Below are 72089 nucleotides of genomic sequence, written 5' to 3' on the forward strand. Positions count from 1 at the left end.
AGACATTCAATAGCAAAGAAACATATAGGTTAACAAATCTTAGGTGAAACATGGTTTAGTGGCGTATGGTTTTTCCTAGCTATTGTTTATGTCATCTATTTCAAAAACCAAAAACAATTCTCTATTTTCGTTGTTTTTTGTTCTCTATTTTGTTTTATTTATTTAATATAGTAAATCAACTCCGATTCACATGAAATTTTATAGCGTGTCCAGTTCGTTTCTGTAAAATTTCATAATTTTTTGTTGAGTCTAGGTAGGGTTTTTAGTTTGGGTTTTTGTCCATTTACCCCATTTTTAGAGATTTTTTTCCTACTTACCCCATTAAGTTTTTTTAATTCTCTCTTACCCAAAACACTCTAAGGAGGCCTTCCCTAATACCCCACTAAGAAATTTTTTTTTTGTTTTTTAATTTTTTTTAATACCATTTTACCATTACCCCTTTGTTACTTAGAGAGAGAGAAAATGGAAGAGAGAGAAACCATGAGAGACTCGCCGGAGTCCCGTCACCGGCTGCCGGAATCCGGTCAACTTTCGTCGGATTCCTGTCAACGTTCGCCGGATTCCGATCACCGACCGCCGGAGTCAAGTCACCAGCTACTGCCCACCAGAATTTGCTGAAAATCTCACCTGAAAGTTTTTTTGCACTCAATAGACATCTATTGCCCCCTAATAGAGGGGCAATAGACAATAGAGGTCTATTGCCCCCCAATAGATGTCTATTGCCCCATAATAGACGTCTATTGCCCCCAATAGACGACTATCAACCATGTATTGCCCTCCAATAGACGTCTATTTCCCCCCAATAGAACTTTCGGTAGCCGGAATAGGAACTAATCTTCCTAAAATTAGACAGAGAAAACTTTGATTAAAGAAAAAAAAGAAAAAGAAATTATATCAATTTTAAAATGTCTATTGCCCCCCAATAGATGTTTAGATTACCGAAATGAGAACTAATTTTTCTAAAATTACACAAATATAACTTTGATTAAAGGAAAACAAAAAGAGATTACATCAATTCAAAACCTCCAATAGACGTCTATTGCCCCTAATAAAAACACATTTCTATTGAAAAATTTGCAAGCATCGACTTTTACATCATTATGCTAACAACCACAACATATATATTATCGCACCCTTCTAAAATTAGCCTAACATTCACTTTTATTGGCCGAGATTTGGGGCCCAAGTTTCTAATCTATTGTTTCAAATCAGTTACTCACCATCCTATACAATTACCATGGCAATATAATAGCAATATCTATTGTTTCAAATCAGTTACACACCATCCTGTACAATTATCATGGCAATATAATAACCAGAATTTTTGTATTAGCGGTGCGGTTATGGTTGGTGCTCATTATTCATGCAACGGTTAGCTCTTCCGCAAATGCAAGAATCAACGTCGCATAAAGCCATTGACTCCTCGTCCTCCATTTCTATTAAACCCCCACTAAAACCAGATCTCAGTCTCTCAAGTCTCTCTGATCATTCTTCTCCTCACTCACTCCAAAATGGCGAGTCGACTCGTTCTTGTGTTCACACTCAGCGCCCTGCTCCTCCTCTCCTCCCACCCAGCTCTCTCCTGGGACTCCGCCGTCGACGACGACGACGAGGATCTCAGCTTCCTCGAAGAGTCGACCGAGTAGCAGGAATTCGATGGCGAGAGCTACGATGACGCCAACGACTTCTCTGATTTCGACGAGGGCGATTAGGAGGCGTACATGGAGCCCGAGGTCGATGAGAAGGACGTCATCTTTTTGAAGGGGCGAACTTCAGCGAGACGATTAAGAAGAACCATCACCGGAGCTTTTCCAGCAAACCGAACAGAGGCGTAACCCTGATTAAGGACAAAATTGTCATTTTGCTTCAAATTGGGTTAGTGGGAATAAAAATTGGTTGCTGGGGTAAGTGGGACAATTTTAACTGATTTTGGTGCTTTTGGTCAAGAACTCTTTTAGTTTCATCTTTATTAGAGGTCAGTTTTAGTGTTTTGTCTGTTCTCGAGTCTAGATTTGCATATTAAGCACAATCCTCTGCAGGAGACCTTTTTTTTCTTATACTACAATTGACTACTATTTTTGATTGCAGGGTTAAATTATTACGCCTAGTTTAGGTGTATCAAAGATTCAACACGCTGAAACGTTTTTAGGCATGCATGTTCACCCTAACAGCAGCGGCTTGTTGTGGTGAATGTAGAGAGGACTCTGCTATAGATATACTTCTTTTCTGTATTGGAAATTGATTACTGATAGCAGAGAAACAAAGAATTCCTTGTCTTCATCACTTTATGTGTTAAGTAGTTATGTCGTATTACTTTTTGCAAAATCATTCGAAACTTAAACTGACTCAGCAGGAAGCAAATTGCCTTGGAAGTAGCAAGAGGTCTCTTGTATTTGCATGAAGACCACAGCAGCCAGATCAGACATTATGACATCAAGCCTGAAAATGTTCTTCTTGATGACTCTTTCACGAAATTAATAATTGCCTACTTTGGATCAGCCAAGCTTTTGAAGACGGATCAAACTCAAACCATCACTGCAATCAGGAGAACATAAGATTATGCGTCCCCTGAATGGTTCAAAGCCTTGCCTATCACGGTCAAGGTGGATGTTTACAGCTATGGAATTTTGTTGTTATTATCTGCTGCAGGAAGGACTTTGAAGCTGAGGCAAATGATAAAAATGAAATGACACTATCTGATTGGGCATATAGTTGCGCCGGCCATTGGCTATAGGGCGATGATGATGAGGCAATGGATCACATCAAGAAGATGGAGAAGTCTATGATGATTGCATTGAGGTGCATTGAACAGGATCCATTACTGAAATCTCAGTTCCACCAAATCCGTCGTCATTGTACGTTTCTGAATAAATATTCTTTATGAAAAAGAAGAAAGGCTTGCTGCCCGCATTCTCTATATTAAGTATACATATTTCCTGACATCGCCGCCCTCTCATTTGAAAACAAGTTGGCCGGCCTAGTTACTTACTGCACTATTTAATTGGTCAATGAAATATCCTCGTCTGATCATTTTAAGTTTTAGTCAAGTATAGGGTTTATTTAAACTTGTATGCTTCCACTTATGACCTATCCAAAAGTGACAACTTAATGGATCTGACCAACAAAGTAAAAAGACTTCATGAACAAGTATAATAAGAGCAATCACAGACAAATGCTTTAAAACGTAGGAAAAGATTGATTCTGCTATATAGTGCTCTTACTGTTAGGGACTTTAGAAAAATATATACTCAGGAAGATCATTAATGCTGCTTCCGATTATAAATAATGACCTGCAATTAACAAAACAGATGTACGGAAGTTTCTAAGTCAGTGTCCTGCAGAAGTTATAAAAATCTCTAAGCTGCAGATTGGACAAATTGACTCACGACGGTCTGTTGCCAATGACTCCTTCCCCTAGTTTTTCAATAAATAGATTATTAAATTAATGATGTGAATGTTTGAACACCAATAACCTAAAAAATTTCAAAATGTAAACTCGTATAGGTGAAAAATTGATATAAGCAAGCTGCAGAAGTGGTCATATATTGAAAAAGAAACATTAATTCTCCTTTGTTCCATGGCTTTTAAACAACCATATCCTTTATATTTTCTTCATATCCTTCTACTGCTACCATGTTCTATCTTTGCTCAAACTCATATATCATTCGGCTCATCCCTTACTGAAAGCTGACTTGAAAGCTTAAAGAAGAAGAAAGTTCCAGAGAGAATTATGTGGAAAACTATGACTAAATTGACTAACTAAATTGATAAGCCTACAGGAGGAGAGCTTACATAGTTAGAGGTAATGGCTTAGATAAGTGACATGTGTCACAAATCAATAGCACAAAGCCTAGCTAACCATGCATTCTTAACAGAAATTAGCAACCTAATTAACTAACTAATTAGCTGAATATCTAGCTTAATTGATTACAACATGAATGACTTTTATAACCCTAATAGCCCTCCTCAGCTTGATGGTGGGAAAGCAACATCAAGCTGCTGCAAAGATAATTGTGCTGGGGTGAGCAAAGGCCCTTAGTAAACAGATCTGCAAGTTGATTTTGAGAGGTAACAAATTGAAGCTTGAGTGATCCTGCCTTGACTTGATTTCGAGTGAAATGCACATCAACTTCAATATGCTTGAGTTTGGAATGATACACCGGATTAGTGGCAAGAGCAATTGCTGAAATATTATCACAGTGAAGAGTGGGAACTTCAGCAAGAGTGATCTGTAGGTCATGTAAGAGGTGAATAAGCCACATAATTTCTGAGGTTGTGTCAGCCATTGATCTATACTCCGCCTCTGTTGATGATCTTGAAACAGCAGTTTGCTTTTTGCTACACCAAGAAACAGGTGAATTGTAAAGCAGAATGACAAATCCTGTTGTTGATTTTCTGTCATTCGGGTCCCCAACCCAATCAGCATCACAAAAAGCTTGAAGTTGTGGTAGCTCAGTGTGTTGACCTCTTGGATACATGATTCCATGATTGATAGTGCTCTTCACATACCTCAATATTCGTCTTGTAGCAATGAGGTGTTCATCAGTGGGACAATGTAGAAACTGACACACAGAGTTGACAGCAAAAGCAGTATCTGGCCTAGTAAAGGTGAGGTATTGCAGGCATCCCACTATACTTCTAAAATGTAAGACATCATGAGATTGTAAAGGTGAACCAGCTACTTTCAACAATTTTAGTCCAGACTTGCAAGGAGTACAATGTGTGTGACAATAAGCTAATCCAGACTTATGCAATAAGTCTTCTGCATATTTGTGCTGAGAAACAAATAGGCCATTCTGCAAGTATTTGATTTCTATTCCAATAAAGTAATGCAAGGGACTCAAGTCTTTCATATCAAACCACTATGTTAGAAAAGTAATCAGACGACAGAGGAGATCTATCGTTTGATCAAAAAAAATTTCTGTTGTCTAGTACGGTGCCGTCTCTTGGGGGTATCAGAGAACAGATCTGACAAAAAGTTTTTAGGTCTTCTGTTGTCTGATGAAATCAAGACACGAGTACTAGTGAATTCAAATGACAGATAAATGTCATGTGATGTGGAAACAAATAACAATTCCTTATAATTTGTATGATCTAATGCTTATTCCAAAGACAGAAAAATGTCATTTCTGTGGTTTGAATGCACTGAAGTATAAGATATGAAATCCTATCTGTTGTCTGAATGGACTTATAATAACATTTTAGTGTTGTTTTATTCAAATTCTAATAACAGTTAACTGTCATTAGCATTCAGTTCAGATAACATTTATCTATCGCCATTAGTAGCCTACCACAACATTTATCTGTTGTTTTAGTGCACAAGTAACAACATATTTTTTCTTGTAGCTGTTGTTCTTAGATATGTCCAACAACATATTTGGATTTCATTTGGTTGTTGCTTTTTATTTCTGATGACAATTTTTTGTTGTTTGAGTGCACAAGTAACAACATATTGTTTCTTGTTTATGTTGTTCTTAGATATGTCCAACAACATATTTGGATTTCATTTTGTCGTTGTTTTTCTGTTTCAGGTGACAATTTTCTGTTGTTTGAGTGCACAAGTAACAACATATTTTTTCTTATTTCTGTTGTTCTTAGATATGTCAAACATCATATTTGGATTTCATTTTGTTGCTTTCTAATTCAGATGACATATTTGTATTCTCGTTGCGCCACAATTATGTAAATCTGGAAACTACCCAATGCATTCACCAAATATGAAATCCATTCATAAAAGTACCAATATTTGATTAATCTGTTACTGCGCTGCAGCTATACATACATCCATAATAGAGATAAACTTAGTAAACATCAGTTCAATAACCCATAGCAATTGGCATGATCAACAAATGGAGCTCGATGGAATGGAAGATATAGATTACATCCTTCCACACCTGTAAGGAATTGGCAGCTAGATTACATTTTGTAACTTAAAACGAAACAAACTTAAGCACTAGAAATTCAAGGCACCTAAATTTCTCGCAACCCAAGTACTTTACCAATGGTTGTAGCTGTCAAATCACTACCACCTCGATCTACCCAGCGTGGTCACTGCACATGATACCACTATTGCCAAATCATATAGCAAATACATATAAATGCATCAATAGCATATCAATCAAAATCTGAAACAGAAACATTCTCCAAAGACGGGAACTACATAACAAATATAAACATATCAGGTTATCTACCTACCACTCTAAATATATACAACCAACCTTATAGGAAATTAAAGGAATTATCAATAGTAAGTACCGGGAATAGAAGCAAGATAAGAGCTTTGAAAATATAGCAAATGTTCAATAGCTCAATATACTACGTGACCCTGAACTACTACTGTACGTAGTTTAACAGAAGCCAGAGGCTGCACAAATATTTAAGTTCATGTGTTCAAAATTTGGTCTGTTTTAGAAAGACCTTGATTAGATCCACGACCTCTAGGATAATAGAACCAGCCCTGCTCCACCTCATGGAAGTAAACATCTTATTATTGATCCCATTAGTCATTCATAGTTACAATTGATGAATATAAAATTTAGAATTCAAAATCTAATTGAAGACTAAGTTACTGAAGAAAGTAACGTATTTTCACTCTGTTAAGCATATAGACACATTATTATACCTGCATAGCTGCTACTGAAACCAGCAATGCTTCACATTCATCAAGCATGGCTTTCTCCTACACTACTACAACAAGTTCTGAAACCAAACAATTCACTCCCTCCATCTGCTCATATAAATGTAAAGTTTCAAACTATTAGGTACATTCTTTTGTGAAACTTAAATCTAACACAAACTTTACCCTGCAAACAATGAATTAGTCACTTGTAGATAGGGAAGCAGGGGTCATTATCCACAGAAGATGGAATAACAACTAACCTAATAAACACAAAGCAGATTAACTATGACTCTGACTAGAAACCAAAACAAAAATAAAAACCTAACCTAAACTACTCCGATTTCAATGAAATTTCATAGACACTAAGCGAATACACTAAACTAGATACTGGTATATTTTTAGGGATTTTGGAGATCATGTTCTGTGCTAATTAATTAAAATAAAAAAGAAGACAGAAACCTGCGAAAACAGAAACTAAAGAAATAAACCAGAAAATGTTTTTAGGGTTTTTGGTTTTGAGAAAACAATCAAAATAAACAAGTTAAAGACAACCTATCCACTCCAAAAACAATCAAACAACAAAGCTTCACAACTTAGTGAACTTAACATATACACACATTCAAAGTTCATTGAGAACTACTTAATTATATATACATTTGATAATTGATATGTATACAAACTAGAGAAAGCTATACTTAATTATATATGTACTATGTTTAATATCTGGTTCACATTCTGATTATAAGTTGACAACAATTGATATGCTTTTATATGTATAGAGAGGCCCATCATTCATGTCATGGCACACCATCAGCCTACACCTATCCCCAACATTCTAGAGAAATTCAAATTCCATATAATATCAGATAACTTGCTAAGATTTTCAGATTTTTATAATGTTCATGTAGATTAATCATAACTAAATGCTACCATTGTAATAAGCACACAACTCAACAGTTTAAAGAGCAAATTCCAAATACAGCAATATTTATAAGTTCAAGATACCAAGAGAGCCCCTAGTAATACTGAAATATAATCTCGAGTAATACTTGAGCAACACTAAAAGTAGGTCCATAAAATCATGACTTAAAAGTAAGAAAAGAAAAATGAAAGAACAAGTTACTTGTCCAAGAGGATTGGCCTGAGGGCCTTTTAATTGAAAACCAGAGAACAAAGATGGGCCGGAGTCAAATTGAAATCCTTTAATCTCAAATGAATGAGCAGCACCGCTATGTAGATCATGACTCTCTAAGACAAGAACATCTTGCTGGTACCTAAATAATAACCTAGCACAACACAATCCACCTTTACCTGTCGTTCAGCCATGAGATTAAAAATGCTTTGCTCACCAAGAATCATAACAATCAAAAGGAAGTAGATGGTTCTGTGACTGCAAATGCACAAACCGTTTCCATACAATTGATCACTTCAAACAGATATAAATTCATTGATATAAATGGAGGCCTGTATATATGTGTGTGTGTGTGTGTGTGTGTGTGTAATGATACATGGATAAGTAGTCATTGCTATCCATATGTAGTTCAGCTTCTGATCTGCTGACCATATCAATCAACATTACAACACCAAAATATCAAATACAGGCTTTATTTATATTTGTAATATCACAAGGTAAACAAGGGAAATTGGGCTACTTTAGACTTAGAAATTCATGTTCCAATGAATCTGAACACTTCAATATGCTTTGAATCACTCTCAATACAAGTTAAAGAAGCAGACCATGAGGCTAGAGAGGCCCATCATTCATGTCATGGCACACCACTTTAAGCTTTTCAAAAGAGAAGTGCTTTTTCTTTTTTGAGTGTGAAGGGAAACTACTTAACGAAGAAGAAATTTGTGGCATTTTTGATTTTGATTTCTCTTGAAATATAGGATTTTGGTTATTGTTTGGGTTTGGTGACCAAAGCACATTACAAGTAGAACAAATTGACAAAAATAAATGAAATCATTTAGTTAGTAGATAATCGAAGTACGACTAAGCTTTGAAATTCCAAGAATGCTAATGCTATACATACAATGGTACATAAAACACAAGACTACAGCTAAAAGTAATAAAGTAGATCATGAAAGCAAGAGCCACTTGGGAGGCAGAATTGCATTTTATGATCCATCATTTTTTGCTTTACGAAATAGATTCCTTAACTAGGATGAAATTTATGGTCCTGCTGTGACCGGCAGAATAAAAGTAATGAAATAAAATATACCTTATAGCCAGTTGATGACATCTCCAAAAGGACATACCAAAAGCCAAGAAGTCCTCTTTAATTTTCTCCAATTGATGGCATGGTTGTGTATATTTTTGGTGGATTTCTCCTTGGCCAAATTCCATTGTGTGGGGATCTAATAAGTGGAAATGAAAGTCCTGGCTTTTAGAATTAAAAGGAAACCTCCTCATATGTTGGTTTATTCTATCATTTTCAGAAAGAAAAAAAAATGAATGACCTGGATTTCTGATTTTGTTAGGTTCTTGAGTACATTTTCCTGCTCAGACTACTGCTTCCATTATAGCTACTGCTGGTGAAGATGCAATGGATTTCTAGTCACTTTGTTTGGTATTTAATTATTTTTAGGGTATAGGGCCAAGAAGAGCCTAAGATTTGAACATCTAACTCACAGGACATGAACATCATATTATTAGGCAATGCCATCTAGTAGCAAATGTTCTATCAAAACCAGCTAAATGCAAGCTCAACCCGCCAACATATATATATAGAAATGAAAAACGAAATCCATAAGCATGAGAACCGTGCACTGAACTAGAATGAACCACAGATAATTCATTTATGCCTCATTCCCCATCCACATTTGAGGTTGATGTGCGCTTCCACAGGTGTCATGTGATGTACTTAGTCACACAGTTGAACAACCAACTCTGATACTATTTATCAAATCTTGTAGATTTGAAGATCCAACTTAAGAATACATTGTATTTAGTATTTACAAACAGAGAGAAAAGAATCAAATTAGTATTGCGAATTGCTTTCATATTACCTTAGGAATCGCAAAGGCATCCAAAATTAAGAGGTCATTGTTAAAGAAGGAGGCCATGTGGATTCTGAAAGTGGGTCGAAGAGGAACAAATCTATCACTGCTAACCAATTCTGCAAAAATAAAAATCATAAGCAAAATGAAACCAGTCAAATCTCAAAACCAGAAGAACCCTAAACTCCCAAATTAAAAAACCATTGTCTTTGGGAGAGAAGCCTTCCTGGGACTGGATCTAAACGGAGGGTTGAGCAAGAAGATGAAGAGGCGAAGGCGCTGTAGAGATGAGGCTATCTGTGGCCTGGATGGTGTTCTCTTTCATGGCCGCCGTTGTTCTTGACCGCAATTGTCTTGGCCCTGAATTTCTGGATGAAGGGAAGGGATTTGGAGAGAATCTAGGAAGGTTTCGGTGTTTTGAGGAAGGAAATTATGAGTAAGATGGTGAGTAAGAGGGGGGATTTTGTCGCTGAAGGAGAGAAAAGAGAAATGGAGAGTGACGAGCAGAGATGGGAAAGAGAAAGAGAAAGACACGAAGTCTTTCAGAGTTAAGCCAAAAAAAACACTTAAAAAAAATTTAACTCATCTTATTCAGACAGCACAATTAAGAAATTGTGTTGTTTGAATATCACTGCATTGACTAGTTAGCTATAGGGTTTGGGTATTTGAGAGAGAAAAGCCTAAAACTTATTGGAGGGAATTCTGAAAATTCTGCTAGGTCCGATATAGAAAATTTCAATCTTTTCAGACGACATTTAACTGTTGTCTGAATCTGACCATATCTTCAAAATGAAACAAGTATGTTTTCTCAGTGTATTCAGACAACACATTTAATTTATCTGTCGTCTGATGTGTGTCGTCTGATAGCTTTTTTGGCATATTGAACTCTTCTTGTAATGCGAGTTTGACAGCTGAGATTAGAGTTTCACATGTTCCAGGGATAATAATATCATCAACATACAAGAGTAAGAATACCCTGGATGCATCTTGTTTCTTGACAAAGAGACTGGGATCACCATAAGAAGCAGTAAAGCCAATAGCAGGTAGAAAGTTAGTAAACCTTTCATTCCATGCTCTAGGTGCCTGTTTTAAACCATATAAATATTTGTTGAGTTTGCACACATGTTTTGGCACATTTGGATCAACAAATCCACCAGGCTGAGTCATGTAAACTTCTTCATTCAAGAGACCATGTAGAAAGGCATTCTTGACATCCATCTGATGTAATTGTCAACCATGATGTGCAGCAAGGCAAAGAATTAACCTCACAGTAGTGTGTCTTACCACAGGTGAGAATGTTTCATCATAATCCACTCCATATTCCTGGCTGAATCCCCTAGCAACAAGTCTGGCTTTATGTCTGGCTATAGTAACATCAGCATTTCTTTTCACTTTAAACAACCATTTGCAGGAAACTAAATTTTTATCTGGTGGCAAAGGCACAAGAGTCCAAGTCTACTGAGCAATAAAAGCATTGTACTCTTCTTTCATGGCCTGTTTCCAAGTAGGAATTTCTAGTGCAGCCTTATAGTTGGATGGTTCAGTAGCACTAGGGTCGAGGCTGATATGACCGAGTAGAGAAAGGAAGCATTTTTTCTTTGAAATACCACATTTGGATCTGGTAAGCATATGATGATCATTAAGAATAGCAGGAGAGATCCCTGCAACAGGATGTAAAATATTGGCTTCAGAGATTTGATTTGATGGTACAGAAGTAGTCTTGTAGTCAAGTGTGATTGAAATACCACCAGCACCAGGTTGGGAAGATAAAATCAATTACCCATTAAAATCATCAAACTGAATTCGTGTGTCTGAGGTAGGATCAAACATGGGACTGGGTGGACTGATAGTGCTATCATTACCTAAGGGAGCAATAGTGATAATGGGATCATTGTCAACATAATTGCACTCATTACTCACAGCAGCAGGTTCAGTATGACAATGCTCAAGAGTATCATCACATGACGCTGGTGAAGAATTATCATGAGCTGAGAATTCTGTCGATTCTGTAGTTGATAGAGGCTCAGATAAGATGATATGGGACTGAATGGGATGTGAACTTTGAATAACTGAGCAAGGTGTAGACGGAGGATTCAGAGTTGTAGAAGTATCTTGCTGTGTTGAACTAAGCTCCACTAGTGACTGCTTCTTACATACAGCATAGGGAAATGAATTCTCATCAAAGAATACATGTCTAAAAACAATGTACTTTTTGGTGTTTGGACTATAGCAAATGAATCCCTTATATCCTGCAGCAAATCCAACAAATACACATTTCACAGTTTTTGGTTGAAGCTTATTGGACCTGTATGCTGACATAAGTGGGTAGCAAGAACAACCAAACACTCTGAGCATATCAATTTTAGGTATAGTGTGATACAACTTCTCAAATGGAGAATACATGGCCAAAACAGGAGTAGGCATTCTGTTAATAAGGTATGCAGCTGTAGCACAAGCATGATACCAGAATTGATTAGGAAGAGAGGCATTCTGCATAAGTGTCACAGCAGTTTCTATGATATGTCTATTCTTTCTTTCTGAAATGCCATTCTGCTCAGGAGTGTATAGACATGAAATCTGATGGAGAATACCATGCTGACAAAGAAACTCTTTGAACTTGGTATTAACATACTCACCTCCACCATCAGTTCGAAGTGTTTTTATTGTAGAAGAGAATTGAGTAGAAACAATGGCACACAATGACTTGAAGTAACTGAACACTTCATTTTTATTTTTCATGGAATACATCCAAGTGAATCTTGTACAATCATCAATGAACAAGACAAAGTACCTATATCCATCTAAAGATAAGTGAGGAGCAGGTCCCCATACATCAGAGTGCACAAGCTCAAAAGGAGCACTACTACTGGTTTGTGAAGAGGAAAAAGGCAGCTTGTGAAATTTGCCTAACAAGCAAGGTTCACAGATGAAACTCTCACTATCTTTATTCTGAGCTATCTTGGATTTCTCTAACATGATTTTGACCACTTTATTAGATGGATGACCAAACCTTTGATGCCATAGTGAAGACTTCACCAGTTGTCCCAAACAAGCAGAAATTGAAGGAGAGATGGCTGAGTTGTTGACTTGAGATGTTGAGTTTGCAGAAAGACACTTATTGAAGAGTGGCAGATCAAATGGTATTGGATAGAGGCCATGCTTACTCAGTCTCTGATAAAGAATTTTGCCCTGTACCTTGTCTTGTATGACACACATAAACTCATCAAACCATACTAAACAATTGTTTTGCTTGCACAATTGATAAATTGAAAGTAAATGTGCTGCAAGTTCTGGTATGAGAAGTATATTTTCTAGTTTAAGCAATCCTAGCCTAGTATCACCAGTGTGTGTAATTCTCAATTGTTTACCATCACCAATTTGCACATAATCATTGTTGAGGTAGGGAGTGGCATTGTTGAGAACATGAGGATTGTTAGTCATATGGTTGGTGGCACCTGTATCAGCTAGCCAGAATTGAGGTGCAAGAGAAGAGACAGCCACCATAGCAGTTGGAACATCAACATCTGCATCATTCTGTTGGCCAGGAAAGCCAATGATAAAGTAGCACCTGTCAGCAGTGTGACCAGCCCTACCACAATACCCTACCACAATACTGACAACCAATTTGAGCTGAAGAATTGCCTTGTTGAAAATTGGAGAGTGATTTACATGTTTTGGCACCATGTCCCACTTTGTTACAAAGTTGGCAAGTGAGGGAAGCACCATCTCCAGTATTGTTGGCAGTGAAGTTGTTCCAGAAAGCACCTCCTGAGTGAAAAGAACCTCTACTAGCATATGAGTTACCTCTGCCAACACCAGAGTTAACAGCTCTACCACCACCTCTACCAGCATAGAGTCCAACCATAGGATTAAGCATCATAGGAGTAGTGAATCCATATGGAGTAGCTGAGATAGGCATGTAGGGACTTTGACTGAGAATGGATATGTAGTGAGACCTTGAGTAGGTGTGGAGAAACCAGGTGGCACAAGTGGAGCAGACAAATGAGAGGAAATGGGAGATTGTGTATAAGCTTGCATAGGTGAAGTCTGATGAAAGGTGGCATAATGCACAGCTTGTGTGTATACTTGAGGTGAAGGCACAGCAGGTGATGAGGGGAATTGAACAGGTGAAGCTGAAATGGAAGAGGCAACTGGAGTCACTGATGAGGATGCAGGTGGCGTCATAGTAGGTTGAGGTGATGCAGGGACAGAACCAGATGAGCTCTGAGGAGAGAGAGAAGTGGCTGTATCAGGATGAGTAAGAGCAGACAGGTTGAGGTTGCCCTTAGCAAGCATAGCAGTAAGTAGCCCTTCTAAGCCTTGAGATTCACTATCAATATCCAATTCAGCAGCTTTGAGCAGAGTCTTGAGCTGGCTAAGTGAACAACTAGATTGAGTTCTAATAACAGTCTTTATGGCTGCAAATTCAGAAGGGAGGCCCCTGAGAACAGTCACTACTATATCTTCATCATCAACTACAACTCCAACAGTTTCAAGTGCATCTTTCGCTGCTTTAATTTTATCCAGATAAGTTTCTATATCATCATTGCCCTTCTTTAAGTTTTGGAGGTTGGATTTGAGCTGAAGGATGTGTTGTCTATCAAATGCAGCAAATTTCAGCTAGACCATAGGTCTTGAGAAGATTTTCTCCCAACAACACAGGTTATGGCCACAACACTCAAAGTTTGGCCTATCATGTTCACTATGCTCTGATCCTGAGTCTTCCAAGCAATATATTCAACATAGGGCACACTAGTAGAACTATAAGAAGACCTGACAAACTGTGATGGACACAAGGAGTGGAGCCATCAACAAAACCAAATAGGTTTTGACCTCTGAGAAAGGATTCCATTTGAAAGAGCCAAGTAGGGTAGTTTGATTCATCCAGAAAGACATCTGGAAGGTACACAGTGGTGTGAGTAGTGGTTAAAGGTAAGGGATGAGTTGTAGAATTAGTCATGGCTGGTATGACACAAAAATAAGGTTTTGAAGAAGAAAATTCGGTAACTTTTGGTAAATTTTGGTGTATGATCACTCTATGATTGCAATTGCAGAATAAGGCAACTACTAGCAACAGGAATCAAACTCAAACAACAATTATCACTTCTAGGTTTTCAGAACAGATCCAAAATTCTAGATCTAGAAATTTCAATACAGTATGAACAATATACTGATGAAGAACAGCTCAATATGTAAATCCAAGACTTCGATGCAGTAGAATAGTATCAAATTCACAAGGACAACAAGTAGATCTTCAATTCTTCAAGATTTGATATAGAAACTAATCTGAAAATGATGAACAAGCTTGATCGAGTGAAGCTAAGTCTGAATATTACTGAAATCTTACTTGCTTTAACATGCTCTAAGGTCACAGATCTGAACCTGAGCTCATGATACCATGAAAGCTAACTTAAAAGCTTAAAGAAGAAGAAAGTTCCAGAGAGAATTCTGTGGAAAACTATGACTAAATTGACTAACTAAATTGATAAGCGTATAGGAGGAGAGCTTATATAGTTAGAGGTAAGGGCTTAGATAAGTGACATGTGTCACAAATCAATAGCACAAAGCCTAGCTAACCATGCATTCTTAACAGAAATTAGAAACCTAATTAACTAACTAATTAGCTGAATATCTAGCTTAATTGATTACAACATAAATGACTTTTATAACCCTAATACTTACTGCACTAAATGATAACTCATCCTGGCCATCACCATCCGGTGATTTTGCTTTTGGCTTCTAAAAAATTAGGGAAGATGGTTTCCTATTAGCCATCTTGTTCAATAAAGTGAACGAAAGAACTATTGCCTGGTCAGCCAGTGATAACAATCTAGTGCCTGAGGGATCCAAAGTTGAACTTACCAGTGATGGCAAGTTTATGTTGAATAATGTGACCGGGAAACTAATATGGATGCCTGAATCTTCTGCTACTAGAGTTGCATTTGCAGCGACACGGGAAATTTTGTGGTGGTTGACCTCAATTCAATCAATTTGTGGGAGAGTTTTGATGTACCAACTGATAAAGTCCTTACAACACAGATTCTACATCAAAACAGCACACTCCATGCTCGCTTGTCAGTAGAAAATTACTCAAGAGGAAGATTCCTATGTAAACTAGGGTATGATGGAAATCTCTTGCTTTCCACAACATATTTCCCTCTGGATTCGGAAAACTTTGCTTATTGGTCCACCCAAACCACAGTGAACAGTGATTTTCTGGCCATCTTCAACTAGTCTGGTTCTCTTTACCTGATATCCAAGAATGGAAGCATACTTAACATGGTCTTTGCTGCTCTATGGCTTGGTCCACCCTGTCTTTCATACCTTCAAATATATGCCTGAGTATTCGTGGATTTACAGGCTTTAGTGCTTGTGGTTCAGCAATATTTGTAGACATGATAAAGGACTAATCTGTGAGTGCCCACATGGCTATACCTTTATCGATTCAAATGATAGATGCAAACAGAATTTTGTTCCACAATGTTGCGATGAAGCCTCACTAGATATGAATCTTTTTTATTTTGAAGAGATGCAAAGCACAAATTGGCCTGATTCGATTTATCAGAAGTTTACATCGGTGACTGAGCATTGGTGCAGGCAGAGTTTTTTTTTTTTTGGCTGAAGTTAAAGGTTAAGAGAGGCAAGGAGCCACCTTAACCTTTGAGAATTTATTAAAGAAGGAAGAAAAATACACAAATGGAGGGGGAACAAAAACCAAAACTTCCCATACCAAACAGAAAACAGCTATAGGAAAAAACAACTAACAAAAATGGAAATTCGGCATTCCCAAACTGTCACTCTGACAATGTCTGTCAATGAAAGGAGGAGCTAGATCCCACCAAGTCAGATCACTAGAAGTCACACCGTAATTCGCTAATGCATCTGCAACGCGATTCCCTTCCCGAAAGATATGTGAAGATTGGAATTGCATTTGAGAAATACGATATAAGCAATTACCCCACTCAATATGAAGCTGCCAAGGCACTAAATCCGGGGACTGCAGAAAGTTTAGAACTAGCGAAGAGTCAACTTTTAGCCATACATGTTTCCAGTCCCTTACCCAAGCTAGCTCAATAGCCTTAATGACAGCCATTACCTCTGCCACTATCGAACTAGGAATGTTATGATTAGAAGCAAAGGCACCAATGAATTCTCCTCTGTAGTCACGAAAAACGACTCCCTAACCACAACGGCCTGAATCTTCCTTCCAAGCACCATCAGTATTTATTTTCACCCACCCAAAAGGAGGAGGGAACCAATTAACCTCAATAACTGACGGAGTACGACGCAGCTTGCATTGAACTCCAAAATGCTTCAACACTTGAAGATCAAGAAGAGAGTTGGTCATATAGCCGGAAGCAATGCGACTTGCAGCTTGAACATGCCCAACAATTAAACGATAAATTATTGCCACATTGAAACCCTGACCTTCATGCTTCATTTTATTCCTTGCTTGCCATATAAACCATAGAACAGTGGTAAAACATGCCAACCACAACTCCTTCAACTGAGGACTACGATTAACCAATCCCACTTGCCATACCTCAATTAATGAACTGGGGATAGTACCTAACTCAAATTTAGAAAACATGCAGCACTAAATCTGGTTGGAATAAGAACATTCTAGAAAAATATGAGCTAATGATTCAGAGTTCCTACCACATAGACCACACCTCGATGCCAAAGCCACTCCTCTTCTTTGTAAAAAATCGTCTGATAGTATCCTACCCCATAGCAACTTCCAAGTAAGTAAAGACATTCTAGGAGTGATAAATTTAGACCATATACACTTACCCCAACTCATTGATGGAAAAGGTTGGCATAGAAACTGAAAAGCATTCTTTGCCGTGAGCTCCCCTGATGTAGCAGAAGACCAAATTACCTTATCCTCCACCGAAGGATCCATAGCTAAAGGGACTTTTTCAATCAACTCACACAACGCAGGGTAATGAAAATGAAGGAGATCAGGAATGACCCAAGAGCCATTACTAATATAATCAGCCACATACCCTTGCAGATTGTCCACGATAGTATGAGGTCCAAAGAAATCAATAATAGGCTTCCCCATAAAATTATCCCTCCAAAAAGAGATATTTGTACCCTGACCAATCAACCATTGTGCATTCTCCATAACTACTGACCAAAACTTCTTCACCCCAGGCCATATGGATGAAGGAACATAAGAACGCCTCATCAAACCGCCACGCCAAAATATATTTCGAATGAACAAACAACTCACGGCAGAAGAAGAATATATTTCCCAACACCTTTTTAGAAGTAGAGATTGATTAAGCAGAACTAGTTGCCTGAGCCCCAACCCTCCTTCATCTACTGAAGCACAACAAGACTTCCATGAAACTAAAGGAACTCCACGTTTTGTCTTGGTGATTGTGTCTGTGATGTTTTCTACTACAAAAACAATGGTTGTTGGAAGCAGAGAATCCCTCTTTTGAATGGGAGGACGGATCCCAGTGTTAGTGGAAAAGCTATGATCAAAATAAGGAAAAACAATTCTGCTTCGATACCTGGGGGCACCAAAATGAAAAGGAAGCATAAGTATGCAACTTTGATCCTCATCGGAACAATTCTCCTGTGTAGCTTGGTTTTCTTGAGTGAAGAAAACAAGACAGAAACAATGTGGAAGGTTTTCTGATTTTACTTCATTGATTAAACTGAATACAAGCTTAGACTATATATACACAGAGAAGAGAAAAAGAAACAGAAAAGCTGACCCTTAATTTAAGGGACAACCCACCCATAACTTAGCTAAACTACTCTAACAACTAAGGTAAGCTATCAATAGTGAAAAGTAAGGCTAATGATAGTGAATAGGAGTAGCCATACTGCAACCATACTTCCAATACTCCCCCTCAAGCTGGATCAAGGAGATTCATCTATCCAAGCTTGCCCAAAATTCTGTGAAACTAAGCAGTAGGAAGGGATTTGGTGAAAATATCAGCTAACTGATCATGGCTTCGGGTGTAGTGAGTATCAATGATCTTGGATTGGACTTGAGCTCGAATGTAGTGACAATCAACTTCTATGTGCTTGGTTCTTTCATGAAAAACTGGATTAGAAGCAATATGCATTGCAGCTTGATTATCACAAAAAAGGGACTTTGGTTGATTACTAGGAAACCCCAAATCGAATAGGAGACCTTTTAACCAAATGAGCTCACAAGCAGTGGCAGCCATAGCTCTATACTCAGCCTCTGCACTTGAGCGAGCAACAACTGTCTGCTTCTTGCTTTTCCAGGTAACTAAGTTACCACCAACAAATGTGCAGAAACCGGTAGTTGATTTACTATCAAGAGATCAGTTCCCTGCCCAATCAGCATCTATGTAACCCATGATTTGAGTGTTACCATTGTTTTTAATCAAAACACCTCTTCTAGCAGAGCCTTTGAGATAACAAAGAATTCGTTTAATAATGTGAAGATGAGCCAAAGTGGGAGAATGCATGAACTGACTAACAATGCTTACTGCATAAGCTATATCTGGACGAGTAACGGTAAGATAAATAAGCTTACCTACCAGCCTTTAATAATAGCTCACATTTAGGAGAGGCTCACCTTGTACATCAAATTGGAGCTTGCTGTCAAGAGGAGTGCAAGCTGGCTTGCAATCCTGCAGATCAGTATCTTGTAAAAGATCAAGAACGTATTTTCTTTAGTTTAGAAAAAGGCCTTTCTGAGAAGTGGCCACTTCTATACCAAGAAAATATTTCAGAATGCCCAAATCTTTCAAAGCAAACTTATTTCACAAGGATTGCTTGAGAGTATTAATCTCTTCAACATTGTCACCTGTCACAATTAAATCATCAACATAGATGAGCACCACAAGCTTACTTGTTGAACCAATCCGGACAAACAAAGAAGAATCTGCATTGCTTCTTTGAAAACCAACTTCCTCAAGTACTGAACTGAGCTTGGCATACCAAGCACAAGGAGATTGCTTTAACCCATAAATAGACTTGTGAAGCTTGCAAACTATCTCTGGATCATGAGATTGAGGATGACCGGGAGGCAACTTCATGTAAACCTCTTCTTCAAGATCACCATGTAAAAAAGAATTTTTTACATCCATTTGATATAGAGGCCAAGCATGATTGACTGCAACTGATAACAAAACTCTCACTGTACTCATTTTAGCAACAGGAGCAAAATTCTCCTTGTAGTCTACTCCATATGTTTGAGTAAAACCACGAGCTACCAAGTGAGCCTTATGTCTCTCCACAGAACCATCCGAATGAATCTTCGTTTTGTAAACCCAACGACTGCCTATAACCTTCTTCCCTTTAGGAATTCGAACAACACTCCATGTATTATTGTCATGAAGTGCTTGAAGTTCATCTGCCATAGCTTGCTTCCACACATCAAGCAGATTAACTTCCTCAAAACTTTGAGGTTCATGAGTACAATCAAGTGCACTTAGAAACGCAGAATGAGCAGAAGAAAAATTCTTATAAAATATAAAGTGTGTCATCGGATACCTTGCAGTATAGGTTTTATAGTCATTGAGCTTTGACAGAGGATCTCGTTGTCGTGGAGGATTTCTGCGAAGAACAACTGCAGGTGGAGATACCAAAGGGTTTCTTTGAAGAATAACTGCTGGTGGAGAGGAAGGCTCAACCATAGACTGCATATCAATTTCTGCATCAGAGATTACAGCTGGAATTTCTTGAACTGGGCTATCAGGATTGATAGATGAGTGGCAATCCTCATCAATAGGAAGATCAGAATTGACATCAGGATTGACAGGCAAGTTGCACTCCTCATTAACAGGAAGATTAGGACTTGGAAATGGATCAAATAGAAATTCCCCCTGACCAGTAGCACATAGTTTCTTAGTGAAATAGGGAGTTACTTCATCAAATCTCACATCCCTAGAAACAATAAGCTTCCTAGTAGCATAGTTGTAGCATTCATACCCCTTTTGAGTGGATGAGTATCCTAGAAAAACACACTTATTGGCTCTAGGATCAAGTTTATCACGTTGATGAGCTTGAATATGAACAAAGCAAGTGCAGCCAAAGACCTTTAAGTGAGATAGATCAATCTTTCTTTCTTTCAACACTTCAAGAGGAGATTTGAAACCAAGTACTCTACTAGGAAGTCTGTTGATGAGATATGTGGCAGTGAGAACACCTTGAGACCAAATTTTTTTTGGAACATTCATTTGAAACATAAGAGCTCTGGTCTTTTTAAGAAGGTCTCGATTTTTTCTTTCGGCAATCCCATTTTGTTGAGGAGTACCAACACAGCTTGTTTGGTGCACAATGCCTTGTGTGCTCAAGTATTGTGACATATTATTGGACATATACTCAGAACCATTATCGGATCGTAAAATATGAATAGATGATGAAAATTGAGTGGTGACAAGTTTATGAAAATCCTTAAAAACATCCACAACTTCACTTTTTAGTTTCAAAAGATACAACCAAGTAATCCTCATAAAATCATCTACAAAGGTTACAAAATACTTAAATCCATCATAGGATTCAAGAACTGGACCCCAAATGTCTGAATGCATGATTTCAAAAGGATTACTAGCCCTAGACAAGGAAGAAGTAAATGGCAATCTAGAGGATTTTGATAAATGGCAGACTTCACATTGATTAGTTGCCTTGCACATATTTGGGAACAAAAAAGACAACACTTTCTCAGAAGGATGAGCCAAACGTTGATGCCACAGGTGATGATCTTGTGCTAAACTTGAACTAGCTTGACAAGCCTTGGAGACAAAAGAGTTTTTTGACAGATAATAAAGTCCATTCAAGAAGAAACCTTCACCAATCTTCTTCTTGGTGATGAGATCCTGAAATATAACATTATAAGGAGAGAAAATGACAAGGCATTTTAAGGTATGTATAATTTTTCCAACGGATAGAAGTTGAAAAGGAAAGGAAGGAACATAAAGCGCAACTGACTTAATGAAACCAGAAAGTAGTTTTAGTTTTCCCTTTCCCAAAACAGAAACTCCTTTGCCATTTGCTACTGAAACTTTAGAAGGGATGGACAATTTTTCAAAATCATGCAAATTTTCGAGCTTATTTTTCATGTGATCCATAGCTCCTGAGTCTATAATCCAATAGTCATCCATAGAACAAACATTGAGAGTAGTTGAGAAGGATTTTAGAATACCTGAAACTTCTTCATGAGAGACACAGTCAGTTTCAGCAAGAAAACCAGCAAACTTCCCAAGGAGTGCAGTGTGACCTTCAATCCCAGCCATAGCAGTTTCTTCACTTCCACCATGCATCTGCTTCTTGCTGAGATGGGCCATAAATTCATTGATTAGAGTAGGGATTAGAGGTGAAGTTCAGCATACCCTCAGAATGAGTAGAAGAAGCTGCTGCCAGATTTGCTTTTGGTGAATTCCAGCCTTTTTGAGAGCTTTTGCCTTCCTTTAGAAACTTTGGCTTTTGCTCAGGATAAAGAACCCAACATCTATCCCTGACATGTCCAACACCCTCACAGTAACTGCATTTCAAGTTAGGTTTCCTGCCTTTGTACACTTTAGCTTCAGCTTGCCTGTGATTAGAAGCATAAGCTCTAGTTTCAGATGCACTTGTCTTGGTCTCCATATTCATCACCTTTTTTCGAACTTCTTCTCTTTGAATGGTGGCACACACATTGTTGAAAGATGGAAGCTCAGTATTCATAAGAATATGACTTCTCAAATCTTCATATTCTGAACTTAAGCTTGCAAGGAGCTGAAAAATCTTGTCATCCTCAACTCTTCTTAACAAAACACTAGTCTCAGTAGTATGAGGTCTATAAACATCTAGTTCATTCCACATACTTGTAAGGCTACCAAGATGCTGAACAAAGGGCTTACCTTCTTGTTGAAGATCAGCAATATCTCGTTTGAGTTGAAAAACTGGAGCAGCATTATTCTGATTTCCATACATCTCTTTGACATGATTCCAGAGATGCATAGAGGACTCAAAAAAACTGAAAATTTCTTCTATTCTGCTCTCCATGGAGTTGATTAGCCAAGACATGACGAGTTGATCCTTGCACAACCAAGAATCAAATGTAGGAGAGTCAACTTTAGGCTTCTGTATAACTCCATTGACATAGCCAAGCTTAGACCTTCCTCCAAGAGCAAGTGTAATAGCTCTAGCCCTAGAAAGATAGTTGAATTCATTCAACAAAACAGAGCTAAGACGTTGGTTTGGATTAGACTCCACCTCGGAAGAATTTGAAAGAGGCTCATCATCTTTAGAACCAGATTTCCCAACCATCTTAAGCTGGTGAACTCAAGAACTACACAAGAAAGGAAAAACAAACTCAGGCCTTGAATGCCTGCTCTGATACCATGAAGAAAACAAGACAGAAACAATGTGGAAGGTTTTCTGATTTTACTTCATTGATTAAACTGAATACAAGCTTAGACTATATATACACAGAGAAGAGAAAAAGAAACAGAAAAGATGATTCTTAATTTAAGGGACAACCCACCCATAACTTAGCTAAACTACTCTAACAACTAAGGTAAGCTATCAACAGTGAAAAGTAAGGCTAATGACAGTGAATAGGAGTAGCCATACTGCAACCATACTTCCAATACTGAGCTTCCTCTTACCATTCATAACCTATATGGTTGTTTCTCGTATTTATTCTTGAAAAGGAAAGGTGAGTCAATCTTTCCCATCCTTTGAAGAAGTGAATCTGAAATGTTTCAATTATGAGGAGTTAGAGGAAGCTACAATGGATTCAAGGAAGAAATAGGCCGGGGTGCTTCTGCAACTGTTTCTAAAGGAGTTTTAGCATTTGATGAAGTGAAATGTATTGCTGAAGAAAATTGACCACTATGGCTGGAGAAAATGAGTTTGAATTCAAAGCTGAAGCGTGTGCATTGCGAGAACAAAACACAGAAATTTAGTTAAACTAATAGGCTTCTGCAATGAGGTACAACACCAGCTTCTTGTACTAGAGTTTATGAGCAATGGCTCTCTAGCGAGCTTCCTCTTTGGAGAGTCAAGGCCAAACTGGAATAGCAGAAGCCAAATTGCATTAGGAGTTTCTGAGGGGCTCTTTTATTTGCATGAGTGCAGCAGCCAAATCGTACATTGCGACATTAAGCCTCAAAACATTCTTCTAGATGACTCCTTCACAGCAAGAATCTCCAACTTTGGATTAGCCGAGCTTTTGAGAACGGACCAGACTCCAACCACAACAGAATCAGGGGAACAAGAGGGTATGTAGCCCCGAATGGTTCAAAAACATACCTATCACGGTGAGGGTCGATGTTTACAGCTATGGCATTTTGTCATTAGAGATTATTTGCTGCAGAAATCATTTTGAAGAACATGCTGAGAATTAAGATCAAATGATACTAGCTGACTGGGCCTATGAATGCTACAACCAAATGAAATTGCATCTGTTAGTAGAGAACGATCATGAGGTGATGAACGACATCACAAATGTGGAGAAATATGTGATGATCGCATTGTGGTGCATTCAAGTGGATCCAACACTGAGACCCACCATGAAGAACGTCATACTGATGCTTGAAGGAATTGTCGAAGTCTCATCTCCGCCAGATCCATCCTCATTTACAAACTCAAGTAAGTAAAACTTGTGTTTCTTCATCAAGGGTCAAAACCGCCAACATAGTCATGTCTATCAACCTATATGTCTGATACATCAATTGTCCAGTACAAAACATTGTTTCTTAAGAGTTTTCAATGTATATTCCACATGTTTTGTTCACCAAGAGAAAAAATAATGTATGCACTTTGCGATAGAATCCCTTATATCACAGAAACACCATGACCATTTGCATTTAACCAGTTTCAACTTTCAATTCTGTCAACATTATACTATAGCGCTCAATTGTGAGCACCAAGTTCTTAGTTTAGTATGCATTTGCAGATAGTCGAAACCAAATGTACCATTCAATTGAGAGAATCATTTTCACAAACACATAGAGGGCAACATCATCTCCCCAAAACCAATTTCATTGAGATCTCAAAAAAGATATACAAACAGAGCTACTTCATGATTCTTCAAAACCAGATTTCTCAATCTAAAAAAGCAAAAAAACCAAATCTACACCAAAAGCAGAGTGGATCAATCTGAGTTTTTCTAAGCCCTCTCACCTCTGATTCTCCTCGCAAGCTGAATATCCTTGGGCATAATAGTAACCCTCTTAGCATGAATAGCGCAGAGATTCGTATCCTCAAAAAGCCCCACCAGATACGCCTCCGCCGCCTCCTGAAGCGCCGCCACGGCGCTACTCTGGAATCGAAGATCAGTCTTGAAATCCTGAGCAATCTCCCTCACAAGCCTCTGGAACGGAAGCTTGCGGATCAGAAGCTCCGTGCTCTTCTGGTACTTCCTGATCTCTCTCAGCGCCACCGTTCCCGGCCTGAACCGGTGAGGCTTCTTCACTCCTCCGGTCGCCGGAGCCGACTTCCGGGCCGCCTTGGTCGCCAGCTGTTTCCTAGGCGCCTTTCCTCCGGTGGACTTGCGAGCGGTCTGCTTGGTACGAGCCATTGTGAAGAAGAAGAGGAATTTGGGGTTAGGGTTTTGGGAATTTAGGCTTTGGGGATTGGAATTTCAATTTTGTATTTATAAGGGGAGAAGCGGGAGGTTTGAATTTTTTTTTTTGCGCGGGGGGGGGGAATAGTGAATATGAAGCGTTGATCTGGTTTTGTGTTAGTCTTGATGGTTCAGATTTGTTTTTATTCTGAACTATATGGATTGCGATCTGCGTGCTCTGGAACTGGCGAATGGGATTGCTTTGTGTTAAAGTGCGGGGAGTTTTATAAGTTGTAGATTTTGAAAGAGTTTGGTTCCCGCGAACCACTCTTGGTTTTTATATGAGATTATGAGGTCTTAAATATGTTTAGGCCCAAATGTTTGTGCGATAAACCCGAAAGGAATGCTTTATGGTTATCATAAAAGACCCAAAATGCAAAATTCTAAAGATAGAGGCAAAAAAAATTAAGAGATTGAGGCCTAAAAAAAGAGGACGGGCGGTGGATTTTCGAGTGTAGTTGTTTTCATTTTTTTTTAGCGGATAAGCATCTAGCAACCCGCTGTGAATTAGTCCATATGCAGTGATTGAGACTCTTTATTTTTTTAAGACAAGTGTCTTCAAATGCTGAATACACCTAGTCACCAATTAAAGCTTGCAGGACTAATTCAAAGAATGCAGCTTCCAAGAAGTGTATTATATACAAGAAAAAGACTTCTTAACCACAAAGCATTTTGGATTATTGGTAAAGCATGCCCAGTGTAAACTTGAACGCTAACCTATTAATTTAATCATTGATGAGCTCATTGCTGATGATGACCAGGTAGAGCCTTACCAGGATGAATTCAATTAGCTAGAAACTGATGAAAAGTTTAAGAGGATTAATTTAAGAGGATTTGTCAACCTATACCAGATATGGGATTGCCTATTCAAGAGTTTAAACATACACTGGTTCTATCAATCTGTACGTAGCCAAGTACTTGCTTCTTCCTCTAGCTTCTCTCCTCTCTGTGTGTAAATGGCTTTTGATCTTCTATACCTTCTTTGCTTCATCGTTCTCGCGCTTCTTCCTTGTTCCACCATGGCTCAAACTTCAAAAAACATATCTTTAGGCTCATCCCTCACCGCACAAAACAACGATAACTCATCCTGGTCATCCCCAACTGGTGAGTTTGCTTTTGGTTTTCGACAGATTGAGAAAGATGGTTTCTTACTAGCCATCTGGTTCGATAAAATACCACAGAAAACAATCGTGTGGTCAGCCAATAGGGACAGTCTTGTGCCACAAGGATCAAAAGTTGAGCTCACCAGTGGTGGCCAATTTGTGCTCAATGATGCAGAGGGCATTCAAATATGGGATGCCGATTCTTTTAGTACCGAAGTTTCCCATGCAGCTATGCTCGACACTGGAAATTTTGTGCTGGCGAACCGAAACTCCACCTACTTGTGGGAGAGTTTTGATCACCCAACTGACACAATGCTTCCCACACAGATTCTACAACAAAATTTCATACTCCGTGCTTGCTACACAATGACAAATTATTCGACAGGTAGATTCTTGTTTTCACTACAACCTGATGGAAATCTCGTGCTTTACACAACAAATTTCCCTCAAGATTCTCCCAATTTCGCATATTGGTCAACCAATACAATCAATACTGAAATTGGATTTCAAGTCATCTTCAATCAGTCTGGCCTTATTTACCTTACATCCGACAATGGGACCATACTTAATACAGTATCAGGCAAGCCCATTGCAACGCAAGATTTCTACCAGCGAGCAACACTCGACTATGATGGAGTTTTGAGGCACTATGTTTACCCTAAAAGCAGCGGCTCAAGCGAGGAAAGATGGTCTACTTCCTCTTTCATACCACCAAATATCTGCAGGTCAATTACCGCAGAGGTAGGAGGCGGTGCGTGCGGTTTCAACAGCTTATGTAGGCTTACTGATCCAGGACAACCAACTTGTCAATGTCCAAATGGTTACAGTCCTATTGATCCAAATGATGTGCTCAAAGGATGCAAACAGGACTTTGTTCCACAAAGCTGCAGCGCTAGAGATGCCCCATCACCGGAGGATGATTTTGACTTTCAAGAGATGCTAAACACTAATATGCCTGGTGATGATTATGAGCATTTTAAAGTGGTGTCTGAGGATTGGTGCAGACAGAATTGCCTAGAGGATTGCTTTTGTGATGTTGCCATTTTCAATACTGCCGGAGACTGTTTTAAGAAGGGACTCCCTTTTTCGAATGGGATGATTGATCCTACTCTTAGTGGGACGAAAGCTCTTGTCAAAATAAGGAAAGACAATTCTACTTTAAAAGATGGAGGAGCCAATTCAAAAAAGAAAGATGATTTAACTTTGATCATTATTGGATCAGTGCTCCTTAGTAGCTCGGGGATTCTGAACTTCATCTTACCTCTGATCACATATGTGGTTGTTTCTCGAATGTATTCTAGAAAAGCTGTGCCGGTTCCTCCTAATTACCAGGGCATGAACTTGAAGTATTTCACTTACGAGGAGCTAAAAGAAGCTACGAATGAGTTCAAGGAAGAACTAGGCCGCGGTGCTTCTGCGACAGTTTTCAAAGGAGTTTTAGCATGTGACAAGGGAAAATGTGTTGCTGTCAAAATTTTAGACGCGAAGGTTAGAGAAAATGATTTGGAATTCAATGCTGAAGTGAGAGCAATTGGAAGAACAAATCACAGGAATTTAGTCCAACTACTTGGATTTTGCAACGAGGGGCAGCACCGAGTTCTTGTGTATGAGTTTATGAGCAACGGTACTCTAGCAAGCTTCCTTTTCGGAGAGACAAGGCCAAATTGGTACCAAAGAAGGCAAATTGCATTGGGGACTGCCAGAGGGCTCTTGTATTTGCATGACGAGTGCAGCTGCCAAATTGTACATTGCGACATAAAGCCTCAAAACATTCTTCTAGACGACTCATTCACAGCAAGGATCTCTGATTTTGGATTAGCCAAGCTTTTGAGACTGGACCAGACTTTAACTATTACAGGTATTAGGGGAACAAAAGGGTATGTGGCACCCGAATGGTTCAAGAACTTACCTATCACAGCAAAGGTGGATGTCTACAGCTTTGGTATTTTGTTGTTAGAGATCATTTGCTGCAGGAAGAAATTCGATGAAGAAGCAGAAGATGGAGATCAAATAATACTTGCTGATTGGGCATATGACTGCTATAAGCAAAAGAAATTACATCTGTTGTTGGAGAAAAATGATGAAGCAATTGAAGACATCAAGATGATGGAGAAGTACGTGATGATCGCAATGTGGTGCATTCAGGAAGATCCATCACTCAGACCTACCATGAAGAAAACCATTCATATGCTTGAAGGAACTGTTGAAGTCTCAAAACCACCAGATCCATCTTCTTACATAAGTTCCATACTTTAAGACCTTGCACATTAATTTGTGATCGATTCAAATTATCACAATTATGTTTGGCAATGCATGTATAATAATTTTAGGATTACTACTGTTTAAGATTTCTTAATGTAAAGAAAACAAGCAAGAGACAAGTGAAGTTATCTTGTATTACTTGATAAAAGCGTACACGGATACAACATATATATAAAGTCTATCACCTAATCCCTCAACTAAGATTAACAACTAAGGTAAGATATGAACAGTAGAAGGTAATGTACAAAATCAGTGAACCATGCTAGATAAGTACAATCAGTAAACAAGTTGAGTAATCAAGTTGTGCTAGTCATACTGCAGCCATGCTGCTTCCATACTGCCATGCAACCATACTCAACCATACTGTCACAACCATACTGTCACTATTTCCAATACTCCCCCTCAAGCTGGATCAAGAGGATTCATTGAGCCAAGCTTGCCCAAAATTCTGAGAAACTGAGCAATTGGGAGAGATTTGGTAAAAATATCAGCCAATTGATCATGACTTCGAGTGTAATGTGTATCAATGACCTTGGATTGAACTTGAGCTCGAATGTAATGGCAATCAACCTCAATGTGTTTGGTTCTTTCATGAAATACCGGATTAGAGGCAATATGCATTGTAGCTTGATTGTCACAGAAGAGTGACATTGGTTGATAGCTTGGAAATCCCAAATTAGATAGAAGACCTTTTAACCAAATAAGCTCACATGCAGTGGAAGCCATAGCTCTATATTCAGCTTCTGCACTAGAACAAGCAACAACGGTTTGTTTCTTGCTCTTCCAAGTAACCAAATTTCCACCAACAAATGTACAGAAACCAGTTGTGGATTTTCGATCAAGAGAATTGCCTGCCCAATCAGCATCAGTGTAGCCCATTATGTGAGTGTTTCCATTATTTTTCATCAAAATACCTCTTCCAACATAACTTTTGAGATAACGAAGAATTCTCTTCACAATGTGAAGATGAGCTAAAGTTGGAGCATGCATGAATTGACTGACAATGCTTACAGCATAAGAAATGTCAGGTCGAGTGATTGTGAGATAGATAAGCTTACCAACTAACCGTTGATAGGAGGTTAGATTTAAGAATGGTTCACTTGATGCATTAAGTTGCAGCTTGCTGTCAAGAGGAGTGCGAGCTGGTTTGCAATCTTCCATATATGCATCTTGCAACAGATCAAGTATGTACTTTCTCTGATTGAGAAAGAGGCCTTTATGAGAAGTAGCCATCTCTATGCCAATAAAATACTTGAGAATTCCCAAATCCTTAATAGCAAACTTGTTTCGAAGAGATTGCTTGAGAGACTGAATCTCCTCAACATTGTCACCAGTCACTATCAAATCATCAACATAGATGAGCACCACAAGCTTACTGGTTGAACCTATCCGAACAAACAACGAAGAATCTGCATTGCTTCTGTGAAAACCAACTTCCTAAAGTACTGAACTGAGTTTAGCATACCAGGCACGAGGAGATTGCTTTAAACCATAGATGGACTTATGCAGCTTGCATACTATTTCAGGATCATGAGATTGAGGATGACCAGGAGGTAGCTTCATATAAACCTCCTCTTCAAGATCTCCATGTAAAAAGGCGTTTTTTACATCCATCTGGTACAATGGCCAAGAATGGTTAACTGCAACTGATAATAAAACTCTTACTGTACTCATTTTAGCAACAAGAGCAAAAGTCTCCTTGTAGTCTACTCCATATGTTTGAGTAAAACCACGAGCTACTAAATGAGCCTTATATCTTTCCACATATCCATCAGAATGAAGCTTTGTTTTGTAAACCCAACGACTACCAACAGCCTTCTTTCCTTTAAGAATTCGAACAACACTCCATGTATTATTGTCATGGAGAGCTTGAAGTTCATCTGCCATAGCTTTCTTCCATACATCAAGGTGATTAGCTTCCTCAAAGCTTTGAGGTTCATGAGTACCATCAAGAACATTTAGAAAAGCAGAATGAGCTGAAGAGAATTTCTTATAGGATATGAAGTTTGTCATTGGATACCTTGCAGTGTAAGTTTTGTAATCACTTAGCTTGGATGGAAGACCTCGATCTCGTGGAGAGTTCCTTCGAAGAACAACTACAGGAGGTGAAACCAATGGATTTCTACGAAGAACAACTTCAGGTGGAGAAGAAGCTTCAACAACTGGTTGAGTATCAGTTTCTATATCAGAGGTTACATCTGGAACTTCCTGATCTTCTTGCATACTAGTTTCTGCATCAGTGACTACTGTTGGAGCTTCTTGCACTGAGATGTCAGGTTTAAGAAACAAACTGCAATCCTCATCAACAGGAAGGTTAGGGCTTGGAAACAAATCAGAGAGAAACTCCCCTTGACCAGAATCACATGATTTTCTAGTGAAATAAGGAGTATCTTAGTCAAATCTCACATCGATCCCTGGAAACAATTAGTTTCCTGGTAGCATAATTATAACATTTATAACCCTTTTGAGTAGATGAATATCCTAGGAAAACACACTTATCAGCAAGGACCAAAATATCAAGTTTCGAGGAAATATCGATGGTCCAAAAAACGGAAATTTCGACGGAAATATCGAGGATATATCGATTTCGGTAAATAATCAAGAAAAATGATGGAAATTTGAAGAAAAACATGGAAATTTTAAGTGAAACTTTTAGATTTTATCAATTGTCTACTATATATAGAAAGAAAACCTTGAATAAACCTTGTTATATAGTAATTTGTAATAATTTCAGATGAAACGGTAAATGCTGAATCGCCGATAACTCTGACATTTTTTGAAATAAACATCTAATTTTTTTTTTATGGCTGGAAACCCAATGGGAGGCTAAGCCATCATGCCTTATATACATTTTTTGTACATATCATACATTACACCTTGAATTACATGAGTAACTTAGAACCACATAGAAGACCTATGAGGTACAAGGTATGAAGATTATTTGGTGCAAGGTATGAAGATTATTTTAAACTATTTATAGAAGTTATAATTTGAAATGTTGTTGTAAAATATTTGAATATTTAGTAAAAAAAAAATTCAATATAGAAATTAAGTGTTTCAAGTTAGTTATTGATTGGACGTGTATCTAAGTTTTCAAATTCGTAGGCAAATGAATATATATTAGAATGTTGTAATTAATACATAAAGGTTTGTGCAGCAGAGTTAGCAAACTCTCTCAAAGGGTAGTGGGATGACCAAGGTTCGATCATTGGTGTTGTTGTTAGTTTTTTGGATTGAATTTTATGCCAACTACTCATCCACCACATGTGTTGGGCCCACGGAGATTGACTTTGGATGTGAGAATTGTTAGTGGAGATGGAATGTATGGGGAAATTTTGGGAAATATAGAAAATTTCGGGAAATATCGGAAATATCGGGAAATATTGAAAATTTCGACCGAAATTGTCATGGTATGCTATGGATATATCGGGCCTAAAAAAAAACGAAATTTTCTGCGAAATTTCGCCGATTTTTTCGATTTTTCAGTCCTTGCTTATCAGCTCTAAGATCAAGTTTATCACATTGATGAGCTTGAATATGAACGAAGCATGTGCAGCCAAAAACCTTCAAGTGAGACAGATCAATTTTTCTCCCTTTCAACACTTCAACAGGTGATTTGAAACCAAGCACTCTACTAGGGAGTCTGTGAATGAGATATGTGGCAGTGAGAACACCTTGAGACCAAAATTTTTTTGGAACAATCATTTGAAACATAAGTGCTCTTGTTTTTTCAAGAAGGTCTCGATTCTTTCTCTCAGCAACCCCATTCTGTTGAGGTGTACCAACACAGCTAGTTTGATGCACAATGCCTTGTGTGCTCAAGTAGTGTGACATATTATTGGACATATACTCAAAGCCATTATCGGATCTTAACACATGAATGGATGAAGAAAATTGAGTGTTGACAAGTTTATGAAAATCCTTAAAAACATTCACAACTTCACTTTTGAATTTCAATAGATACAACCAAGTAATCCTCGTAAAATCATCTACAAATGTTACAAAATACTTAAATCCATCATAGGATTCAAGAACTGGAGCCCAAATGTATGAATGGATGATTTCAAAAGGATTACTAGCTCTAGAAAAAGAGGAAGTAAAAGGCAACCTAGAGGATTTTGACAGATGACATACATCATATTGATTGTCTGCTTTGCACAAATTTGGAAACAAAAAAGACAACACTTTCTCTGAAGGATGAGCCAAGCATTGATGCCACAAAAGATGCTCTTGTGCTGATCTTGAACTGACTTGGAATGCTTTGGAAACAAAAGAATTCTTGGGCAGATAATAGAGACCATTCAAAAAGAAACCCTCACCAATCGTCTTCTTAGTGATATGATCCTGAAAGATGACATTATAGGAAGAGAAGATGACAAGACATTTTAATGTGTTTATAATTCTTCCAACAGATAAGAGCTGAAAAGGAAAAGAAGGAACATAGAGAGCAACTGACTCAACAAGATTGGAGAGTAATTTGATTTTTCCCTTTCCTAAAACTGAGACACCTTTGCCATTTGCTACAGATACTTCAGAAGGAATAGACATTTTTTCAAACTCATGCAGATTTGTAATTTTATTTGTCATGTGGTCCGTAGCTCCTGAGTCTATAATCCAATAACCATCCATAGCACAAACACTTAGAGCAGTAGAGAAGGACTTTAGAGTACCTGAAGCTTCTTCATTTGGAACACAATCAGTTTCTGCAAGAAATCCAGCAAATTTTCCAAGGAGTGCAGTGTGGCCTTCAATCCTAGGAATGTTTGGTTCTTCACTTCCACCATGCATCTGCTTCTTGCTGAGATAAGCAGCAAATTCATTGATTAAAGTAGTGGGATTGGTGGTGAAGTTTAGCCTACACTCAGTAGGAGTTGCTGTCAGGTTTGCCTTTGGTGGATTCCAACTCTTTTGAGCACCTTTGCCTTCCTTCAAAACCCTTGGCTTCTGTTCAGGATGAAGAACCCAACATCTATCCCTGACATGTCCAACTCCTTCACAGTAGCTGCATTTCAAGTCAGGTCTCTTGCCTTTGTACACTTTCGCTTTAGCTTGCCTGTGATTAGAAGCATATGCTCTAGTTTCAGATGTACTAGTCTTGGACTCCATATTCATCACCTTTTTTCGAACTTCTTCTCTTTGAATGGTAGCACACACATTGTTGAAAGATGGTAGCTCAATATTCATAAGAATATGGATTCTCAAATCTTCATATTATGAACTTAAGCTTGCAAGAAGCTGAAAAATCTTGTCCTCCTCAGCTCTTTTTAACAAAACACTAGCCTCAGTAGTATGAGGTCTATAAACATCTAGCTCATTCCACATACTAGTAAGACTACCAAGATGCTGAACAAAGGGCACACCTTCCTGTTGAAGATCAGCAATATCTCTTTTGAGTTGAAAAACTCGCGCAGCATTATTCTGATTTCCATACATCTCTTTGACATTATTCCAGAGATGCATAGAAGACTCAGAAAAACTAAAAATTTCTGCTATTCTGCTCTCCATGGAGTTAATTAGCCAAGACATGACGAGTTGATCCTTGCACAGCCAAGAATCAAGATTAGGAGAGTCATCTTTAGGCTTCTGTATAACTCCATTGACATAACCAAGTTTGGACCTTCCTCCAAGAGCAAGTGTAACAGCTCTCGCCCAAGACAGATAGTTGAACTCATTCAACAAAACAGAACTAAGACGTTGATTTGGATTAGACTCCATATCAGAAGAATTGGCAAGAGGTTCATCCTCTTTAGAACCTGATTTACTAGCCATCTTAAACTGGTGAACTTAGGAACTTCCCAAGAAGAAGAAGAAACCAGACTCAGGCCTTGAATGCCTGCTCTGATACCATAAAGAAAACAAGCAAGAGACAAGTGAAGTTATCTTGTATTACTTGATAAAAGAGTACACGGATACAACATATATATAAAGTCTATCACCTAATCCCTCAACTAAGATTAACAACTAAGGTAAGATATGAACAGTAGAAGGTAATGTACAAAATCAGTGAACCATGCTAGATAAGTACAATCAGTAAACAAGTTGAGTAATCAAGTTGTGCTAGTCATACTGCAGCCATACTGCTTCCATACTGCCATGCAACCGTACTCAACCCCATACTCAACCATACTGTCACAACCATACTGTCACTATTTCCAATAAAAAGTAGTGATTTTTTTATCCAATACCAAGCTTATGTTTTAATATATCCAGTACTCATTTGAGTACTTAGGAACAATGTCAAGTGCAGATGATGGAACAATTGAAAATATGATATAGAGCTTTAAAGCTTTAATCCATCCCAGTGGAATTTTTCATAAATTGCTATGAACTTATCGGTTTCACTCCTCAAGGAATCCTCAAGCTCTTTGGAGATCATAGATAGCGAATTGATGAATTCACATTCATCATACTTAGACTTCAGTTTAGAAAAGCACATTAATCAAAAACTCGGAAAATACGGAGTGATTTTGAGAAGGCATTCAAGGGTTTGAGTTTTACGGAGGTTAGGTGGCTGCTTGTCCAGTGGCCCTACCATTTTGGCATCGGCTTCTTGCCACCTTGGCGTAAGGTAGCCGCAGTCGGACAAGCGTTGTTTCATCTATTTGGTTTGGTTCTTCTTTGGTCGTGGTGCTGCACGGTTTTCGGTTTTCTTCTCAAATGGCGGCGACGGTGACTGCGTGAATTCCTGGTGGTCTTTGAAGGATTGGTGGCTAGTGGCCAAATCATGGTTTCACACCATGGTTCGAATGGTGCTGGCAGCTCTTGGGAAATCTTTTTCACGATCAAGCTACTCTGCGTTCCTTGCTGCCATCAGTTCTACATCAAAGGAATAACAAACTGAACTTCATACACACATGTATTGAACAAAAAAAAGACTTCGACGACTGGAATCAAAGGTTTTATTGCCATTTTGATGAGAGAAGGACTCCACTGTCCACAATACAATTTGATCTGGAAATAGAGAAAGTTTGAAAGTTGAAAGTACCTTCCTCTTTTTTTTTCCACCTTACCCTACTCATCTCTAACATTACTGAGATTTAAACTCGTAACCTCCACAGTATTAGTTAAATCTTTTTGTGTATGTCACAACCCAAATCATTTTCTATGGCAAATCCTCCATTATTTATATATGATGGTAGGCCAGTAATTTTCACGTGTCTTGACGATTTCATACTAGATGTTGAAAATTTTGATTTCATAGAAAATAACTTTTTTTAATTCCACGCCTACCAACCTTTATAGTTTCTTCTTTTTTTCTTCCTTTTTTTTTTTTTTTTTTGTACTGAAGGCAAGGGACAAGAAACGTAAATCACAATTTACAACTAATTTTGGCTTAGATAAACTCATAAACCTAAGCCTCCGAGTGGAAGACTGAAGCTAAGTAGAGCTGTCCTCTGAGTGGAAGACTGAAAATCAATGTTGACAGTGCCTACTGTGCTACTAGCGGCCATGGAGGAGTGGGAGTTATTGCTAGAGATGAGGAAGGTCGTTGTGCTGCAGCCTTGGCAAGACACATACCATGTGCACGGTCAGCTTTGCATATGGAGGCTGAAGCATTGCGGGCTAGTATTCTTATAGCCATTCATGAACAATGGAGTGAGGTGGAATTAGAGAGTGATAGTGCTATAGTGATGACTGCCCTGGCAAAAGAAGGGGAAGACTTGTCTGAGGTCGGTGCTATATTGAATGATTGTAAGTCTTATTAATTTACAAAGTTTCAGTTTTCTTTCCCTTAGATATGTCTTTCGTGAAGCAAATGGTGTTGCAAATAGACTTGCACACCTTGCTAGAATATCCAAGATGGATGATTATTGGGTTGAGGACACTCCTGATATTATTCAGGATGTACTTATTGAGGATTTGTGTATATTCTCATGAGGTATAGGCTCTATGTCCCCTAGTTGTACTCTCAAACTCTTATTAATAATAATGTAGGGTGGAGGACCACTACTCCAACCTAGCGGGAGACCCAAGCCCGTTTTCAAAAAAAAAAAAAAAAAAACTCATAAATGTTGTAAATGATAATGACTATTCATGCAATAGGTATTGCTTAATGTATGCGATTGACATACTTGTAATGTACGATTGACAGACTCGTAATGTATGCGATTGACAGACTCGTAATATGCGAGTGATTAGTATATCTATTATGTATTGCATTTTGTATACATGATGTAACCCTATATAAACCTTATGGTGAGATGAATACAACACAATAAAATTTTTCCAATTCTCTACAACACATTATTGGCACTATACTCTAACCCAAGCCCTAGCCAGAAAAAAAAACCCTAACACCCGAAATTTCTTTCACCAAAAACTGCCGCAAGCTCCTAGCCCTTGCTAGCCATACTGTGCGCTGCTCCTGCAGCCCTTGAGCACCTGTGTGCCTCCTACTGCCCCTGCAACAGCGTCGCACTCCTGCTGCCCCTGCAACACAGCAGCACGCTCGTTCTTGTGCAAATCAGCCTGTTTACACGCCCCGAAACGTCTTGATCGGGACCTCAGATCAAAATCCTTCCTTCGTCAAAGTTGTTCATCTCTCTTCTTGTATCTGACCTCCAAATTTCAGCCCTATTGGAGTCGTTTTGAGATCTATACACCATTTGAAGTGGGAGCTATTCAGAAGCGAATTTGCTCTGAATTTCAACAAGTTTTAAAGATTAAAGTTCCTGCTTTCTTGTCTTTTAAATTCCTTTATTTTCTGCAGGATTTTCAATATACGAACACGGGTTCGATTATTTAATAAAGCGGAATTGTGGGGATTCACGCTTAAAGAACTAAGAGTATTCGTATAACCTAAGAGCGTTCATAATGCTCGGACTAAGAGTGTCCGTAAGCATCAAATTGTGACTATATTAAAACATTATTGTTCCTATATTAAAACATTATTGTTTGGTCTAATCTAAAAGAGATTCTTGGAAATTGTTTTCTTGGTAGCATAGCTCGGAAATCTTATTATTTTAGTTTTCGTGGAAGTTTAGCTCCGAAACTAATATATCTTCTCTTTTTATTTTCAGGATGTCGAATGAACTTAGACTCGACTTTCCCATGCTTGACTCAACAGGCTTGGATTACCACAGTTGGGTAACCGATGTTGAGAACCACCTCACTTCAAAGGGAATATTACCCATAATCTAGGCACCTAACCTGGATCGTGTGTTCATGCGAACACCTACAAAGCATCCTCAAGTAGTTATCTTGATGCGACGCCATACGGACAAGGCACTCAGATTGGAGTATATGTCGATCAAGGATGCAAGAGAGCTATGGGTAGCGCTAGAGGAGCGCTTTGGCAATGTCCAAGATTCCTTCCTCCCTGACTTGAAGGTTCAATGGAACAATCTGCGCTGTGCTGATTTCAAGTCTGTTGCTGAATATAATTCAGAAGCTCTTCATCTACAATCCATGTTGAGGTTTTGTAAACAACCTGTCATAGAGCAAGAGCTGATTGAGAAAACTCTCTCCACCTTCCCTGTTTCAGCCATTGTGGTATCAAAGCAATACCGCACTGAAGTCAATGCTGGACGGATCACGAGGTTTCATCAGCTTATCAATATCATATATGTAGCTGAGAAACATGATAACATACTCGTGAGGAATTATAATTCAAGGCCTATTGGAACTAAGAGCGTTCATGAGGTGAATTATAATGCACCCAAAAGAGGGCGCAAGGAGCGGAACCCTAAGAATAAGGGATATGAGGGACGTATGGGTCCATATAACCGCCCTAACAAGGATGGAAACCGCAAGTTTGGTGCGGATACACGTGGTGGCAATGCCACACGTGAGAGAGGTGGTCGTGGTATCCCTGGTCGTGGTGGTTGCCTCATGGCTTGTGGTAGGGGCGCCATGGGTCGTGGTGGGGGTGCTATGGATCGTGGTGGTGGCGCCATGGGTCGTGGTGGGGGCGCTATGGGTCGTGGTGGTGGCGCCAACCCTCCTAGGGAACACCCACAACGTGCACCGCAATTAAAGGGAGGCAACCACACTGACATGTGTTATCGATGTGGATCAAGTGAGCATTGGTTCAAGCAATGCAAGGCAAGCGAGCAACTAGCTTCAAGATACAGTGCATACAGGGACCTGAGGGAGCAAGAAGTGTACCTTGCAGAAGAAGAAGAAGATGGTGGAGATGTCAATCTCACCATAGAGGATTTCAAAGCTGAAGATGAAGTGCACAAGGATGCTGCAGACTTTGATTAGAAAAGTCCTCTTATTTTCCAAGAATTTTTGTAATGGCAATATGCCTTAGTCAATAAGTGAAAATTGTATTAATTCTTTCTCATGTGGCGCACCCAATGAAATATGATGTCTAGGAAAGTCATTGAGATTAATGGTACTTAAGAAAGCCAACATCTCTCTACTTTCCTGGTCATATTTGATTGGAGTTACCAAACAGACTGAGTGACTACAATTTGTCCAAGTTTGATTTTCTTTATTTTGGATTAGACTCTTTGGGACCTTTGATGTAATCATTGGCTATCTTTATTAATAAAGTATCGTATTATTATTCGATGTCATGGACATGTTTTAAATCCGAACTTTATTATTTTTCAGTATGTTTCCTGGAGAGTTGGAATGCCTTGTTGATAGTGGCACCACACATACTATATTGCGACATAGACAACTATTTCTATGGATGACGCCAAGTTGATCTTCTGTGCCTACGATGGCTGGACCATCACAATTGATTCATGGTCGAGGACCAGCTCAATTTATGTTGCCAAATGGCACAAGTATTAATGTCACCGAAGCTCTATATGCTCCTAGGGCTAGAACAACCCTATTGAGTTTTAAAGATATAAGAGCCAATGGTTTTCATGTGGAAACACATTGTGAGAATGGACAAGAGTTCCTTTGCATCACCTCTAATGACTATGGACATAAACGAGTATTAGAGAAACTTATGTGTCGCTCTAGTGGGTTGTAGTGGGTTGTATGCAACCACTATTCGAATGATTGAATCCAACCATGTCATGAGAGATAACTTATGGGATTCTGACACATATAGGCTTTGGCATGACCGTTTGGGACACCCAGGTCGTGATATGATGATCTGTATATTAAAGACTTCACACGGACATCCATTTTTCAAAATGAAAAAAAGTCATAACTAAAATTCGATCCAAGGTAGGGCTGGCGCCGCCTACCCCCTGCCATCCAAAAGTGGTATTGACGCCACCAATACCTCCTTGGTTCCTTTTTCTACTTCTAAAGTCAATTGTGACTTCGTGGCTCAACCGGATACTTCCCTGATTGCTTCTAAAGCCCATCTTTCATTTTGCAAAGCCTGTTCTTTAGCAAAATTAGGATCGAGACCATCCTATGCAAAGGACACTAAGGAAAATATTTAATTCTTACAAAGAATCCAAGGTGATATTTGTGGACCTATTCAACCAACTTGCGGACCATTTAGATATTTTATGGTATTGGTTGATGCATCGACACGATGGTCACATGTCATGCTATTGTCCACAAGAAATGATGCATTTGCTAAACTCCTAGCACAAATCATTAAATTAAGGACTCACCACCCTGATTATCCCATTAAATCAATTCGTCTTGACAATGCTGGAGAGTTTACATAAAAAATGTTTGATGACTATTGCATGTCCATTGGGATTGAGGTTGAACACCTTGTTCCTCATGTTCACACCCAAAATGGTCTCGCAGAAGCTGCCATTAAAAGACTCAAATGGTCGCTAGAGCATTGGTTATGCGCACCAATCTCCCTGTTTCTGCTTGGGGCTATGCAATATTGCATGCAGCTGTGCTCATTCATCTGAGGCCTACTGCAACTCAACCCTTTACTGCGTCCCAGATGGTTACTGGATATGAGCCTGATTTCTCACACTTACGCATATTTGGGTGTACAGTTTATATGCCAATTGCGCCGCCACAGTGCACCAAAATGGGTCCTCAAAGGCGATATATTAGGCATTTATGTTGGATATGACTCTCCAACCATTATCTGCTACTTAGAACCCTTGACAAACGATCTATTTACCGCTAGATTTGTGGATTGTCACTTTGATGAGACAGTCTTCCCGTCGTTAGGGGGAGATAGGAACACTAATGTTCAACAGGAACGATAGGAATTGTCGTGGTCTCTCCCCACTTTGTCTCATTTTGATCCCCGAACCGCACAATCCGAAATTGAAGTGCGGAGAATTCTCGATCTTCAGAATGTAGCAGACTTTATGCCTGATGCGTTTTCTGATATCGCTAAAGTGACAAGATCACATATACCTGCTGCAAACGTATCTGCAAGGATTGATGTCCCTAAAAATCATGGACATGGCGCCACCCCTAGGGGTATTGGGCATGGCGCTGCCACCACTAATAGTGATGGCAATGTGGCTCAGGCCGGGCTCCTAGCAAGGAAACGTGGGAGGCCCAAAGGTTTGATGGATTCTCGCCCAAGAAAGAAAGTGAGTTTGGCACAGAAAGATCCATTAATCATCGACATAAATAACCCGTCTCATGAAGATATTCCGGATTATGGTTATGTCCAAGAGACATCATTGGGGGACGCTCCAATGTTAGAACCAATTCCAGGGAATAGGGAGATCTCCATGAATTACACTAGTGTACATGAGACGTTGAATTGAGATTCTATTATCCTTGATGATGTGTTTGCATGTTCTATTGCTCAAGGAATTATAGAACATGATGATATCGAACCTCACTCTGTTGAAGAATGTCAACAAAGAGCATACTGGTCTAAATGGAAAGATGCGATCCAGGTTGAATTGGATTCACTAACAAAGAGACAGGTATTTGGGCCTATAACGCTGACACCCTAAAGTATAAAGCCTGTTGGCCATAAATGGGTCTTTGTTAGAAAGCGTAATGAGAAAAATGAGGTTGTTAGATACAAAGTCCACCTTGTGGCGCTAGGTTTCTCACAACGCCCTGGAATCGACTACGAGGAGACATATTCTCCCGTAATGGATGTTATAATGTTCCGCTACCTTGTCAGTTTGGTAGTTTCCAAAAAACTTGATATGCAGCTTATGGATGTGGTTACAAAATATCTGTATGGGGATCTAGATTCAGAGATATATATGAAGGTTCCAAATGGACTTCAATTATCCAAGTCAAGTGGCTCTAAACCACAGAGCACGTTTTCAATAAGATTGAGACGCTCACTATATGAATTGAAACAATTCAGACGGATGTGGTATAACCGTCTAAGTGACTACTTGATTGGGAAGGAATATGTCAACAATGAAATATGCCCATGAGTGTTTATAAAGAGGACAAGTTCCAGATTTGCAATTGTAGCAGTTTATGTCGATGACATGAACCTAATTGGAACTCTAGATGAGTTAAAGGAAACTGCTAAGTACTTGAAATCTGAATTTGAGATGAAAGATCTTGGGAAAACACTGTTTTGCCTCGGACTAGAACTCGAGCACCGTAGTGATGGGATTATGATCCATCAGTCAGCATATACTCAAAAATTATTAAGGCACTTTAATGAAGATAAAGCAAAGCCTGTGAGTACTCCCATGATCAGTAGTAGTCTTGAGCTTGAAAAAGATCCGTTTCGTCCAAAGGATGAGGACGAAGACTTATTAGAGGCTGAAGTGCCCTATCTAAGTGCAATAGGCGCATTATTGTACTTAGCTCAATGCACAAGACTGGACATCTCATTCGCATTGAACTTGTTAGCTCGACACAGTTCTGCGCTAACACGCCGCCATTAGATTAGCATAAAGACAATTTTTCGATACTTGAGAGGTAAGATTGATATGGGCTTATTCTATCCCTATAGAGAGAAAATAAATAACGGAAGTGTGGGATCAGACTCCACAAGGAAAAACACCACCTTCCGTGCTCCTCCTCCCTTCCATCAAAATGACAACGATGTCTTGATGGGTTTTGCTGATGCAGGGTATCTCTCTGACCCTCACAAAGGTCGCTCCCAAACGGGTTATGTCTTTACCATGGGAAGCACTGTGATATCTTGGAGGTCTACAAAGCAGACCCTTGTTGCTACTTCCTCAAATCATGCAAAGATTATCGCTCTACATGAAGCCATGCGAGAATGCATATGGCTAAGGTCTGTAGTTAGACACATTCGAGGAACTTGTGGTTTGAAGTCTACCAAAAATGAACCTACATGCATTTATAAAGATAATGCAGCTTGTATTGAGCAAATGAAGTTAGGTTTCATCAAGGGCGACAACACCAAGCATATATCGCCTAAATTCTTTTACAATCAGCAACAACAAACACTTCTAAATATTGAAGTGAATCAAATCCGTTCAGAGGATAATGTAGCGGACTTGTTTACCAAGTCGTTACCTAAATCCACCTTCGAGAAACATGTGAAGAGCATCGGATTAAGAAAGTTATCTGAACTCCCATAATTGTAGAAATCAGGGGGAGACCTTGACATCAGGGGGAGGTATGATGTCTACATGTTCGATCTCAAAGAGTGAAGGATGTGTTGTGCTCTTTTTGCCCTTCGACCAGGGTTATTTTTGTCCTATAGGGTTTTTGTTACCTGGCAAGGTTTTTAGTGAGGCAATGATCAAAGCGTCATCACCGAGTTTGAGCGGCACAAGGGGGAATATTGAAGGATGTCGACTACTCCACATTCACGCGCGTTGTGCTCTTTTTCTCCTTCGACCAAGGTTGTTTTTTTCCCACAGGGTTTTTATTACTTGGCAAAGTTTTTGACGATGCAACTTAGAAGCGCATAGCAGAGGCAACACTATTGACATAGAATATCCAAGGGGGAGTGTTGTAAATGATAATGACAATTCATGCAATAGGTATTGTTTAATGTATGTGATTGACATACTTGTAATGTGCGATTGACAGACTCGTAATGTATGCGATTGACGGACTCGTAATGTATGTGATTGACAGACTCGTAATGTGCGAGTTATTAGTATAGCTATTATGTATTGCATTTTGTATACATGATGTAACCCTATATAAACCTCATGGTGAGATGAATACAACACAATACAATTTTTCCAATCCTCTACAACAATAAACCTAATAAATCAGCTTCCAGAAGAGGAACGAAATCAGCAGGGAGAGAACTAAAGAATCTACAACCAGGCTCGTAACCATGACCAATATTTGCTAACAAATCAATAGCTAGATTACATTCTATGTATATTTGGATAAGGAACGCATTCCAATCCTACTCAAAAGCTCGACAGTTTGCCACAAGACTATAAGGAGAATGAAAATGATTTTTCAGAGAGAAAAGTAACTCGACCACAACAAGTGAATCCGTTTCTATTTCCAACAATCTATAACTATTCAGGCATGTGACCATGGTTTTATGGCCAAATTACATCTTCATGATTCTAGAGGTCATTTGGAAGCAGTTGTCATATAGCTGAGGAGGTTTTTGACTTTCAAGTACGGACAAAAGAGATGACATTAATGTTTTCCTATAAAAATAATAGTTTTGTTGTCGAGGTGAAGTCACGGGAGACGCTTGTAGATGGTTCAAAAAAAAAAATACTACGGGTGAACATTTGAAGAAATATGAGGTATTTGGTGATCAAACTTGTGCGACTTTTACTGGGGATGTCCAAATTGTCAAGGATTTTATGACCCATCTTCCTAGCAAGCTCAAACAAGAAGAAAGTGACTTTTGCTATAGTTATTTTATCAAGGTATGACATTCATCCAGAAAGTGAAGGGAGCTAGCACGCATATTTCTATTAGTTGACTTTTGAAAAATGGGACACTATGTATGCATAGATTTTTGATCGACTACGACACAAAAAAAATTAGAGATGAAGAAAACATGCCTATTTTTCAAACTACCGGATAATCATTTTACAACAGGCTCTGGCTAGAAAGGCGTAGATATTGTCATTACAGATGTCAAAAATGCTTCTTTGGATCAAAGAGCACTAGTGAAGAGGGCTATGGTATGCGCTTGTTGTAAAATGAGATGTCTGGAGGCCTCATCTCCGTAATTCATCTACAAACAAATAAACCATGTAATGAGTCACATTGCAAGCCTGTTGATGGATTTGCGGATGATTTTCAATATTTTTCCATGACAAGCAGATACAAGACCGCTAGTTTTTTGAATGCTGATTGAGGAGGGTGATACGTAGAATCAAATTTTGCATCTGTTCGCCAATACCGCAACTTGATGGTAGCAACCTAGTTGTGGCCCTTGTAGACTTTGGGAAAGTAGAAGATGTTTAGGACGTCCTTCATCTAGGTGAAGATTACACCTATATGGATTTAAGTGTGAAAAAATATCAATCTGAGTTTAAAGAATTTTTCCTGACTTCATATATCAAAGATTTTTTTATTGGTTAAAAAATTAGGGTCCTTGACCAAAAGCCCCAAAATGAGTCAAACTTTTCTCACTTATCCCAACAACAGTCTTTTATTCCCACATACACAATTTCACATAAAATTATCATTTTGCCCTCAATCCAATTAAAGATTTACAACTAATGTCTCTCTCTCTCTCTCTCTCTCTCTCTCTCTCTCTCTCTCTCTCTCTCTCTCTCTCTCTCTCTCTCTCTCTCTCTCTCTCTCTCTCTCTCTCTCTCTCTCTCTCTCTCTCACACACTTCCCCCTCTCTCTCCCGTCTTTGTCCACGCCGGGGTCGATGTCGCAGAAGAGACCTGCCAGGGGCCTTCGAGCTTCAGAATGGAGCCCAGTCGTTGACGACGAGGTTGATGTCGGGGATGCGAGCAACGAGGCCGTAGGAGAAGCCGTGGCCCTGGTGTTCTGGCAAAGTCGGTTTTGGCGAAGTGGTCTCCCCACCGGATCTCCGCCTCCTCAACGAACGCCATTTCCCACCCCCGTAAAATCTCAGACGACCTCATTCAGCTTCTCGCCTCAATCTCCGGCTGCCCCGTTAAGGCCAAGATTGGCCAGGTTATGAAGCAGATGAGCGCCACCACTAAAGAGGCAAGGAGAAGCGGGAGTTTCTAGAGCTGGTGAGTTGCTGGCCTCACTCGCCTCACTCTCCAGCTGCAATCGGAGCCAGTAGGGTCGCCGGTTGGTTTGATTTTTTTTTTTTGGCAGATTTCTAATGGCTGCGCTTTTTTTTTTTTTTCTCTCCTTTTCTTTTTGTTTAATTATCTATTGTATGGACTTGCAACAACTAGTATTAGAGAATCTTTGAAGATTGGAGCCTACTCATCCTCCATATAGTGCATACCTTGACTTATTTTTTTAGGACTGAGCTGCAACCCTCTTGTTTTTTTTTTTTTCCTTTTTACTTTTTTGGTAAAATGGGGGCCAGAAGGTCCAAAAGGAAAGAAAAAAGAAGAAGAAAAAAAAAAGTTTTATCGGGGGTAATAGACGTCTATTGGGAGGCAATACACGTCTACTGGGGGGTAATAGACGTTTTGAATTGATATAATATTTTTTTTTTCTTTAATCAAAGTTTTATTTGTGTAACTTTAGAAAAATTAGTTCCCATTTCGATAATCGAAAAGTCTATTGGGGGGCAATAGACGTCTATTATGGGGCAATAGACCCCCCAATAGAGGCCAATAGACGTCTATTGCCCCTCTATTGGGCGACAATAGACATCTATTGGGAGCAATAGAGGTTTTTAGAAAAGTCCGGTGGATAGCAGCCGGTGATCGGAATCCGGCGGCCGGTGACCGGTGACCAGATGCCGTCAAAGAGGTGAGGGTAAAATGGTATTTAAAAAAAAATGAAAAACAAAAAAAAAAACTTAATGAGGTATTAGGGAAGACCCCTTTAGACTGTTTTGGGTAAGAGGGAATTAAAAAAACTTAATGGGGTAAGTGAGAAAAAAATCTCTAGACATGGGGTAAATGGACAAAATCCAAAAAAATTAAGCTTAAGGAGAGGTTAGATTAGTATCATCTAATCCCCAATGGGGCCAAAATTGATAAAGATTATAGGGAGCTATAGAAACTATGTATTCTTAAGGATGAACATGAGACATATTATGTGGTTATGTATGGCACCAAGTATCTACTACTAGCTTATGTCCGTCATTCGAAAGAAGTTCTCCAAAGAAGATTTTATATTGGAATCTTCGGGGCATTGCTAATAACCCTATTCATAATTTTTTACAGGATTTCATCCAGACTCACAATCCGAAAGTGTTATGTATAGTCGAGCCTTTTGTTTTTTAAGTTCCATCCATACATTTTTTTGGCGTTCCATGGGCATGGTGTCAGTGTGCACTAATGATCGTTCAACTTGCCGAACTTATGGATCTTATGTGAGTCTTCTATGGTTCCCTGGGTTCATCTGTTATCTAGGAGAGAGAGCAGCAGCTTCTCTTCAAGTTGTGTTTGATTCAGTGAATTGTGTTATCACTTCAATTTATGCCTGCACCACCAGTGGCGTACCCAAAAATCTCTCTTAGGAGGGTCAAATTTATAAGGTCATTGTTCAATACTCCCTCGGCTACTTCTTCCACACTACCAAGCTCACCATGAAACCTAATTCCACTTCCACTTCCCTCACTTTATTTTCAGCCTCCTTCGTCTTCACCGTTCTTCCCCAAATTGCTTCCAGTCCAAGCTTTGACAGTGACAATCTCGAAATCAACGTCATTGTGGCTATGGTTAATCTACCACGACCTTCTCTGCCTACGCTGAGCTTTAAAGACCCAATAATTGTGAACTACATGTCGTCAGAGATGCTCGTCGGGTTTTTGGCTTCGAAAACAGAGTGGATTGAGGCGTAGAGAGTTTTGGCTTGGAATTTCAGTCACAATGGAGTTGCTAAAGAGATCAATATGGCCAATTTGCTTGTTTTCGAGCTTGAGCTTCTTTGATATCCTTGTCTAAGGGAGCCATTGCTGGGATCACAATTGGGTGCACTGTGTTTGTGGTGATTTTAGCTTATGGAGTTTACTAGTATTAGTGGAAGAAGAAGCTGGAGGATGAAGAAGATGATGAGATTGAGGATTGGGAGATGGAGTATTGGCCGCATCAATTTTCGAATGAAGAGCTGAGTGAGACTACGTACTGATGGCTCTTCGAAAGATCACCTTTTGGGTTCTAGTGGATTTGGGAAGGTTTACAGAGGAATTTTATCGAACAAGACGGAGATAGCAGTGAAATGTGTGAATCATGATTCAAAGCAGGGGTTGAGAGAATTCATGGTTGAGATTTCTAGAATGGGGAGGCTGCAACATAAGAATTTGGTCCAAATGCAAGGGTGGTGTAGAAAAGGAAACCCGAACAGAGAATAAAGCGTGAAGTTGCAGAGAGATAAAAGAGAAGTCAGAGAACTTTGGAGAAGATGAATACTAAAAGGATAGAAATACCCTTGAAAAGTTAACAAGGTTAACGTTTTTACTGTTCATAGGTATGAATATTTGGTCGGGCTTAAATCCTCAGATACAATTTTGATATTTCCCAAAACTAAGGTAAGAAAATTAATAGTCGGGAATAGTTCAAATACTGTTTGGATGATTTTCCCTTAACTTAAATACTGACGATGCTTGAAAGCAGGACTCAGGCCGTTATGGTATGGAGCCATTTTTCATGACTATAGAGGAGAATTCCTTGGTGCATTTGCTTCTAATTTTAACATTCCTAGTTTAGTAGTAGCGGAGGTAATGACTGTTATTAAGACTATTGAGCTAGCTTGGGTAAGGGACTGGAAACATATATGGTTAGAGGTTAACTCTTCTCTAGTTCTAAATTTCATGTTGTCCCCTGTTTTTTGCCTTGGCAGCTTTATATTGAGTGGGGCAATTGCTTATACCGCATTTCTCAAATGTAATTATGATATTCACATATCTTTCGAGAAGGGAATCAAGTTGTAGATGCATTGGAGAATTATGGTTCGTCTTCTAGTGAGTTGATTTGGTGGGACCTAACTCCTTTTTTCATTCATAAACATTTTCAGAGTGACCATTTGGGTATTGTCGAAGTTTCTTTTTTCAGTAGTTTGGTTTTTCTATACCTTGTTTCCGTTTTGTATGGGAGGTTTTGGTTTTTTGGTCCCCCTTCTCTTGTATTTTTTTCCTTCTTCAATAAATTTCAAAGGTTAAGATTGCTTTTTGCCTTTCTTAACCTTTGACTCCAACCAAAAATAAAAAAACTATCCTACCAAGCCATTAGTATTGATTAGTCAAAAATATGTAAAGAGTGATCAAAATCTTTTCCCCAAAAAATTTTCTATGAGTAGCAAATCTTCTCATTTTTTTTTAAATAATAGCAAATCTTCTCATTTCTACGAAAGATTTAGCAAATCTACGGTTTTGGTCTTTTTAAATTATTTTCTACCATTTTGAATTGGCACAAAACACTTTATATTTTTCTTTGTAGATACCATAATACCAGCTGGAGAGCCCACAAAAAAAAAAAAAAAAAAAACCCTTATCTTATCCAATTACACCACAACTTTTTAACAGTTTTTAATTTTTTTAAATGAATTTTCATTTTCCAAAAATAAAAAGAAAAGTAAAAGATGACCGTTGGGGCTAATGTCGGTTCACTAACTTCAAATATATTCCCTCTTTTTCCCATTATTCTCCTGAAACACAAAAACAGAGCAAATCAGAGAAAGAAAAGAGAGAGAAAGGAAAGAGAGAGAAAGCAAGAAACTTTGGACTACCAAGGTCTTGAAGGCAAAAACCCAGAAGGATTTCTGGTCCCATTCATCAAGATTTGGTCATGGACACCAGAGCAGTCCTTCCTCCACAACCCAGAGGTATCTAAGCACTTGTTCTTCGTTTTAGTTTCATAATTCTTTCTGGGTTCTGTGATTTTGGTTTAGATAAGCAATAAAAGTTGTTCAATTTTGGGTTTTGTATGAGTTTCTTCAGGTAATTGTCATTTCTATCGGTTTTGGAGTAATCTACTTCTAGGGTTTTAGGATTATATATATCTAGGATTATATGTATCTACATGTGATTGTTGTATAGGGCTTATTTCAAATTTGGTTTTGGGTGTTGTGATTTGAATTGGGTACTCGTTCCTTCCCTGATTATTGAATGTTTAGGGTTGTTCATGTAGATCAGCACAAGAATGTTTTTTTGGATTTTATAATTCGTTATTTTATCTTTGTGTTTCTGGGTTTGTGGGGTTTAGATTCTTGGGTTCCTGGGTCTCTGCCTTTTTGTTTTCATAGATTCAGAATCTTGGGTTTCTGGGTTTACTCCTATCTGAATGTTTCTGGGTTTGTGGGGTTTAGATTCTTGGGTTTCTGGGACCTCTGCCTTTTTCTTATCATAAATTTAGAATCTTGGGTTTCTGGATTATACTCTTTTCTGTTTACCTTTTTCTATATATCTATTTGTGGTTGTTTTGTGGGTTTACTCACCAACCAGGTTTTGTCTGCTTTCATCTATTTCTTGTTCTTTCTTGTGTTTGAAATTTTGAAGGACTTCATGTATTTCTTTACAAAAAGTTGAATTTGAATGTATTACTGATGCTTGTGTTTTTTGAAGGGGATGGTAAAGTCCATGGAGAAGCACCAAGAAGGAACCAGCGAGTAGCTCTTCGAGACAGGACCAATGTTGAGGCAGGTCAGGTCGAAATCAAAGGGAAGCCCCCTGTTCAGAACAATCGCCCCATGACAAGGAGATTTCATGCCGAACTGTTAGCAAACAATGCACAGAAGAACAATGTGGTAATAGCCCTTGACAACTACTTTTTCCCATGAAATTCTAGTTTTTGAAACTTGGAGTTGATTCTGAAACTGCATTTGGGACTTTGTAAATTTGTAGAACCAAGTGCTCGGTGTTGTAGACAAGGCAGCTCAGAATAGAAAATGCGCCCCTACAAAGAATGTTACTGAGAAGGTAACTGATGAAGAGAAGGAGAAGCCTGTCAATAGAAGCAAGCCAGTACAAGGTCCAAGGAAGGAAGTCAAGGCTTTCACTTCAACTCTAACAGCTCGAAGCAAGGTGAGCTTAGAAGTTGATCCTTATCGAATTGTACACATATGTTCTCACAGTACTGCTTCTGTTTATTTGTTGGGTATTGAAATTTTGTTTACTGCAGGCTATGGCTTGTGGAGTCACCAACAAGCCAAAAGAGCAGATTGTGGATTTTGACGCAGCTGATGTCAATGATGAACTGGCAGTTGTTGAGTACGTTGATGAATTGTACAAGTTCTACAAACTTGATGAGGTAATCTCTTCTTCCCTCCTCCCCCCCCCCCCCCACACACACACACACACACACCCGCATTTCCCCACACACACACACACACCCGCATTTCCCCTTTTATGCTTCTTCTATACCTTTTCTTACACATGAAATATACATTTGCAGGATGGCAGCCGAGTTGGAGATTACTTGGACAAACAGCCAGATCTTAATTCGAAGATGAGGTCTATCCTTGTAGACTGGCTGATAGATGTTCACAGGAAATTTGAACTAACGCCCGAAACATTCTACCTCACTGTGAATATAATTGACCGATTCCTTTCAAGGAGGATGGTAACTAGGAGGGAACTTCAGCTAGTTGGCATTAGTTCCATGGTGATAGCCTCCAAGTATGAGGAAGTTTGGGCTCCACAGGTACCGGTTCTTCACTAGTTGTAAATTAAAAATCATTGACACTGATGCCAAACATCATACTTATCTGAAATGTGTTCCAATATGCAGGTTGAGGATTTTGTGTGCTTATCAGACTATACATATACCGGCAGTCAGATTCGTGCAATGGAGAAAGCAATCCTGGAGAAGTTGGGGTGGTATTTGACAGTTCCTACACCTTATGTCTTTCTTGCTAGATACATCAAAGCATCCATTTCACCTGATGATGAGGTACTCAATTTCTATGGTTTTTTTGGAAAGTAAAACCATACTTTAAACTGTTTTTTAGGTGAAGCGATGAATATTAACATGCTTTTCTTACCCTTGTAACGCAGATGAGGCATATGGTTTTCTTTCTAGCTGAACTTGGAGCCTTGGATTATCGAACAACCATACGGTACTCCCCATCCATGATAGCTGCTGCAGCCGTCTATGCTGCCCGCTGTACCCTCAACAAGAAGAGTTTCTGGACTGAAACTTTGAAGCACCACACTGGTTACTCTGAAGAACAGTTGAGGTAATGACGCGTTTCTACAATGTATAAACCATGTTACCTACTTGAATATCAGTCTATATACTTGACTGTGACAGTTTGCTAATTGAGCGTGCTTGATCATACAACAGGGAATGTGCCAAGGTCTTGGTTGGCTTTCACTTGAAGGCTGCTGAAAGTGATCTTAAAGCTGTTTATCGGAAATACTCAAAACCTGAATATGGTGCTGTTGCTGGTCTTACTCCTGCCCGAAGTTTTCAGTCCTCTTCATGAAGATGTTCTTCCGGTAGTGGTTTACCTTTTGTAGACAATACAGCCACCTGAATATGCTAGTGGTGGTTTTTCAATTCTTACATTGGGTCAAGAAGATTTTGAAAACCCTATATTCTATACTAGTTAGTCTCTCAGTGTCTATATTGGTGCAAGTGAGAGTATGCACTGTTTTACTGTATAGTGTTTTGGGGTGTACAAGAATTTTGGTTTGGAAACTGATAGAATGCACTTGTTTGCTGCCTAGCCTCATTCCTCAGCAATATAGATTGTTCATCTCTACTTGTCCTCCATATATTATATTGTTGTTCTATCAATAGGCTTGTATGTTATTCAAATTTTATTTGTTTTATCAGGATCAATCAGATGAAATGAAAATGAGAATAACTTAATTAGAACACCACAAGATGTTAATGTTAGCAAGCACAACAAGTTAGAACGATATCGCAAAATTCTAATGTTAATGCCTCCCATTATCTTGTAAAAAGGTTAATCAGTTAATGCTTCCCATCATCTTGCTATTTTTACAAACTCTTCAAGACATTTCTATAAATACTTCGCCTCATAACCCTTCAACACTTAATCACTCTAAAATTTAGGCCGGGCCAAATGACATTGAGTAATCCCAAAGTATAAACAGACAACATTCTTTTTTTTTTTTGAAATAAAGACAATATCTTTTTCTTATTGGCCAAAAGTATTTCTCTTTTTATTTATTTTTTCTACCCACTGATTTGACCATTTCCCCCCTAAACAAACAGAACCCAAGTTTTTACTTGAGCTGGATATACCAATTTCAAATCTTTATTCTTTTCAAGCAAATATTTCAACAGCTTATATACACTAGGAGACCACAGAAACTCATGGGTTTGAGTCATCTATACATTCTCAAACAATGAAAACACCATCTTTCTCATTGTTCAAGTTCTCCCCAGACCATTTCGCTCTTTGCTTGCAAAACTGCCTGAAAGCAAAGACTCTGAGACAAGGGAAGCAAGTCCATGCAGTGTTGTTATCATCTGGGGTTGACATGAACTTGTTATCTTTGAGCTCAAAGCTTGTGGGGATGTATGCAAGTTGTGGGGACGTGAGTTCTGCACGGAAGGTGTTCGATAAAATTCCCAAACCAAATGTGTTTTCATTGAATTGGATGGTGTTTGCTTCGGCGTTTAATGGGTGGTTTGAGCAAGCAATTGGGTACTTTTGTTTGATGCGAGAGTTGGGAATTGTTGCCAATAAGTTCAGTTTTCCGGTCATGCTTAAAGTGTGTGTTGGTTTGATGGATTTGAATAAGGGAAAGGAAGTTCATGCTGTGGTGTATAAGATGGGGTTTGAAAAGGATGTTGCTTTGGGGAATGCATTGGTGGATATGTATTGCAAATGTGGAAGCTTGTGTTATGGTCATCGAGTTTTTGATCGAATGTTTGAAAGAGATGTGGCTTCTTGGACATCTATGATCTGTGGGTATTGTAATGTAGGAAGGACTGATCAAGCGGCAATGTTGTTTGAGAGGATGAAGTTGGATGGATTGGAACCAAATGATTTCACATGGAATGCAATGATAGCTGGGTATGCTCGGAGTGGAGATAGCAATCGAGCATATGTGCTACTATCTAGGATGACTAAAGAAGGATTGGTTCCTGATTTGGTTACATGGAATGCAATAATTTCAGGTTTTTCCCAAAGCCAGGAGGCAGGTGAAGCTCTTAAGTTGTTCAGTGCTATGTTAGTGTCTGGAATTAAGCCCAACCTTGTCACTATCACAGGATTGCTCCCAGCTTGTGGAGTGCTTGGTTCAGTTGAAAGAGGGAGAGAAATTCATGGATTGATATGTAGGATGGGATTTGACATAAATGTCTTTGTTGCTAGTGCTCTTATTGACATGTACTCGAAATGTGGCAGTGTGAAAAATGCTCGAAGTGTATTTGACTGGACTCCTGTATACAATGTTGCGTCGTGGAATGCAATGATTGGATGTTATGGTAAGCACGGTATGGTTGATTCTGCGGTAGAGCTTTTCGAAAGAATGCAAGAGGGAGGAGTTCAGGCTAATGAAGTGACTTTGAGTTGTGTACTTTCTGCATGCAGCCATAGTGGTTCTGTAGAAAAGGGTTTAGAGATATTCAGGTCCATGAAAGAGAGCCATGGAGTTGAGGCAAGTAAAGAACATTATGGTTGTGTCGTCGATCTCTTGTGCCGTTCAGGGAAGATGGTAGAAGCTTATGAGTTTGTGAAGTCCATTCCTTTAGAAGTCACTGAATCCATTATTGGAGCTTTGCTGAACGGGTGTAAAGTCCATGGAAGAAGAGATCTTGCTAAATTGATGGCTCAGGATATTCTGAAAATGGAGTTAAAGAGACCTGGAGGTTTTGTAACACTCTCAAATATCTATGCTGCTGATGGAGAATGGGAAGAAGTTGAGTATGTAAGGAAGGTGATGAAGCAGAGGAAGGTCCTTAAGAAACCTGGATTTAGTTCACTCGATTAAATGGAAAGTTTGTTGCAGTGGAAGTTGGAAAAGAGGTCAACAAAATGTCCTTGTCTGCCGTTAATAAGATACAATCAGTTCAGTAAATTTCAGCTTCTTTTTCTGGTTGCACCAGACATCTCCAGTACAGCTGAATTGAGATTCCTAACTTTTGTGTATGTCCAGCCATTCGGCTTTCAATACAGAGTATGAGATATTAGTCATATAATGGAAAGATCAAATATTTGACCACGAATAGCAAACTTCTGTTGTATATATTTCTGTGCTGATTCTGAAATGCATATATACTTTACAGAAGAAAAATATTAGAGATTCATAATCTAAATTCTTATTAATTAATTGGTTGAGTCTATTGATACCCTTTCTTTTTCATGCTCCCCAAATTCCCATCTGAATGTTGTGTTCTCTTTCGTCTTTGTATGCAGACAACAGAACGATGGAGTCTCTGAGATGAAGATAGTACTGCTGGGGATGATGGTTGAACCGATTGAGATACTACTTCAACTGGATCTGCAGGTTAACAGCTTCAAATGTTGGTACTACTTTCTTTCTTTCCTTAATTATGAACTATAGCCTTTTAGGCTTCAAGTCACTATTGTTTCAAAACAAGTTGGCAGCATATAGTAATTATCCACTTTTCGAGCTGAAGTGTAACTTACTCCTTCTTCAGAAATTCATAACCCTCTAACACTGAAAGTCCATACAAACACTTGAAGCATGGAATTAGTGATTAGTAAACTTGTTCAGATGCAAATGACCTGTTCTCAACTTCTTCGTATGCCCAAGTATGCCTGCTGAACTTATCTTCATAGATCATACTTCACACTTTCTTATGAAACACTTAGGCTTTTAGTCGATCTATCTTCTTAGCATCGTCTACTTTGAACGCTGAATATGTAGCTTGGGAGTTACATGTCTTCCTGTAGTAATAGTATTTACTACTTTGTTCAAAGTGCAATTAGGGTCAATTGCTTGTGAAGAAAGCTCAAAAGAGTCCAAGAATAGAATCGCCTACGCAGCTAGCATAGCTAGGAAATTAAAGGGGTCATAACCTAACCATTGAAAAAATGAAAAAGAGTCCTAAATTCACCCACTCTCCCAATAATTGCATTGGCTTAAAGACACAAGCTTGGAGTAGAAGAAACCATGCCCTGCCTAAAAGGCTAAAACAGTGGCTGTTGTCCCTGTCCTGGAGGGTCATGGGGGGTTCTTGGACCACCTTTATGTGCCCCCACGCGTTATTTTGTTTTGTTTCCAAGTCCCACATGCATCAAATTCTCAAAAGTTATGTGGGAAGCAATGATATGATATTGGATTCTTGTTGCTACCAAGTCCATCCCCTTGTGTAGAAAAATGGAAGCACCCAATCGTTTTTTGGTAATTGGAAACCCCCCACCATTCACTCTCACATTTGCACCCAAACTTTTTGAGTTAGGAACTTAGATGAAGCATCCCAATTTCAAATAGGAAACACAAGGATTATTATTGGTGCTTTTTTCTTGTCATTGTTAAAACGTGGTGTTCTTATCTAGACTTTGGACAGTTATGAACTAAAGGAGTGTCATAGAGGCACCTGGCTGTCCTCCATTAATAGCTTCCATCAATTAGGTTCATTTTCTGGGTTGGCTTTATCATAGTCAAGTTAATTAGTTGAGAATGAACTTCTGTAAACTATCAGGCCAAGAAAGTTAGGATCTTTATCGAGAATTTTCTACCACGCTGATCAGAATGACCTGAAGAACATGTCGTTGTAGTGCAGAAGGTTACTTTTTTGACTTTGTTACCAAAATTACTCGTTTAATTTTACAATTTTAATCATTTGGGTCATGAAAAAGAAATGATATTCTACGAATTTTTGCAAGGTATTATAGCTTTGATCAAGCTATGTCGGCCAATTAAATGTCATCATCTTTAGGTTATAGAAGTTTCATAAAAAGAGACTATGGGGATACTAGGCCTTGAATGGTAAAGCTGTACCCTTTAAAGATGGACCCTTTTAGGTACATCCCAACCGTTGGGATCCCTTCTTTTTTGGATGGAATTTTAATTGGGCCTCCTAGGCCTAGTAAAATTGGCCTGGAAATGAGGAAGAACAACGGCTATTGAAGACAAAGTTGAAGGCTTAGAATTAGGGATAATGGCTTTGGCAAATTTATTGGAGTAGATAAGGTTTGTTACATGGCCACTTCTCTACTAGCTAAAAACAAGCAAAGTCTTATGGAATAGATTGATCTATTTTGAAACCTAGCACAAGAGAACAAAAATAAGAAAAAAAGCAAACCTTTTGTTTTTTTTTACTGGGTTTTTACATTAGGGTCTAAATTTTCATTTGAGATTAACAAAAAATATAGACGGAGGTTCCAAAGCGTCCGATGTGGCTTGTCTATCGCCTGTAATATGAGGCGATCACAAAATTCCTCATTGTTGGGGCATAAATGGTTATCTATAAACCTTTACAAATCAAATTTTATCGTGAAAACTTTATGTCCCTAAACTCTTACCTCTTTGTGTGTCATACTATTTCTTCTTAATTGTTCTATTTGAGTAATTCTCAACTCAATTTCCCGGACAATCACAATTTCACTTAAAATAATTGTTTTGTAATCCAAAAATGAAACTAATGAAATGTAGGTATGACTACATGAGATTAAATTAATGAATGACAACTGTTACCTCATCTAAATCACTTCATTGTCTTCATTCTCCGCATGATAAAATAAAACAAATTGATAGTTCTAGGTGGGTTATGCTCATGGAGACAGAAAGCAATCTTCTTGTTGACATTTTTTACTAGCGTGAACTGTAAAGCACACAGATTAAACAGACAATTCCATAACGTCATTTTTTCACCAGTGATGCCAAGTATATGACTTTTCAACCTAGTTTAAGCAAGGCACAATTACCAAAACGACCTCCATTTCTCAAGCTTGTTACACATTCAAACCTACAATACACACATCACAGTTTACAGAGTCGCAGACTACAGAGCCAATCAACAAATATCTCTTTAAAACTCTCCATCTCTCTCTCTCTCTTCGTGTTTCAGTTTGGGCCAGTTTCTTGGTCTGTGCCACACTCACATGCCAATCCTTAATCTCTTCGAATCTCAAAGTTTGCTGATCTGGGTACCCTATGTTTCTTCTCCTTTAGATCATAGTTTTTGATGGTTTAAAATCTTTTCGTTTTTTTTCTTTTATAGCTCTAACTGTACAAATCTACTGACTGAGGAAAACCCACATCGTTTCTGGTCATTTCTGAGTCTGCTATGACTTCCTTAACGGATTCAAAGTGTTGGGTTTCTTGTTGAAGATGCAACAAACACTTTTTTCATATAAGGTCAGTGTCATATCTCTCTTTTTTTCATCTTTTTGTGGATTGGAATATCTGCCTCTGTTTTAGTGCTCTCTGTTTGTGATGTTCATGAGGGTTGAAGCTAATTGTGATAGTCATATCAAGTTCATCATGTATGTTGTTCATGCTGGTTGTGTCTGGTGGATCTTGCTTGTATTGGTTTTTGGAGATTTTTGTGTTGTTTTGGAAGTTTAATCTTTCTGTTTCTGTTGGGATTTGTAGTTATGTTGTTTCTGGATGGTAAAGTTTGTTACTTTCATTTTACCTGTTTCCAAAGTTTCAGTCTTTGTGATTAGTTTTGATGTGTTTCCAACTCTCGGGAGTAAGCCCACATGGATTTCAAGTTTATTGGGTGAAGAGTATGAATCTGCGTATTCATATTTCATATGTAGAATCCGATTGCAGACATGCAAGATCGGATTTAGAGTAGTTGGATGAAATCACAGAAGCACTTTTTTTTTTCTTCTTCCTTTTTTCCTTCCATATTGGGGCTTTTGAGATTTTTAACATGTAGGTCCTTGGGCCTAATTTTCTTTCTGTATACAAAACAAACAACAATTCTCACTCTCTTGAGAAATATGTTTCTTCAACCAACTGAGGCTATTACCTTTGCAAGCTATCAAGTTGAAAATACTATCATTTGTAAGTCTAAACAATAGGATAAAGTGACCTAGAGTTGTGGCTTTCCTTTACTTCACATGACAGTTGAACTAATGTCTGATATGACTTCTTATCATAAGATGCTTTTTCTTCAGTTCTTGAGCACATATTGTGACTATTAAATGTATTTTGGCAGAAGCCCCTGACAAACAAATGGCTTTCATTGATATGTTGAAGGGAAACGAAACCTAGTCAATTTTAAATTCTTAGACCTTTTTGCATATGAGAACTGAGTTCCATTTGTCATTATATTTCATAATCCATTGGTCAAGGGAAGTAGTGGATGCTTTGCTTGTAGCCATTGAATTTGGTTATTTGAAGGAGCATTCATTTGAAACAGCTACTGATTGGTCCTTTATTTTTTTCCCACTGTCTAGTTACTTTTGTTGGTTGATAGGCAATGTATGAATCTGTAATCCGATCTAAATATGTTTCGGAAAGCCATCACATGTTTAATATTGCACTAAGTTGTGTTTTTAGCTGAATATTAGTGGCAAATGGGAATTCCTTTTTCAATTTTAAATATTACACATACATATGTGAAGATCACATCTTTTGTGTGTTCTCTTTGTACCAGAATATTGCATGAACTTTTCTTCTGTGGAGTTTTGAGATATGGGGAGAGGTAGAGGAAAGGGAAAGAGGTTAACTGTCACCAATCATGATGATCCTGGAAGCGGCGAGGAAGAGAAAATACCCGCACAAAAGAGAAGAGGAAGACCACTAAAGCCTTTAAAGGATGAGATTGATGAAGAAGAAATAGAAAAAGTAGAAGCAGATGATATTGAGAATGCAAAGGTGGGTATTCCAAGTAAGGAGATAAAAAGCCCCTCTGCAGCAGAGAATGGAAAGAAGAGGAAGCGGTATTCACAGGCCAAGGAGAAGTCAGATTCAGTGAAGGAGGAAAACGGTAATGGAACACGATCAAGTACAGATGACTCAACTAAATCTAATGGATTTCGGCATAATGGGAGCAGGCGGAAAAATAAACCCCGTCGAGCCGCTGAGGCTGGGGTTGAATGCAAGTGAGGTTGTGGTTACGTATTGCGCTGGTTTCTTGTGTTCCACATTGCCAGAGCAATCACAGGACAGGAAGTGAGACCTAGTAAATCTCTAGTTTTTCTTCTTTTTTCTGGTTAATTGTTCTTTCTTTGGTAATTTCGTTCCTGATTCGTTTTTGATTTATTTGTGAAATTCGGAATGCATTCTGATGATATTTTAAATTTTGACTATTTGATTTCTTTGTCTTGTCTTGTATAATTTTCAGAACATATTTAAGCAGTTTCTGTCTCTCAGATTGTCTTCTGTCTTGTTTGCTATTATTTAAATAACTGTTAGGGTATGCATTATCTTCTGTCCAATTATTCTCCATTTGGAGGTTCTTAACCTTTAATAGCTGTCTATTTACAATAAGGATTTTTCTATGTCAGAAGTCTACAATATTCCAACCTTTCGAATTACCAAAAAAAGAAAAAAATTTATAAATTAGATAGATTTCTAGCATTAACTTTTCTTCGTTGTTAAAATTACATTTGCTTTTTTCTCACAACTTTGTCAAGGCATTTTGTATAGTTCCATCTTCTTCTTACCTAATTGTCTTCTATACTGTAATTTTCTACTGTCTTCTTTAACTGGCTTTGGATTGCTGGATTGACAACTGAACTCTTGCAATATCAGTCTGTAATTTTGTTTGTTTCTGCTTCATTGCTCACTTGTTCTTGTATTGATGACTTTTTTGTCTGTCTCCAAACCTCAAACACATGAATGCCCGAAATGGTGTGTGCATAAACACACACACCCCACATTCTAGATTACTTGTGTTATCTCTTTTAGATTATCTAGGTGAAGATCTTAAGCTTACTTTGAAACTTCATTCACTTAGGAGGCTCCACAGAAATTGCATGCTTTTTATATATGCTAGCTTCAGAAGCTTCATCTAGATAGCTGTATTACCCTGTTCTGTGGTGTTAAATTCGGAGTATATATGAGAGACCTCTATGATACACAATTACACGTGTGAAAAATGATTTAGGTTGAGTGGGTCTATACTGAAAAGGTTATTCTATAAAGAGTCTGACAAGAAAAGTGTGTATTTTACCATAAAGTAAACTTAATTCTCTTCTTGAAAGGTTCAACTGAAGCTTAGAGGGTGTAGGCACCTTGGTGAGCCTCGAGGCATGCTACAGCTAAGGGGAGGATTATTAGTTTACAGGGCAGACACTTTCTGCTTTCTTCTTAGGCTAACAAAATGTAGTGGTTCGTGCAGGGCCCTAGTTCTCTATGATATTGCTATTACGATTAAACGTTCTGCTTACATGATAAATCGCATTTAACTTTACAATTCCTATCTAAACTCTTTTGCAACCATATTCTAAAATTTAATGTTTTGTTCTCTGTTTCTGTACATATGCCAAGCTGAAATTGGTGGTAAGGTTGAGTGCATAACCAAGTGAAGTCAAGGTTGTTTGTTTAGGCTTTAGACTGATTCAGCCCAGTGAATTGAAGGTTGTGTTCGGATCTGTGTTCAGTCAGTCTCAATAACACTACTTTATTTATTTATTTATTTTTCTGTAGAAGTAATATTCGTCTGTTGGTAGAAAAAATAATTTAGGTTTTTACTTCGTGTTTAAGTTACCTTAATAAATTACACAAAGATAATAGTTCATACAGGAGTGCTAGTATTCGGTAACTATAACATCGCAAGTTTGCAAAAGTACCAAGAATGACTGGATTTTTTGAGTATTGAGATGCTTGAGGCCTCGAGGGCTGCTAACCCTAAGTATTAATGCAAACGGCTGGTCCTGAGTCTTTAAGGCCTCAGTTGAGAATTATCCTTAGGCCCCTATTTTTCTATTGATAAACTCGAATTAGTCTTGGAAAAAATCCTTGTTTCTAAATTTGTTAAGAGTGCGACAAAGTTCTATGAAAATTCAAGTTTCTAAAATGTATTGAGAATTAACATAACTACACTTAAATAAAATGTAATTTTTTTTCTTCTTTTTTTGAGGAGAAATGAAAACACTTTTATTAATCGGACCCAAGTACAAGCAGTAGTAACCGTTACAAGAAGCGAGCCACGAACTGGAAACAAACTTCAAAAATGTAATTTCTTTTTAAGGAAAGAAAAATATATATTTTAGTGGAAGTGTCAAACTGTACTGCAAATTTATGCAACAAAAATAAACTTCTACTGCAAAACTGAGCAAAATTATAGCATTGAGGATTAAAACTCATTAAAAAAAACAAAGCACAATCTCTTTTTCATTCTCTACTGAAATCTAGAAAAGTAGACTTTAATTTCCAGAGATTGCAACAAAAATGACCCAAAAAAAAAAAAACTGAAGATGTGGAGGGAAAAGTTGAGGAAAGTAAGGGCCCGTTCGGTATCATTTTGCGATACTATTTTTTGTTTTACGAATTTAAAAACTTATATAATTTGCGTTTGGTGAATTAAATTTGAAAAACAAGGAAAATGAATTTTAGGAAACAATTCAAGAACTATGAATAAACATGGGAAATGACTTTTTGACGTTTTCATTGTTTCCTGAAAACAACCTGCCCTGCAATTAGAGAAAGTGATATATATATATATATATATATATATATTACTTTGAAGCACATATATAGATCCACAAACTCTTCTCCTCTCTTTTGATCTTTCTCTCTTTCTTTCCTACAATTTCCATTGAGACTTATTCTCTCTTCTCATAAACTCATCTACTTTATCTTCTGTTTGAACTTTCTTCTTCCCCGTCTTTTACAATCAATTGAAACTTGCAAAATCATGCAATAGAGAAGAATGAAAGATTTAGAAAATCCCTCTTTCACGTGTCAGATCTAATTTATACAGATGATTTAGGGTGAAAGCTTCGGTATTTTATGCTTCAATATAATTGAATTAACAACTAAGGTTGACACATTTGATTGAATTATCTTTTTGAACTAAAGATTCAAGAGCTTGCAACTTCATATGATATATTTTATAAACAAAATTGAGGGAATTGATTCTTCTTGTTCAATCTCCTTCACAATACTCTGTTTCTTTTCTCATAACAATCAATAAAGGATTCATCATCAATACAAACAAAATAGTCAATCTTTCATGATTACTGAGGAAAAACAAAACTGAGTGCTATAAATATGTTTTTTTTTTTAAATGATAGATATGTTTTTAATATTTCAAGTTTTGAAATACTTGTACTGAACATGTATTTACATCTTAAAAACTTATAGTTTAATTCTCCGTTTTCATTCTACAATCCAGTATTACAAAAATAGTTTCATAAAACGTTACAGGACACACCCAAGATTATGTGTCTTCTTGTTTTATAGAAAAAAATAGAAAGATTTTGCAAAGAGAAAATGCCCAGGAGAGATCTCAACTTTAATAATTCCTTGACTTTTCAATTTCCTGTGATCAGTTTTTTTTTTTTGTCATGGCACATTTTGTTATACATTAGGTTTTATATTTGGTGCCCCATTTACTCTGGTACCCTGGGCTATCGCCAAGCCTGCCCAAGTGCCCATCACTAGGGCCGGGCCTGTTAATGCATACTTTGGTACTAGAAGACCAAAAATTTTCAGAATCTCAAATGGTGGTTTCAACTTTCAAGTGTGTAGTCATGGGTACCTTGGACCTGGAAAGGTACTATACTGAAGCGCTCCTACATAGAAATTGTATGGCTGCCACTCTGTACTTGTACTAGTATTGTACTGACGTGGTAATAGATTCTAGATATAACTAACATATAACTAATTTTAGCTCTTGCCACTGATGTAAATGACATTTATAACATTGCAAATGGAGAGAAAGCATATTTGCCTCTGGCCCCTGTATATGCATCAAAAGTGGGTTCATGCTAGTAGATTGACATTGTTGAAGAGAAAATGAACTTTGATATTTCTAGTATAAAAATGAAAAGAAAGGAGATTGATCTTTCTATAGTTATTGCTAAGGATGGCAGTGCTGCATTTCTGAGGAGTGATTGTTTGCAGTTTTGAATAGTCATTGAGTTTACATGGAAAAAAGAGAGCCACCGAGTACTACTGAGATTTGTTATTCTCATTCAAGCTTGGTTGATATTTCTGTTTCCGAGTCTGTCTATTTTTGGATGAAGAAAAACCAGTTACGTGATCATTTAGGCCATCTTAGCTGATTCACTGATTGCTCTGAATAGTTTGAATAATTTCAAAACTTGTGGTTCATACCGATCTGATCAGTCAAGACGATCATCTTTCGTTTTACTTTGTTTATTGTTCCTCATGAACCACGGTACTGGAATATGATAAGGCAGCAATGGCGTGTAGATTACTGAAACAAACATGGCGATAAAAAAGTGGGCAGTGCAATTAAATATGACTTGGTTTGTCGTTGATATGAATTGCAGATCGACCTCAACAGCTACTTCTTTTATTCAGGTTATATATATGCAAATTCTTAAACATTAAAAGAGGGCTAAGCGCCTAAGCACATGTATTGGAATATTCAATGTAATCACCATACTATAGCCTAGACGTCGCGATCAATCTTAATTAGGCACAGTATCTATGAACAGCCTAAGTGAGGTTGAAAATTAAAGTTAAATAGACTCAGTGTAGACTTCTTTTACATGTGTAAAAATATTCATTGTGAAAATTCAAGATTCAATGGCCATGTGATATATGTAAGACAATCAATGCACTGTAAACAATTCTCATTCTTTTTATATTTGTAATAGTTGATCTTAATTTAAGTCCAAAACAATATTTGATTAGTATGCAACAACAATCTCAATGAAAATAATGAGCCCACTATAAGCAATTCTCGTTCTTTTTATATTTGTAATAGTAGATCTTAATTTCAGTCCTCATCAAAATTTGAACCCTAGCTGCTAGAGATTGGGAGAAAAAAAAAAAGTCTAACCTTCTCTCCTTCATCTCCTTCATTTTTTTTTACTTCCATGACACAAAGAGGCGTCATCATATAGGCCACACCTTTGAGATGTGGCATCAGTTTGATCATTTAGTTACTATCAGAAGTAGGGCTGTCACTCAGTCGGTTCGAATCGGTTATAGGTATTACCAACTTCAAAACCAAAGCTTTCGGTTTCAAAACTGAGTTACCAATTACCAATCAAAATTTTCGGTTGTTAATTATATCTACCAAATTCGGTATTACCGACTTTAGAACAACTAATTCTTTATAATATAAATTAGAATGAACAAAACTAGGTTTTTGAATTTTATAGTCATAAACTTTGTATTCATCTACTATTTATAGCTTTCTTTTGTATATATGATATCAAGTTTTAGCAATTTTCAATAAAACTAGGTTATTTAACCATCGTTGACTAAGTTACTTAAAATACATATTAGTTCATACTATTATAAAAGTTTTTATGTTTATTTCTTAATATACATGTATGTGTATTGAAAACTGTAGTATATAAATCTAATATTTAGATAATCGGTAGATTCGGTATTTACCAAAACCAAATCAACTTTTTCGGTAATTTTCGATTTCGGTTTTATCAGTCTCGGTTACCAAAAAGTCGGTTTACCAAACCTAAAACATCGGTTGGTATTCGGTCGGTTTGGTAATTACCAAACCAAGTGGCAGCCCTAATCAGAAATGATTTGTAGATGGAGGGTGGATTTCAGAGAGGGAGCTGTTGAGATTGGTTAATTTGCAAGTGCAGTTCGGATATGTATGAAGCAATTCGAGAAATATGTGGTGATTAGTAGATCAGCAAGTGCACATCGCGATTTGTGTGTTGTAGATCAACGTGGTCGAACCTACATATCATTATTGGCGGGTTGCTCCAGTATGGTGGCTTCTTTAAAGTTTATAGTTATCATTTGTTTGAGATCTCTAGTTGTCTCTGGTTCTTATTATCTGTGTTCATAACTCAAATAGGCCCATATTCTTTCGAGTTAGTGTTGAAAATCATGAATTCTGGTGGTTACTTGAATTTGGGTAGCCGACCTGTTGTCAATAGGACCTAGTTTTTTGCTAACTAAAGACCGTGCGTTTCATCATCAACCTACATTATGTGATCGGGAGATCCTGGATGTCTCAGCCAATAGTCTCTAATATGGTCACCTATCTTAGTTATTGCTGACTTCCTTTTGTTAATCTGACTCCATTAGTTGCTCAATTTTGTCCTCGTTGTTGGATCTATTGACATATTAGTCTTTCATTTTTCGAGTGAGGATGTTTATTAAACTTAATTTATTGATGTTTGTCGTTAGTCCTGATGACATTGGAATCAAACACAAATGTGAACAACACTGTATCCTTGATGTGGTGCGAAGGCGTTTTTGCCTACTATGAGGCGCACATATGAGGCCTAGAGTAGACACTTCAAGGACACATCATTATATGAAAAAAAAAAAATTGGAAGAAAAATCTAATACAGGAAAGATTATTGAGAGTCTTTCGAGCCAATAATCTTACAAGATTGAAAGTTTTGAAAAATTTAGGTTATATGCACTAATAAGTTTAATAATTCCAAATACTCACAAGCAAGACTTACCTTCTTTCCTCTTTATAGTCAATTTCTCTTGTTTTGGTGAACATGCATATCAAAAATTTTGCTGCATATAAGCCAAGGCTATCCAATAAATTGTAGATATATTTCTTTAACTCTGCTGGTCTTTGAAGTTTAAACTCTTCCCCTTGGGTCGTTCTCGAAGAAAGAAGGCTCTGAACTCTGAAGAATGATTTTGAGTTTATCTATATCTGCTTCGAACAAGTCTATGGCGTGGAAAAATAATTCTTTAGCGTCAACATCCTACCCCTAGAAGATCGATGCAGTAGTGAAGGATTTTTGACTTATAATTCGAATGTGTAAAATCTTATACAGAGCAATTTTCTTTTCTTTGAAAATTCAATCAGGAAGCACAAGATTATTTTCTTTCTTTGAGGTTAACTGCTTACACCGTTGTACTTTCCACGGCCTCACAAATAGATCTTTTCCCCTTCTACGTCTTTACCCTCTCAATCTCACAAGTTGAGCAATTTTCTTTTATTTGAAAATTCAATCAGGAAGCACAAGATCATTAATTTTCTTTCTTTGAGGTTAACTTCTTACACCCTTGTAGTTCTCACGGCCTCACAAATAGATCTTTCCCCTTCTACTTTTACTCTCTCAATCTCACAAGTTGTCTTCCTGGATCATTAGTTTGTATTTATTGGTGGATCTTCCTTAATTTTCAAGCAGGCCATGCACATTGCACGTTCCAAATTGCCCTTAATTTATTTGGTGCTAAATCCATTCGAGTCACGAGCCACCAATCGAGTTACTCGCAATCCTCTATTCTATAGCATAAATTAAGAAGCAAAACTATCTTATATCTACGCCCAGAAACTTGTGGGTCTAAGAAGATTGCAATGAATGAAAGTCTATGGCCTCTTCTTCGTGAGGGAGATGCCATTAGACTTCGTCTGTTTGAGTAATTATTATGATGGAAAATGATTTGTGGCCTCAATGCTAGGTGTCATGCCATGTCACATACACACATCATCTATTTGCCAAATCATGACATGTAATTCTTGAGCAAAAAGACTATCTTATCCTTCCAAAATCTAAATTATTTTGGTTTTCATCTAAAAATAAAATATATTATTTTGGTTTTTTTTTTCTTTTTTTTATTATATATATAATTATATATATATATATATAATTCGTCAAAAAAAAATTATATACAAATGTGTTTGTGTGTATAAATATATATATATATATATAATTATATTATATATGTATATATATAATTCGTACAGAAATTTATATATGTATATTCGATGTAGAATTAATATGGTATAAATATATATATATATATATATATATATTAATGTCATAATTCTAACCCACAGAATTTTTAAAAAAAAATTTGATTAAAAAAAAGTCAAATTTAAAATTGATTCCACAAAAATTGAAAGAAAATATATTAATATCTTAATTATAACCCATCAAATTTGGTAAATTGAAGTAATATTCAACTCTTTTAATAAATGAATTTAATAAAATTAATGGAAGATTACTTTACCTTACACTAACAAGTTAATTAGAAAAGTCAAAAATTAAATTGGATCCACAAAAATGGAAAGAAAATGTATTGAAATCATAATTAAAACCTATGAAATCTGGTAATTGAAGAGGTAAGAAAATATCATTAATAAATTGAATTGATAAAATTTTAGATTCCATCATTTCAAAATTTCTCGATAATTTAATATTGTCTCATCCAAACGCAACATTAGGAAGTGTTCCTTAAAGGTCAAGTGAGACTTCATTAATACAACTGTTCGTTTATTTTTACATGAAAAAACAATCATAATGTTGTTAATACTATGTAGAAATTCAATGAACAATAGGTGTATAACACAGCAATAATCAAAGAAAAAGTGCAATTAAGGAAGGTGTAAAATAGAAGTCATCGTCCACATTTTTTTTTTTTGAGGTAAAAGGAATTATATTAATGAATACGATTCAAATCGTACATGAGGGCATCCAGTAATAAGTCTGGAGCATTGACAAACCATTCATGATTGACATTAGACTCAAATCCGTAACTGGCTAACCTATGAGCTACTGTATTAGCCTATCTAGAGACAAACCTGATGCTAGTACCTGCACTAACAGCTAGCAATCCTTGCACTTCAACCACCAAGGCCCTGAGTGGAGATAAATCCTCAAGTTCACTGTGAATAGCCACCACTGCGACCTGACAATCGCTTTCAATGACAGCGTTAGTAACTTCCAGAATTTGCAACAGCTATAAACCATGCTTCAGGGCCAGCAACTCAGAGTGTAAAGAAGAGCTTACAAACTCCACCTTATGTGCAAAAGCAGCAAGGAAGAGCCCTTGCGCGTTACGTACTACTCCCCCTGTACCCCCATAAGGAACATTCGGTAAGAAGGCCCCGTCTACATTCAGTTTCACCGAATCGCCAACAGGAGGATCCCAATTCTTTTTTATCATTTGTCGACCGCGAACTGGGTTAGCTACCAAGTTAGCTTGCAGGTACTCATCATACCATGCTAAAGCTGATGCCACGATACCTGAGCTGGATTGGGATTGATTCCGCCAGAGAATGGCATTGCGGTTTCTCCACAGACTCCATAAAAGAATGAGCAACTTATCAAAAAGAGATGAAGGCAACGAGGTTGTTCTCTCCAACAACCAATCTTTCCAGGATAAGCTAGAGGGAGAATTAGAGAAGGGAGGGTTTTGCCATATCTCCCTAGCAATGGAACATTCTCGAAATAGATGGTCAATAGACTCAACAGCTTGATTGCATACCACACACTGAATCTCACCTAGATACCCCTTCCTTGTCAAAGCCACCCTAGTAGGAAGAAGATTGTGTGCTGCACGCCAGCCAAATATGGCCACCTTTTTTGGAACCTTGGCCTTCCACAATGACTTCCAAAGTTGAAGGTAAGGATCTCCACTTGAAGGTGCAGCAAATACATGTCCAATGGAAAATTCCCGGGCTATCGTATAAGCAGACTTGATCGAGAACCATCCCCTTTTATCATACTTCCAAGCAACCTTATCGGAGCCGAACCTCCTGCTGAGGGGAATGGAGAGTACGTGCATGGCGGTCTCAACGTCAAAACATGCATAAACTGCCGCTTGGTCCCATGACCCAGTACTAACCTCTATCAAGTCCGAAACAAGTTCAAAAACAGTGTCCAGTGGTCGAACTATGGAATGAGCAGCCACATTAGGGATCCATTCATCTTCCCAAATATTAACTGAAAGACCATTACCAATGCGCCAAAATAGGCCAGATTGAAGTATTGGTCTGGCTTCCATGATACTACGCCAAGAATAGGACGGGCGATCACCCAAACTAGCTGTGAGAAAGGAATCAGTAGGATAGTAAAGAGCTTTGAATACCTGAGCCACAAGGGAGTTTGGGTTGGACAGAAGCCGCCACCCTTGTTTGGATAACATGGCAAGATTATGAGCGTAAAGGTGTTTAAAACCTAAGCCCCCACTTTTCTTTGGTATACACATGCGTTCCCATGACCTCCAGTGAATCTTGCGTTTGTCGTCAATGCTTCCCCAAAAAAACTGAGCACATAGTTGTTGTAGATCATCACAGAGGGATTTGGGGAATAAATAACAATTCATAACATAGTTTGGAAGAGCCTGAGCCACAACTTTAAGAAGAATTTCCTTCCCCCCTGCACTAAGAATCTTAGATCTCCAACTGATCAACTTCTTAGTAAGCCTCTCCTTCAAGTAAGCAAATATAGCTGTTTTATCATGCCCCACGTGAATAGGTAGTCCTAGGTACAGACCGTGTTCCTTCACACATTTAACTCCGAGAATAGATGCCAGATGATTTTGGGAGTGAAAACTCACATTACCACTAAAAACCACGCTAGATTTCTCCAGGTTTATCTTCTGACCTGAGGCCCGAGCGTAGATTGATAGAATATTCTTAAAGGCTTGACATTCTCGAACAGAAGCTTCCCCAAACAGAAAGCAATCATCAGCGAATAGTAGATGGTGAATGGTTGGGGCTGAAGGTGACATTTTAAGACCCCGAATTGCCCCAGTCTGCACAGCTGAAGACATCAAAGCAGAAAGGCCCTCTGCACAGAGAATAAACAGATATGGGGAAAGGGGATCCCCTTGTCTAATGCCCCGTGTTGGTAAAATAAATCCAGTAGGGTTACCATTAATGAGAATAGAGTAACTTACTGACTTGATGGAAGCCATAATCACATCCACCCAAGCTCGGCAGAAACCGAGTTTCACTAGGATAGCTTCCATATAACTCCACTCAAGCCTGTCATAGGCCTTGGAGATGTCCAACTTCAACGAAAAGAAACCTTCTGTTTGACGGCGAAGCTTTTTCATAAAATGGGCTACCTCCGTGGCAACTAAAGTATTATCTGAGATGAGTCGACCCGGGACAAAAGCACTTTGGAGTGGAGAAATAATACTCAGGAGAAGCTTTTTCAACCTGTTAGCAAGCACTTTGGAAGCTATTTTGTAGACCACATTACAGAGACCAATTGGACGCAAATCCGACGCAAACTGTGGCTCTTTGATCTTCGGAAGTAAAACAAGATGGGTGAAATTAGATTCCTGAGAAATCACTCCTGTATGAAGCACTTCACGGACTGCATTGCAGACGTCGAACTCAACCACGTCCCAAAAACGTTGGAAAAAATAGGGAGACATGCCATCCGGTCCCGGAGATTTTGATGGATGCATTTGGAACAAAGCTCGCTTTATCTCATCATCCGAGTAAGGAGCCATGAGTTCTGCATTCATGCTCTCTGTGACTCGAGGTGGAATGCTATCCAGTATCAAATCTGTAGCCACTTGATCAGACTGCTCAGCCCGGAAAATGTTCTCATAATAACTAAGAAGAGTATTTTCCACATCACTAGGCTCACAGGTCCATTGGCCATCCTCGGTCATTAAACCCTTGATTCTATTTCTGCTTCTTCGATTCGATGCTTGTCGATGAAAGAAACTAGTATTTCGATTACCCTCCCGAAGCCACTGAACTTTGGAGCGCTGTCTCCAATATGTTTCATTGCTCGAAAGTAATTCATTGAGTCCAAACTGGAGGTTCCTGATCTCATCAAAGTGGGAATTTTGGTGATCAGTTTGCATAAGCACCTCCAACTTTCTTTGAACTAGCCTCAACTCAACTTGTCGTTGTTGGAAAGTCCCTTCATGCCATTTGAGGAACAAGGCTCCGGTTTGTTTGATCTTACGACCTACTTGGGCCATAGTCTCCCCCGTTGTAGGCAACATCCAACCTGTCTTGACCACATTCCTGCACTCTGCATGACTCAGCCACATTTCCTCAAAATGAAAGCGTCGAGGAGGGCGACCCTCTGGAGGCCGTTCAGGATTAACCTTAATGAGTAAAGGGCAATGATCCGACCGACTGAGAGGTAGAGTGAGCACACAGGAGAAAGGGTACAATTCTCTCCACTGGAAGTTCTGACATGCCCTGTCTAGGCGTTCTTTGGTGAATCGATTGGCCCATGTAAATCGAGCACCCACAAAACCCATATCCGTTAAACCACAATCCACCAGAGCTTGACGGAATCGGTTCATTTGGTGGACACTCCGCGCAGGGCCACCTGACTTGTCTGCCAGGCACAAGATTTCATTGAAATCCCCGGCGACTAACCAGGGAAGGTGAACCTGTGCTGCTAGGGTTCTAAGTAGATTCCAAGTGGTTCTCCGATTTGCCGTTGTAGCCACTCCATATATGCCGGTGAAACGAAACACACCTTCTGAACCAACCTCTCCAACTTCTGCATAGATGTGGTTGTTCGAGTAACTCTGGAGACGTACAGGGATTTCATTCCTCCAGAAGAGACCCAGGCCCCGACAGTCATCAGCCCTTGGTGAACAGAGTACCCCATCGAAACCTATATGGCTACGAATAACATTGAGGAGATCTGGTGTAGCTAGGGTTTCAGACAGAAAAACAAGGCTGGGCTTTTGTTGGAGTACAATATTGACTAGGGCATCTTGGGTCTCGATATTGTTAAGACCCCGGCAGTTCCAGGTTAGAATTTTGAAACGCTGCATGGAGGAGTCAACGTGGTAGAGGTTGGAGGCAGCTAGGGTTTTGCTCGAGTCGAGAGGGAGGCTCTCTCTAGATTTTTTTTTTTTTGATCGAGATACAAAACACTTTGTGTAAGTCATCGTCCACATTAACATTAAAGTCAGCTAACATATCTTACACGAACAAATAAGTAATAAGTAGCTAATAATGAGCCAGTAAAGTTTACTGGGGACTTTTCCCTAATGGCGTAT

General features: G+C 38.3%; 5 protein-coding genes across 9 annotated transcripts; 4 read left to right on the forward strand and 1 right to left on the reverse strand.

Annotated features, from left to right (window-relative positions):
- Window positions 1-24560: 24560 nt before the first annotated feature.
- On the reverse strand, window positions 24561-25240 carry LOC112165447 (histone H3.2). The gene has a single exon (XM_024301952.2). The coding sequence runs from the start codon at window positions 25122-25124 to the stop codon at window positions 24714-24716; it is 411 nt and encodes a 136-aa protein (XP_024157720.1). The 5' UTR covers window positions 25125-25240; the 3' UTR covers window positions 24561-24713.
- Window positions 25241-25976: 736 nt separating this feature from the next.
- Window positions 25977-34716, forward strand: LOC112165441 (G-type lectin S-receptor-like serine/threonine-protein kinase LECRK2). Its single transcript, XM_024301945.2, has 2 exons — window positions 25977-28635; window positions 34693-34716. Exon 1 carries the CDS (start codon window positions 26126-26128, stop codon window positions 28526-28528), a length of 2403 nt encoding a protein of 800 aa, XP_024157713.1. The 5' UTR covers window positions 25977-26125; the 3' UTR covers window positions 28529-28635; window positions 34693-34716.
- A 14321-nt stretch (window positions 34717-49037) lies between these two features.
- Window positions 49038-52063, forward strand: LOC112164783 (G2/mitotic-specific cyclin S13-7). The gene is made up of 8 exons (XM_024301093.2): window positions 49038-49201; window positions 49941-50122; window positions 50220-50399; window positions 50497-50625; window positions 50770-51018; window positions 51106-51267; window positions 51372-51553; window positions 51661-52063. The coding sequence occupies exons 1-8, from the start codon at window positions 49165-49167 to the stop codon at window positions 51800-51802; spliced, it is 1263 nt and encodes a 420-aa protein (XP_024156861.1). The 5' UTR covers window positions 49038-49164; the 3' UTR covers window positions 51803-52063.
- A 341-nt stretch (window positions 52064-52404) lies between these two features.
- Window positions 52405-55241, forward strand: LOC112164782 (pentatricopeptide repeat-containing protein At5g59600). Of its 5 annotated transcripts, XR_005799288.1 has the most exons (3): window positions 52405-54442; window positions 54713-54819; window positions 54958-55238. XR_005799288.1 is itself a non-coding variant. In XM_040505569.1 (2 exons), the coding sequence occupies exon 1, from the start codon at window positions 52695-52697 to the stop codon at window positions 54285-54287; it is 1593 nt and encodes a 530-aa protein (XP_040361503.1). In that variant the 5' UTR covers window positions 52405-52694; the 3' UTR covers window positions 54288-54322; window positions 54713-55240. The 5 variants fall into 5 exon arrangements, 1 of the variants encoding a protein (XP_040361503.1); XR_005799289.1 differs by having other exon boundaries at window positions 52405-54473; window positions 54713-55241; XR_005799290.1 differs by having other exon boundaries at window positions 52405-54364; window positions 54713-55240.
- Window positions 55242-57256: 2015 nt separating this feature from the next.
- Window positions 57257-59593, forward strand: LOC112164784. Its single transcript, XM_024301094.2, has 2 exons — window positions 57257-57623; window positions 58876-59593. Exon 2 carries the CDS (start codon window positions 58914-58916, stop codon window positions 59325-59327), a length of 414 nt encoding a protein of 137 aa, XP_024156862.1. The 5' UTR covers window positions 57257-57623; window positions 58876-58913; the 3' UTR covers window positions 59328-59593.
- The last annotated feature ends 12496 nt before the right edge of the window (window positions 59594-72089 follow it).

This window comes from Rosa chinensis, chromosome 5, assembly GCF_002994745.2.
Source record: "Rosa chinensis cultivar Old Blush chromosome 5, RchiOBHm-V2, whole genome shotgun sequence".
Taxonomy (NCBI): domain Eukaryota; kingdom Viridiplantae; phylum Streptophyta; class Magnoliopsida; order Rosales; family Rosaceae; genus Rosa; species Rosa chinensis.

Bases quoted from the DNA above. Each gene is read 5' to 3' on its own strand.
- LOC112165447 (XM_024301952.2), bottom strand. From the start codon at position 25,124: ATGGCTCGTACCAAGCAGACCGCTCGCAAGTCCACCGGAGGAAAGGCG.
- LOC112165441 (XM_024301945.2), top strand. From the start codon at position 26,126: ATGGCTTTTGATCTTCTATACCTTCTTTGCTTCATCGTTCTCGCGCTT.
- LOC112164783 (XM_024301093.2), top strand. From the start codon at position 49,165: ATGGACACCAGAGCAGTCCTTCCTCCACAACCCAGAG. The intron at 50,123-50,219 runs GTAATAGCCCTT...GTAAATTTGTAG, and splicing joins ATGCACAGAAGAACAATGTG to AACCAAGTGCTCGGTGTTGT. The intron at 51,554-51,660 runs GTAATGACGCGT...ATCATACAACAG, and splicing joins TACTCTGAAGAACAGTTGAG to GGAATGTGCCAAGGTCTTGG.
- LOC112164782 (XM_040505569.1), top strand. From the start codon at position 52,695: ATGAAAACACCATCTTTCTCATTGTTCAAGTTCTCCCCAGACCATTTC.
- LOC112164784 (XM_024301094.2), top strand. From the start codon at position 58,914: ATGGGGAGAGGTAGAGGAAAGGGAAAGAGGTTAACTGTCACCAATCAT.